The 52,224-nt window shown below is 40.3% G+C and overlaps 6 protein-coding genes and 1 pseudogene across 6 annotated transcripts; all 7 read right to left on the bottom strand.

The window, feature by feature from the left end:
- Nucleotides 1-3,207: 3,207 nt before the first annotated feature.
- Nucleotides 3,208-4,434, bottom strand: LOC139565122 (interferon alpha-7-like). Its single transcript, XM_071385220.1, has 5 exons — nucleotides 4,309-4,434; nucleotides 4,126-4,212; nucleotides 3,845-3,994; nucleotides 3,495-3,587; nucleotides 3,208-3,390 (listed from the first exon to the last, which is right to left on the bottom strand). The coding sequence occupies exons 1-5, from the start codon at nucleotides 4,432-4,434 to the stop codon at nucleotides 3,283-3,285; spliced, it is 564 nt and encodes a 187-aa protein (XP_071241321.1). The 3' UTR covers nucleotides 3,208-3,282.
- Nucleotides 4,435-13,193: 8,759 nt separating this feature from the next.
- LOC139565114 (interferon alpha-17-like) lies at nucleotides 13,194-15,529 on the bottom strand. Its single transcript, XM_071385202.1, has 5 exons — nucleotides 15,404-15,529; nucleotides 15,221-15,307; nucleotides 14,940-15,089; nucleotides 14,590-14,682; nucleotides 13,194-14,485 (listed from the first exon to the last, which is right to left on the bottom strand). The coding sequence occupies exons 1-5, from the start codon at nucleotides 15,527-15,529 to the stop codon at nucleotides 14,378-14,380; spliced, it is 564 nt and encodes a 187-aa protein (XP_071241303.1). The 3' UTR covers nucleotides 13,194-14,377.
- Nucleotides 15,530-22,586: 7,057 nt separating this feature from the next.
- Nucleotides 22,587-23,829, bottom strand: LOC139564968 (interferon alpha-7-like). The gene is made up of 5 exons (XM_071384921.1): nucleotides 23,704-23,829; nucleotides 23,521-23,607; nucleotides 23,240-23,389; nucleotides 22,890-22,982; nucleotides 22,587-22,785 (listed from the first exon to the last, which is right to left on the bottom strand). The coding sequence occupies exons 1-5, from the start codon at nucleotides 23,827-23,829 to the stop codon at nucleotides 22,678-22,680; spliced, it is 564 nt and encodes a 187-aa protein (XP_071241022.1). The 3' UTR covers nucleotides 22,587-22,677.
- Nucleotides 23,830-27,319: 3,490 nt separating this feature from the next.
- Nucleotides 27,320-28,566, bottom strand: LOC139564969 (interferon alpha-17-like). Its single transcript, XM_071384923.1, has 5 exons — nucleotides 28,441-28,566; nucleotides 28,258-28,344; nucleotides 27,977-28,126; nucleotides 27,623-27,715; nucleotides 27,320-27,518 (listed from the first exon to the last, which is right to left on the bottom strand). The coding sequence occupies exons 1-5, from the start codon at nucleotides 28,564-28,566 to the stop codon at nucleotides 27,411-27,413; spliced, it is 564 nt and encodes a 187-aa protein (XP_071241024.1). The 3' UTR covers nucleotides 27,320-27,410.
- A 3,474-nt stretch (nucleotides 28,567-32,040) lies between these two features.
- LOC139565327 (interferon alpha-17-like) lies at nucleotides 32,041-33,283 on the bottom strand. The gene is made up of 5 exons (XM_071385552.1): nucleotides 33,158-33,283; nucleotides 32,975-33,061; nucleotides 32,694-32,843; nucleotides 32,344-32,436; nucleotides 32,041-32,239 (listed from the first exon to the last, which is right to left on the bottom strand). The coding sequence occupies exons 1-5, from the start codon at nucleotides 33,281-33,283 to the stop codon at nucleotides 32,132-32,134; spliced, it is 564 nt and encodes a 187-aa protein (XP_071241653.1). The 3' UTR covers nucleotides 32,041-32,131.
- A 6,006-nt stretch (nucleotides 33,284-39,289) lies between these two features.
- Nucleotides 39,290-40,516, bottom strand: LOC139565316 (interferon alpha-7-like). Its single transcript, XM_071385536.1, has 5 exons — nucleotides 40,391-40,516; nucleotides 40,208-40,294; nucleotides 39,927-40,076; nucleotides 39,577-39,669; nucleotides 39,290-39,472 (listed from the first exon to the last, which is right to left on the bottom strand). The coding sequence occupies exons 1-5, from the start codon at nucleotides 40,514-40,516 to the stop codon at nucleotides 39,365-39,367; spliced, it is 564 nt and encodes a 187-aa protein (XP_071241637.1). The 3' UTR covers nucleotides 39,290-39,364.
- Nucleotides 40,517-44,006: 3,490 nt separating this feature from the next.
- LOC139564967 (interferon alpha-7-like) lies at nucleotides 44,007-45,250 on the bottom strand (annotated as a pseudogene).
- Nucleotides 45,251-52,224: the final 6,974 nt, after the last annotated feature.

Raw genomic sequence — 52,224 nt, 5'->3', positions numbered from 1 at the left:
GCACATCCTTGAAATAAAAATAGATGTTATTAATAGAGAGACTGATAGTGTTGAATGAAGTCTAAAGTTCAGCCATTTTACCTCACTGCTTGTATTTCTATGTGTTATGGATCCCTATTAGCTGCTGCCAAGGCAAATATACCTCTCTATTGATATCACATACATTGTCAAGCATTTCATACATGTTATCCAGATACTGACTGTTAGCTCTTGGTGGTCTATAGCAGCTTCCCACCAGAATGGGCTTTATGGGAGGCAGATGAAACTGTAGCCATTTTACTTCAACAGTATTTAATATGAGATCCTCTCTAAGCTTCACAGTACTGTGATTCTGAAAATCAACAGCCACACATCCACCTTTGGCATTTCTGTCTTCTCTGTAGATCTTATAACCATGTATTGCTACCACTGTGTCATCAAAGGTATTATCTAAGTGAGTTTCATAGACTGTCAGAGTATGAGTGTTGTCTGTTACAAGCAAATTATTGATTTCGTTAACCATATTTCTTAAGCTACAAAGTTAACATGGGCTATTTTTAACACTTTTCTGGGATGCTTGATTGTTTTTCTTGCTTTACTGGGAGGCTTGGCAGAGGTAGACATGCTTGGGTTATTTATGTTAGTGCAGGGTGAGCTGCACATGGTTGACTTCCTGCTAGGGTACACCACCTCAGTGCTAACAGTAGAACTCTGGTACATAGGAATATGATTACTGCATACAATAGCTGTAGGATCATTCAGGACAGTAAGAGGGACATACTTACATGTTGTCTTCCAACGCCCCTGAGATAATGTACATTTTCTGAAACATTATCACAACTCAGCAACACAATGGTAGAGATTAAATGAGCTGGGCTTGGTTTAGTGAATTCACTGTGCACCTTTTCAGTCGATACGGCGAATATTGCTCCTATTACGTTATTGATTGTGGAACGCAGTTTCATAGATTGGTTGGAAACATAGAATTAGGAATTCTAATAATGTAATAGTATCTCCATGGTTAGAACGGAAGTTGTATAGGTGCTCAAAGTACACTGTTCAAAACAGACAGCCCTGTCCAGTTATAAAACACACTTCATTGAAAAAATGCATTTGAATATAACTACATTTTGAGAAGATACATTTGACTTGTTTTAATGGCTTTCCTTTATGGATTAGTAGGCAATAAGACTAATTGTACTGCCATGTGTGAAAACTTCCTGAGCATGTTTAATACATATCTTAATGTCCACTATGTGGTTGCCAAAAAGTTCAATTCTAGGACCGACTGTTTTCTCTGTATATATCAATGATGTCGCTCTTGCTGCTGGTGATTCTCTGATCATCCTCTACGCAGACGACACCATTCTGTAGACATCTGTCCCTTCTTTGGACACTGTGCTAACAAACCTCCAAATTAGCTTCAACGCCATACAACACTCCTTCTGTGGCCTCCAACTGCTTTTAAATGCTAGTAAAACTAAGTGCATGCTCTTCAACCGATTGCTGCCGCACCCTCCTGCCCGACTAGCATCACCACTCTGGACGGTTCTGACTTAGAATATGTGGACAACTACAAATACCTAGGTGTCTGGTTAGACTGTTAATTCTCCTTCCAGACTCACATTAGGCATCTCCAATCCAAAATGAAATCTAGAATTGGCGTCCTATTTCACAACAAAGCCTCTTTCACTTTTGCTGCCAAACATACCCTCGCTAAACTGACTATCCTACTAATCCTTGACTTCGGCGATGTCATTTACAAAATAGCCTCCAACACTCTACTCAGCGAACTGGATGTAGTCTATCACAGTGCCATCCGTGTTGTCACCAAAGCCCCATATACTATCCACCACTGCAACCTGTATGCTCTCGTTGGCTGGACCTCACTACATATTCGTTGCCAAACCCACTGGCTCCAGATCATCTATAAGTCTTTGCCCCAGTAAAGCCCCGGATTTTGTCAGCTCACTGGTCACCATAGCAACACCCACTCGTAGCACGTGCTCCAGCAGGTATGCCAATGAGTGGAATTAATTGCAAAAATCACTGAAGCTGGAGTCTCATATCTCCCTCTCTAACTTTAAGCATCAGCTGTCAGAGCAGCTTACCGATCACTGTACCTGTACATAGCCAATCTATAAATAGCACACCCAACTACCTCATCCCCATATTATTACTTACCCTCTTGCGCTTTGTCACCCCAGGATCTCTACTTGCACATCATCATCTGCACATCTATCACTCCAGTGTTAATGCTAAATTGTAATTGTAATTCTTTCGCCTCTATGGCCTGTTTTTTGCCTTATCTCCCTACTCTTCTACATTTGCACACAATGTACATACATTTTTCTATTGTGTTATTGACTGTATATTTGCTTATGTGTAACTCTGTGTTGTTGTTTTTGTCGCACTGCTTTGCTTTATCTTGGCCATGTCGCAGTTGTAAATGATAACTTGTTCTCAACTGGCCTACCTGGTTAAAAAAAGGTGAAATAAAAAATAAATACATAAAAACACAACGACAGACTTGGATACAGAATGAGCACTCAGATTACAGATTACCTACTGTATTTATTTATTAATTTATTTTGCTCCTTTGCACCCCATTATTTCTGTCTCTACTTTGCACTTTCTTCCACTGCAAACCAACCATTCCATTGTTTTATTTTTATTTATTTTTTATTTATTTTTTTATTTATTTTTTATTTTTTATTTTTTATTTTTTATTTTACTTGCTGTGTTGTACTCACTTCGCCTCCATGGCCTTTTATATTTTTATTTATTTATACATATATTTGTTTGCCTTCACCTCCCTTATCTCACCTCACTTGCTCACATTGTATATAGACTTATTTATTTTTTTCACTGTATTATTGACTATATGTTTGTTTTACTCCATGTGTAACTATGTGTTGTTGTATGTGTCGAACTGCTTTGCTTTATCTTGGCCAGGTCGCAATTGTAAATGAGAACGTGTTCTCAATTTGCCTACCTGGTTAAATAAAGGTTAAATAAAATAAATAAATAAATAAAAATTAACAATATTTAATAAAAGTATAATTTCTTTATTAACTTAACATTTGATGAAGAGCAACAACAGGCACGATTTTCAAATAGATAAATAAATACATTCATAAATAGGCCTACATAAATAAATAATTAACCTTGATAAATAAATAAATACTTGTATAATATTGTTGTTTGACATTGCACATTGCATGATTGTAGAATAGAAGGCTTTTAAGCACAATCAAGCACAATTGTAAAACACAATAGTAAAAAAGATCTGCAAGTTCAAATTCATGTTCTGTTGGACCACAGAAGGCTATCAGAGTTGTGTTTCAGAATGAATTCTAGGGTGTACAGGAGCTCTTTTCGAACCACTTCCCAGGCGCAGTAACTGAAATTCTGTGAAAATAAAAATAAACTGTTAGGGCAATGTAGGGTAATATTGTCCTATGTAGAGATATTATCAAAACAATGTGTCTATTTGTTTTCAACCTATATTCTACCTTTTCTTTTAGGACTGCTGCAATGTTCCCAAAGTACGTCTTCAGGTCCTCTGCCCTGATGGGATAATCACTTGTATCCACACTGCCCATCATCTGCCAGAAGGAAAGAAAGAGGCAGGCGATGAATAATAATTAAAATGCATCCATTATAGTGTATTTGCTTGTACCCTACTTTTTATTTTAGGACAGCGGCGATGTTCATAAAGTACGTATTCGGCGCCTTTTACCTGACTAGATATTCACGTGTATCCACACTCCCCATCATCTGACACAAGAAGAAAATAATTCAAATGTCACCATACCACACTTAAACATTTAAACTATCTGTATTGGCATAGGTAGGTACTCACACATTTGCTCTCTTCAATCTGACGGTAGACAATGTTCTGAAAATACTCCAACTTCTGTTGGTCCCACATTGTCGGCAGTTCGTCAGTTCCAAACAATGTGTCGATGTTCTTCAATGTCTCATAAATTGCCTTAGCACCACTGCTGCTCAACTGAAACGGACAACAGCATTAATTTCAAATAACATAAATGGCAGTTAAACGTTTTATACTTTCTAATCCTAACGGTTTCAAATACTCTTTCATGCTGTAAAGAACACTTGGATATGCTCGCGTGCCCTTACCTGTGGCGCGCCGGAGGTTGCAAATGCGGTGGCTGGGAATGACATGACGACATTCTCCTGCAGGCACTCTAGAGGAAAATGACCCCCCTGAAAGAAAGAGAAAACACATTGTTCCCGTTGAGCTATTCAGTTAAACATAGTTGGATAATACATCTCAAGTCAAAAGTAATTTTAAAAATGTACCATGTCTCTCAGTAGGTTGTGGGTTGTTCGCACCAGCTGTCCTTGTAGCTGGCAAGGCATGGGCATCGAGAAAACCTGCACGAGGCAGAGGAAGGCGCTCATCCAAGTGATAGTCTGAATTGCCATTCTTAGGGTAGTTAGATGATCTGCTGAAGATGGTCATTGTTAGTTGAATATAATCCTGAAAATAATTAATTGAAGCCTGAAGCAATGATCAAATGATAGCACGTTGTTGACTTACCTGTTGCCAGTATATTGCAAATTTCCTCCAGTCAGAATGTGGTTTGTGTTCTGAATCCATATCTGCGGATTAACTTAAATAGTGAGGGTTGAAAGGATGTACAAAAAGTGAAAGGGTGTCGCGCTAAATTAAGAGTTGAAATGAATGAATTTGGGAAAGTTTTGCCAAGTGAACCGCAAGACCGGATTTCTCTTTTCGTGTGCTCCCCTTCCCTCTCATCATGTTTCGAGTTTTCCTTCATAGGAGGCACATTGTCCTAAGTAGGTTTAAAAAATGTAACGTTGCTAAGAAAGACAGGGAGAAGGAGAGAGAGAGAGAGAATCGACCGCATAACTTTACAATGAATGCAGTCGACCTCTTCATGTCTTTCTCAACACCAAAATTAAACTAATAGCACTTTTATGAACTAAGGGAAGACCTACCACAATGTTTGTTTGTTAATCACAAAACTGCTATTTGCATGTTTGTTTGTTTCTCACTCTCTCTGTGTGTCTGCGTGCGTGTGTCTGTGAGAGAGGGAGGGAGGGATTAATATTTAATATGATCTCGTTCTGTTTGCATCTTCTGTCTTTAATCCCATTCATGTCTATACATTTGAATTAAAATGTTGATAATAACTGATGATCAAATAGAAATCAACCAGCATTTTATGACGTCTGTATCTGAATAATCAGGCTAACATGACCATTTGGAGATGTGCGTCACTTCCTGTTGAATCTGCAGACGTGTTGCTGTGCGTTTTGTTGCTGTGCGTTTTGCTGCCAACTTTACTTTGCTAGCTGACAACTTTACGTTTTTTTGTTTTGTTTTTGTTTTTAATTACCGTTTATATTTTTAGTTTTTTTCCATCGCAACTTTTTTCCCTCATTCAACTTTTTCACTCCGGACGCTTTATCTGGACATGGTTCGTCAACACCTTCAACAGCCGAAGCTAAGTAGTAACATTAACATGATTTCTTCTAACTGCAGTCGCTGTACTCATAATATACAGGAGAACGATCGCCTTACGGCGAGAATAGCTGTGCTACAAGCCCAGCTTCAGACGCAATCGTTAGGCAAGGGTAATTTCAGTGTAGGAAAGGAAGAAACAGCGTCTGTGCCACCAGTAAGTACAGATAGTAACGTTAGTATAAATCCCCCCACACAGTCCCCGCAGCCGGACAACTTTCTCATGGCTTCTGGAGGGAAATGCTGTTGGAATGCTCAACCGGTGTCGCTCATTCAGCCGACAGAAACTTTCAACCGGTTCTCCCCATTATGTAGCGAGTCGGAGTCTGAGTCTGAGTCTTCTCTTGTCTCTACTCCTCCCGTTACGGGGTCTGAGACGCCGAAGGCTCCCACCATTAGCTCTGACAAATTGAAAACCCTAGTCATTGGCGACTCCATTACCCGCAGTATTAGACTTAAAGCGAATCACCCAGCGATCATACACTGTTTACCAGGGGGCAGGGCTACCGACGTTAAGGCTAATCTAAAGATGGTGCTGGCTAAAGCTAAATCTGGCGAGTGTAGAGAGTATAGAGATATTGTTATCCACGTCGGCACCAACGATGTTAGGATGAAACAGTCAGAGGTCACCAAGTGCAACATAGCTTCAGCGTGTAAATCAGCTAGAAAGATGTGTCGGCATCGAGTAATTGTCTCTGGCCCCCTCCCAGTTAGGGGGAGTGACGAGCTCTACAGCAGAGTCTCAGCACTCAATCGCTGGTTGAAAACTGTTTTCTGCCCCTCCCAAAAGATAGAATTTGTAGATAATTGGCCCTCTTTCTGGGACTCACCCACAAACAGGACCAAGCCTGACCTGCTGAGGAGTGACGGACTCCATCCTAGCTGGAGGGGTGCTCTCATCTTATCTACCAACATAGACAGGGCTCTAACTCCTCTAGCCCCACAATGAAATAGGGTGCAGGCCAGGCAGCAGGCTGTTAGCCAACCTGCCAGCTTAGTGGAGTCTGCCAATAGCACAGTCAGTGTAGTCAGCTCAGCCATACCCATTGAGACTGTGTCTGTGCCTCGACCTAGGTTGGGCAAAACTAAACATGGCGGTGTTCGCCTTAGCAATCTTATTAGGATAAAGACCTCCTCCATTCCTGCCATCATTGAAAGAGATCGTGATACCTCACATCTCAAAATGGGGTTACTTAATGTTAGATCCCTCACTTCAAAGGCAGTCATAGTCAATGAACTAATCACTGATCATAATCTTGATGTGATTGGCCTGACTGAAACATGGCTTAAGCCTGATGAATTTACTGTGTTAAATGAGGCCTCACCTCCTGGTTACACTAGTGACCATATCCCCCGTGCATCCCGCAAAGGCGGAGGTGTTGCTAACATTTACGATAGCAAATTTCAATTTACAAAAAAAAAAATGGCGTTTTCGTCTTTTGAGCTTCTAGTCATGAAATCTATGCAGCCTACTCAATCACTTTTTATAGCTACTGTTTACAGGCCTCCTGGGCCATATACAGCGTTCCTCTCTGAGTTTCCTGAATTCCTATCAGACCTTGTAGTCATAGCAGATCATATTCTAATTTTTGGTGATTTTAATATTCACATGGAGAAGTCCACAGACCCACTCCAAAAGTCTTTCGGAGCCATTATCGACTCAGTGGGTTTTGTCCAACATGTCTCTGGACCTACTCACTGCCACAGTCATACTCTGGACCTAGTTTTGTCCCATGGAATAAATGTTGTAGATCTTAATGTTTTTCCACATAATCCTGGACTATCGGACCACCATTTTATTACGTTTGCAATCGCAACAAATAATCTGCTCAGACCCCAACCAAGGAGCATCAAAAGTCGTGCTATAAATTCTCAGACAACACAAAAATTCCTTGATGCCCTTCCAGACTCCTTCTGCCTACCCAAGGACGTCAGAGGACAAAAATCAGTTAACCACCTAACTGAGGAACTCAATTTAACCTTGCGCAATACCCTAGATGCAGTTGCACCCCTAAAAACGAAAAACATTTGTCATAAGAAACTAGCTCCCTGGTATACAGAAAATACCCGAGCTTTGAAGCAAGCTTCCAGGAAATTGGAACGGAAATGGCGCCACACCAAACTGGAAGTCTTCCGACTAGCTTGGAAAGACAGTACCGTGCAGTACCGAAGAGCCCTCACTGCTGCTCGCTCATCCTACTTTTCCAACTTAATCGAGGAAAATAAGAACAATCCAAAATTTCTTTTTGATACTGTTGCGAAACTAACTAAAAAGCAGCATTCCCCAAGAGAGGATGGCTTTCACTTCAGCAGTAATAAATTCATGAACTTCTTTGAGGAAAAGATCATGACCATTAGAAAGCAAATTACGGACTCCTCTTTGAATCTGCGTATTCCTCCAGGGCTTAGCTGTCCTGGATCTGCACAGCTCTGCGAGGGCCTGGGATCGGGAGAGACACTTAAGTGTTTTAGTACTATATCTCTTGACACAATGATGAAAATAATCATGGCCTCTAAACCTTCAAGCTGCATACTGGATCCTATTCCTACTAAACTGCTGAAGGAGCTGCTTCCTGTGCTTGGCCCTCCTATGTTGAACATAATAAACAGCTCTCTATCCACCGGATGTGTACCAAACTCACTAAAAGTGGCAGTGATAAAGCCTCTCTTGAAAAAGCCAAACCTTGACCCGGAAAATATAAAAAACTATCGGCCTATATCGAATCTTCCATTCCTCTCAAAGATTTTAGAAAAAGCTGTTGCGCAGCAACTCACTGCCTTTCTGAAGACAAATAATGTATACAAAATGCTTCAGTCTGGTTTTAGACCCCATCATAGCACTGAGACTGCACTTGTGAAGGTGGTAAATGACCTTTTAATGGCGTCAGACCGAGGCTCTGCATCTGTCCTCGTGCTACTAGACCTTAGTGCTGCCTTTGACACCATCGATCACCACATTCTTTTGGAGAGACTGGAAACCCAAATTGGTCTACACGGACAAGTTCTGGCCTGGTTTAGATCTTACCTGTCGGAAAGATATCAGTTTGTCTCTGTGAATGGTCTGTCCTCTGACAAATCAACTGTACATTTCGGTGTTCCTCAAGGTTCCGTTTTAGGACCACTATTGTTTTCACTATATATTTTACCTCTTGGGGATGTTATTCGAAAACATAATGTTAACTTTCACTGCTATGCGGATGACACACAGCTGTACATTTCAATGAAACAAGGTGAAGCCCCAAAATTGCCCTCGCTAGAAGCCTGTGTTTCAGACATAAGGAAGTGGATGGCTGAAAACTTTCTACTTTTAAACTCGGACAAAACAGAGATGCTTGTTCTAGGTCCCAAGAAACAAAGAGATCTTCTGTTAAATCTGACAATTCATCTTGATGGTTGTAAAGTCGTCTCAAATAAAACTGTGAAGGACCTCGGCGTTACTCTTGACCCTGATCTCTCTTTTGACGAACATATCAAGACTGTTTCAAGGACAGCTTTTTTCCATCTACGTAACATTGCAAAAATCAGAAATTTTCTGTCCAAAAATGATGCAGAAAAATTAATCCATGCATTTGTTACTTCTAGGTTAGACTACTGCAATGCTCTACTTTCCGGCTACCCGGATAAAGCACTAAATAAACTTCAGTTAGTGCTAAATACGGCTGCTAGAATCCTGACTAGAACCAAGAAATTTGATCATATTACTCCAGTGCTAGCTTCCCTACACTGGCTTCCTGTTAAGGCAAGGGCTGATTTCAAGGTTTTACTGTTAACCTATAAAGCGTTACATGGGCTTGCTCCTACCTATCTTTCCGAGTTGGTCCTGCCGTACATACCAATGCGTACGCTACGGTCACAAGACGCAGGCCTCCTAATTGTCCCTAGAATTTCTAAGCAAACAGCGGGAGGCAGGGCTTTCTCCTATAGATCTCAATTTTTATGGAACAGTCTGCCTACCCATGTGAGAGACGCAGACTCGGTCTCAACCTTTAAGTCTTTACTGAAGACTTATCTCTTCAGTAGGTCATATGATTGAGTGTAGCCTGGCCCAGGAGTGTGAAGGTGAACGGAAAGGCTCTGGAGCAACGAACCGCCCTTGCTGTCTCTGCCAGGCCGGTTCCCCTCTCTCCACTGGGATTCTCTGCCTCTAACCCTGTTACAGGGGCTGAGTCACTGGCTTGCTGGTGCTCTTTCATGCCGTCCCTAGGAGGGGTGCGTCACTTGAGTGGGTTGAGTTACTGACGTGATCTTCCTGTCTGGGTTGGCGCCCCCCCTTGGTTTGTGCTGTGGTGGAGACCTTTGTGGGCTATACTCGGCCTTGTCTCAGGATTGTAAGTTGGTGGTTGAGGATTTCCCTCTAGTGGTGCGGGGGCTGTGCTTTGGCAAAGTGGGTGGGGTTATATCCTTCCTATTTGGCCCTGTCCGGGGGTTTCTTCGGATGGGGCCACAGTGTCTCCTGACCGCTCCTGTCTCAGCCTCCAGTATTTATGCTGCAGTAGTTTGTGTCGGGGGGCTAGGGTCAGTTGGTTACCTGGAGTACTTCTCCTGTCTTATCCAGTGTCCTGTGTGAATTTAAGTATGCTCTCTCTAATTCTCTCGTTCTCTCTTTCTCTCTGAGAACCTGAGCCCTAGGACCATACGTCAGGACTACCGGGCATGATGACACCTTGCTGTCCCCAGTCCGCCTGGCCTTGCTGCTATTCCAGTTTCAACTGTTCTGCCTGTGGTTACGGAACCCCTACCTGTCCCAGACCTGCTGTTTTCAACTCTTAATGATCGGCTATGAAAAGCCAACTGAGATTTATTCCTGATTATTATTTGACCATGCTTGTCATTTATGAACATTTTGAAAATCTTGGCTCTCTCTAATTTTCTCCTTCTCTCTTTCTTTCTCTCGGAGGACCTGAGCCCTAGGACCATACGTCGGGACTACCGGCCGTGGTGACTCCTTGCTGTCCCCAGTCCGCCTGGCCTTGCTGCTATTCCAGTTTCAACTGTTCTGCCTGCGGTTATGGAACCCCTACCTGTCCCAGACCTGCTGTTTTCAACTCTTAATGATCGGCTATGAAAAGCCAACTGAGATTTATTCCTGATTATTATTTGACCATGCTTGTCATTTATGGAAATTTTGAAAATCTTGGCTCTCTCTAATTTTCTCCTTCTCTCTTTCTTTCTCTCGGAGGACCTGGGCCCTAGGACCATGCGTCGGGACTGCCGCCCGTGGTGACTCCTTGCTGTCCCCAGTCCGCCTGGCCTTGCTGCTATTCCAGTTTCAGCTGTTCAGCCTGCGGTTATGGAACCGCCACCTGTCCCAGACCTGTTGTTTTTCAACTCTTGATGATCGGCTATGAAAAGCCAACTGAAAATTATTCATGATTATTATTTGACCATGCTTGTCACTTATGAACATTTTTGAACATCTTGGCATAGTTCTGTTATAATCTCCACCCGGCACAGCCAGAAGAGGACTGGCCACCCCTCATAGCCTGGTTCCTCTCTAGGTTTCTTCCTAGGTTTTGGCCTTTCTAGGGAGTTTTTCCTAGCCACCGTGCTTCTACACCTGCATTACTAGCTGTTTGGGGTTTTAGGCTGGGTGTCTGTACAGCACTTCGAGATATTAGCTGATGTACGAAGGGCTATATAAAATAAAATTGATTGATTGATTGATTGACCTTTTATTACTTACGATAAATTAAATAAACCAATGTGCTAATGTGTTGTGATAACATTATCGTAGGCTTAGTAGAAAAATACCTAAATCTTAATTCCTAATAATGCTACATCTCATCGTCTTGGATATGCTTAGTTAAAGGGGCAATTTCTGTGATTGCTACATCCAATTTTGGACTTTTAAATGAATGATACACAGGCTACCTATTGACTCTTGAAGAATATATAACTTTTAAAGGCCTCATGAGCTCAGTCCACCTGTCTTACCTCAACAGAACCCAAAATGTACTTTTTTATGACATTGTTTGAAACGATATACATCTAAACAAACACTATAGCTTGAAAATGTAGTTGAAACTATAATGTTGATCTCTTGGATGGTCATTACTTGAATCAATAGCTCTCTGACAGCGGTTACTTTTCTGGAACCCCATCCCTCATCTATTTACCAGAATAGTGGTTGAGTGACCACTATGGTGTTGTTTTGAACTGTAGATTGCCTATAAACAAATGAATGAATGAAAGACTGAATGGATGAATACATGGATGACTGAATATATAAATGAATGAAAAAAAACAATATGATAATAGATGCATGTATTATGTCATTTAATAGTGTTATAAATAAATAAATACATAGCCTTCACATATAAATAAATCAGTCAGTCAGTAAAAATATCATCAATCTATTAGCCAGCCTCAGGAACATGTCACATGTCTCCAATAATGATTATGAGGTTGTCCAACAGACCGCTTCTTCCTCATGGCTTGACTCTGCTGTCGAGGAATTTCTTGAACTGCACCAGGTTGTCGCGAACCTCCACTCGCGTGATCTGCCATGCGCATGCGCTATGTTGGAGAGCACACAATACATATATTTTTTCCCCCACTCATTTCAACCACAGCAGGTGCTTTGACACCACAACGGCGCTTGGAAGTTCCCAGTTTCATATGTGATTTGTGGCAGCGAAATGCATCCTATTTGTGGTGATGTAGAATTTGTTCAGAATCATTTATCCTCTATTCGAGAGCATTTGATATTGGACCCACCCAGTGGAGACCGGTTTTCCAAGCGAGCCCCACCTGTTTTGAGCCCCACCTGTTTAACCACAACAACAAAAAAGTTAACATTTGATTATCTTTTTTTGTTGTTGCCTGTTTAACTTGTTATTTTGGCATTAATACATTTCACATATCAGGTTATTAACAATGTTAAAAAACAACAACAATCATTGAGTTGATAAAGCTGCATACAAACATGGTCTCTTTTTTGCTTTCTTGAGTAAGGCAGTTCCAAAATGCAGGTGTTTTAGCCTAGCTCAATGATTTCTGTGGTGGTGTGGCAGCCAGCCAGCCACAAACAAACACTACACTGCACAATAAGTTGGAAATCGCAAATTCAACAATGAGTGGATTGGAAGAAATCAGTGGCTGTGGGTGTTCGGTCCAAGTCTGGGTTTAAGGTTCTCTTTTCCAAGCTTAAAAGGATAAATATTCAACATTGGCCATGCTGTCAATCCAGCACGACTTCTGCCGTGTTCAAAACAACTGGAAACTCTGAGCTGTGAAATCTCAGACTTCAGTGAGTTCAAGACAACTCGGATCTCTGAAAAAAACTAGCTCTGACTGAGAAAATAGGTTTTGAACGGTCATCTAACTCATAATTGCAAGTCGGGAGCTCGGGCTTTCTAGACCTCTGACGTGCAGATTACTGACGTCATGATTCGACTTTGTTTTTTTCAGAGTTCCCAGTTGTCTTGAAAGCACCATAAATACAGAGAACACCAGACTTGGATGACAAAGATTGATGACAAAATTTGAATACTAATTTTGTCTCATTTCATCTCATAACTTAGCCTACGTGTTCTGGTGCACATGTAGCCTATAGTCTGTTTTAGAGAAATGTTATCATCGAATATCGTAAGAGCTTTCATTGTCTGTTTATAATCCCAAGGTTCTGGCTTGGTGTATAAGGAAAACACTGTGAATAAGGTTGAATGATTCCCTTTATAAGCCCTAATTCTCAATGGGTGATTCTTAATTATGCTTTTGTGAAATTAAACAGAAAAACGTAATGAAAGTGAAAAATGTTCATACAAGTCTATGCAAAGAATTACATTTGGTCATCTATAAGTCTTTGCTAGGTAAAGCCCCGCCTTATCTCAGCTCACTGGTCACCATAGCAACACCCACCCGTAGCACGTGCTCCGGCAGGTATTATTTCTCCCCTTTGGCCTATTTATTGCCTTACCTCCCTACTCTTCTACATTTACACACACTGTACATACATTTTTCTAATGTGTTATTGACTGTACGTTTGTTTATGTGTAACTCTGTGTTGTTGTTTTTGTCGCACTGCTTTGCTTCATTTTTTTATTTTTTATTTTTTTTATTTCACCTTTATTTAACCAGGTAGGCTAGTTGAGAACAAGTTCTCATTTGCAACTGCGACCTGGCCAAGATAAAGCATAGCAGTATGAACAGACAACACAGAGTTACACATGGAGTAAACAATAAACAAGTCAATAACATGGTAGAAAAAAAAGAGAATCTATATACAATGTGTGCAAAAGGCATGAGGTAGGCAATAAATCGAATAATTACAATTTAGCAGATTAACACTGGAGTGATAAATCATCAGATGATCATGTGCAAGAAGAGATACTGGTGTGCAAAAGAGCAGAAAAGTAAATAAATAAAAGCAGTATGGGGGGTGAGGTAGGTAAATTGGGTGGGTAGTTTACAGATGGACTATGTACAGCTGCAGCGATCGGTTAGCTGCTCGGATAGCAGATTTTTAAAGTTGTTGAGGGAGATAAAAGTCTCCATCTTGACAATGTCGCAGTTGTAAATGATAACTTGTTCTCAACTGGCCTACCTGGTTAAATAAAGGTTAAATAAAAAATAAATACATAAAAACACAACGACAGACTTGGATACAGAATGAGCACTCAGATTAACAATATTTAATAAAAGTATAATTTTTTTATTAACTTAACATTTGATGAAGAGCAACAACAGGCACGATTCTCAAATAGATAAATAAATACATTCATAAATAGGCCTACATAAATAAATTACCTTGATAAATAAATAAATACTTGTATAATATTGCTGTTTGACATTGCACATTGCATGATTGTAGAATAGAAGGCTTTTAAAATCAAGCACAATTGTAAAACACAATAGTAAAAAAGATCTGCAAGTTCAAATTCATGTTCTGTTGGACCACAGAAGGCTATCAGAGTTGTGTTTCAGAATGAATTCTAGGGTGTACAGGAGTTCTTTTCGAACCACTTCCCAGGCGCAGTAACTGAAATTCTGTGAAAATAAAAATAAACTGTTAGGGCAATGTAGGGTAATATTGTCCTATGTAGAGATATTATCAAAACAATGTGTCTATTTGTTTTCAACCTATATTCTACCTTTTCTGTTAGGACTGCTGCAATGTTCCCAAAGTACGTCTTCAGGCCCTCTGCCCTGATGGGATAATCACTTGTATCCACACTGCCCATCATCTGACAGAAAGAAATAAAGAGGCAGGCGATGAATAATAATTAAAATGCATCCATTGTAGTGTATTTGCTTGTACCCTACTTTTTATTTTAGGACAGCCGCGATGTTCATAATGTACGTATTCTGCGCCTTTGCCCTGACTAGATAATCACGTGTATCCACACTCCCCATCATCTGACACAAGAAGTAAATAATTAGAATGTCACCATAACACACTTAAACAGTTAAGCTATCTGTATTGGCATAGGTAGGTACTCACACATTTGCTCTCTTCAGTCTGACGGTAGATAATGTTCTGAAAATACTCCAACTTCTGTTGGTCCCACATCGTCGGCATTTCGTCGGTTCCAAACAATGTGTCGATGTTCTTCAATGTCTCATAAATAGCCTTAGCACCACTGCTGCTCAACTGAAACGGACAACAGCAATAATTTCAAATAACATAAATGGCAGTTCACAGTTTTCTACTTTCTAATCCTAACGGTTGCAAATACTCTTTCATGCTGTAAAGAACACTTGGATATGCTCGCGTGCCCTTACCTGTGGCGCGCCGGAGGTTGCAAATGCGGTGGCTGGGAATGACATGACGACATTCTCCTGCAGGCACTCAAGAGGAAAATGACCCCCCTGAAAGAAAGAGAAAACACATTGTTCCCGTTGAGCTATTCAGTTAAACGTAGTTGGATAATACATCTCAAGTCAAAAGTAATTTAAAAAATGTACCATGTCTCTCAGTAGGTTGTGGGTTGTTCGCACCAGCTGTCCTTGTAGCTGGCAAGGCATGGGCATCGAGAAAACTTGCACGAGGCAGAGGAAGGCGCTCATCCAAGTGATAGTCTGAATTGCCATTCTTAGGGTAGTTAGATGATCTGCTGAAGATGGTCATTGTTAGTTGAATATAATCCTGAAAATAATTAATTGAAGCCTGAAGCAATGATCAAATGATAGCATGTTGTTGACTTACCTGTTGCCAGTATATTGCAAATTTCCTCCAGTCAGAATGTGGTTTGTGTTCTGAATCCATATCTGCGGATTAACTTAAATAGTGAGGATTGAAAGGATGTACAAAAAGTGAAAGGGTGTCTCGCTAAATTAAGAGTTGAAATGAATGAATTTGGGAAAGTTTTGCCAAGTGAACCGCAAGACCGGATATCTCTTTTCGTGTGCTCCACTTCCCTCTCATCATGTTTCGAGTTTTCCTTCATAGGAGGCACATTGTCCTAAGTAGGTTTAAAAAATGTAACTCAAAGGCTCAAACGTTGCTAAGAGAGACAGGGAAGAGAGACAGGGAAGAGAGACAGGGAAGAGAGACAGGGAAGAGAGACAGGGAAGAGAGAGAGAGGGAGAGAGAGAGAGAGAGAGAGAGAGAGAGAGAGAGAGAGAGAGAGAGAGAGAGAGAGAGAGCGCGGGCATAACTTCACAATGAATGCAGTCGACCTCTTCATGTCTTTATCAACACCAAAATTAAACTAATAGCACTTTTATGGACTAAGGGAAGGCCTACTACCATGTTTGTTTGTTAATCACAAATTTGCTTATTTGTTTGTTTCTCACTCTCTCTGTGTGTCTGCGTGCGTGTGTCTTTGAGAGAGGGAGTGAGAGATGATAATTTAATATGATCTCGTTCTGTTTGCATCTTCTGTCTTTAATCCCATTCATGTCTAAACATTCGAATTAAACTGTTGATAATAACTGAAGATTATATAGAAATTAACCAGCATTTTATGACGTGTGTATCTGAATAATCAGGCTAACATGACCATTTGACCATTTATTACTTACGAGAAATTAAATAAACCAATGTGCTAACGTTTTGTGATAACATTATCGTAGGCTTAGTAGAAAAATACCTAAATCTTAATTCCTAATAATGCTACATCTCATCGTCTTGGATATGCTTAGTTTCTGTGATTGCTAGATCCAATTTTGGACTTTTAAATGAATGATACACAGGCCAACTATTGACTCTTGAAGAATATATAACTTTTAAAGGCCTCGTGAGCTCAGTCCACCTGTCTTACCTCAACAGAACCCAAATGTATTTTTTTATGACATTGTTTGAAACAATATACATCTAAACAAACACTGTATAGCTTGAAAATGTAGTTGAAACTATAATGTTGATCTCTTGGATGGTCATTACTTGCATCAATAGCTCTCTGACAGCGGTTACTTTTCTGGAACCCCATCCCTCATCTATTTACCAGAATAGTGGTTGAGTGACCACTATGGTGTTGTTTTGAACTGTAGATTGCCTATTAACAAATGAATGCATGAAAGACTGAATGGATGAATAAATGGATGACTGAATATATAAATGAATGAAAAAAAACAATATGATAATAGATGCATGTATTATGTCATTTAATAGTGTTATAAATAAATAAATACATAGCATTCACATATAAATAAATCAGTCAGTCAGTAAAAATATCATCAATCTATTAGCCAGCCTCAGGAACATGTCACATGTCTCCAATAATGATTATGAGGTTGTCCAACAGGCCGTTTCTTCCTCACCGCTTGACTCTGCAGTCGACTTCGTCACAGCTTACCATGGTGTCGAGGAATTTTTACAACTGCACCAGTTTGTAGCGAAGCTCCGCTCCCACGATCTCACGTGCGCATGCGCTGTGTTCCTGGAGCACAAACAATACATGAATTTTTTCAGTCAACTCAACCACAACAGGTGCTGCGCCAACGCGTCCTACGACACCACAACCGCGCCTGGAAGTTCCCAGTTTCATATGTGATTTGTGGCAGCGAAATGCATCCTATTTGTGGTGATGTAGAATTTGCTCAGATTCATTTATCCTCTATTCGAGAGCATTTGATTTTGAACCCACCCAGTGGCGACCGGTTTTCTGAGTGTGCCCCACCTGTTTAACCACAACAACATAAAAGTTAGCATTTGTTTAACTTTTTTATGTTGTTGCCTGTTTTACTTGTTATTTGGCATTAATACGTTTCACATATCAGTTGCACATATCAAATGTAAAAAAAAAAAAAATCATTGAGTTAATAAAGCTGCATACAAACATGGTCTATTTTTTGCTTTCTTGAGTAAGACAAGTCATCATCGAATATTATTATAGCTTTCATTGTCTGCTTATATGCCACGTTTTTTTATCCTACGGTTCTGACTTGGTGTACAGGGAAAACACTGTGAAGAAGGTTGAATGATTCCCTTAATAAGACCCAATTTTCATTGGGTGATTCTTAATTTTGCTTTTTGAAATGAATCAGAAAAACGTAATGAAAGTGAACAGTTTTTATTCATGTCTATGACAAGAATTACATTGGAGTAATGCAGTTCATGATAATAGTAAGCAATTATTCAGCAGGAAATATTGAATATGAAAAATAAATAACTCTATAATATATTGGTGAAGGGCTCTGTCTTATTAAATGAGGGCCATGTTCAATATAACTATGTTCAAAGTGTGGACATTGAACACCACACTTTTCAGATTCTGTGTAGGGTTAACCAAAAACGTTGTTTTGAAGAACCGTTGTTTCAATAGGTGTTTCACAGAGACCACATTTGGCTCACACATTTAGTCTGTAGACTGTCTTTAAATCAGGCACTGCAATTTGAAACACATGGCTGTTCAGCGTTTACATTGCACATCCTTGAAATAAAAATAGATGTTATTAATAGAGAGACTGATAGTGTTGAATGAAGTCTAAAGTTCAGCCATTTTACCTCACTGCTTGTATTTCTATGTGTTATGGATCCCTATTAGCTGCTGCCAAGGCAAATATACCTCTCTATTGATATCACATACATTGTCAAGCATTTCATACATGTTATCCAGATACTGACTGTTAGCTCTTGGTGGTCTATAGCAGCTTCCCACCAGAATAGGCTTTATGGGAGGCAGATGAAACTGTAGCCATTTTACTTCAACAGTATTTAATATGAGATCCTCTCTAAGCTTCACAGTACTGTGATTCTGAAAATCAACAGCCACACATCCACCTTTGGCATTTCTGTCTTCTCTGTAGATCTTATAACCATGTATTGCTACCACTGTGTCATCAAAGGTATTATCTAAGTGAGTTTCATAAACTGTCAGAGTATGAATGTTGTCTGTTACAAGCAAATTATTGATTTCGTTAACCATATTTCTTAAGCTACAAAGTTAACATGGGCTATTTTTAACACTTTTCTGGGATGCTTGATTGTTTTTCTTGCTTTACTGGGAGGCTTGGCAGAGGTAGACATGCTTGGGTTATTTATGTTAGTGGAGGGTGAGCTGCAGAACGTAGACTTCCTGCTAGAGTACACCACCTCAGTGCTAACAGTAGAACTCTGGTTCATAGGAATATGATTGCTGCATACATTAGCTGTAGGATCATTCAGGGCAGTAAGAGGGACATACTTACATGTTGTCTTCCAACGCCCCTGAGATAATGCACATTTTCTGAAACATTATCACAACTCAGCAACACAATGGTAGAGATTAAATGAGCTGGGCTTGGTTTAGTGAATTCACTGTGCACCTTTTCAGTCTATACGGCGAATATTGCTCCTATTACGTTATTGATTGTGGAACGCAGTTTCATAGATTGGTTGGAAACATAGAATTAGGAATTCTAATAATGTAATAGTATCTCCATGGTAGGAACGGAAGTTGTATAGGTGCTCAAAGTACACTGTTCAAAACAGACAGCCCTGTCCAGTTATAAAACACACTTCATTGAAAAAATGCATTTGAATATAACTGTCACACCCTGGCCTTAGTTATCTTTGTGTTCATTATTATTTTAGTCAGGTCAGGGTGTGACATCATGAAGTATGTGTTTTTGTATTGTCTAGGGGGTTGTATGGTTTAGAGCAGGGGTGTCAAACTCAAATACCCAGTGGGCCAAAATGTAAAACCTGAACAAAGTCGCGGGCCAACATTGAACAAATGAACCTTTTAATATGGACCCAAACAAGTTTTACTTTAACATTGAATATGGAACAAGCATCGCTTATTACCATACAATATATAATTTAATAGTGGAGACATGCAAAATCGAATTTCAAATGAAAAAACACATCAATGGCATTCATTTATTAAATAAATAAAATTTAAATAAAAATCGTATGCCTCTTTTCTATTTGCAGCCTTCTGATTTAAATACCAAAATAAACTTTTTCCAGATGCGTCGCAGCTCTCATCCACAGCGAGGGAGAACGCAACGAAATCTTTTCCCTTTTCCATCAGCTGGTCATACAGATTGGTGGCAAGATCACATGTGCGATCAGCTACTGTGTTCCTGCTCAGGCTCACGTTTGAAAATGCTTGCTTTTTCTCTGGGCATACGAGGTCACAAACTTTCATCATGCACTTTTTCACGAACTCTCCCTCATTAAAGGGCCGGGCTGATTTTGCGATCTCTGCTGCCAATATATAACTAGCCTTTACAGCAGCCTCACTTTGTGATGTGGCTTTTTTGAACATATTCTGTTGTGAAACCAAACTTCTTTTCATCTCCTCTACTTTCTGGCTCCTTTGAGTCATGTCCATGTCCTTGTATTTGTCATGGTGTTTCGTTTCATAGTGTCGTCTAATGTTGTACTCCTTACTTACAGCCACGTTGACTCCACAAACAAGACAAACAGGTTTGTCTTTTACATATGTAAACAGATATTCTGCCTCCCACTTGTCCAGAAAGCTCCTGTTTTCTGCCTTTCTTTTCGCCATTTTTGGGAAGGGATAGCGCGCTGACAGTTGTAGCGTCTATGTTGCTATGACTACTGTCACAGAGGGCGTTTCTGGGTCCTGTCCTGATTGGCGCGCGAAAACAACAGCAGAGCATTATGGGATTCGTAGTATTAGCGGTGAATGCGCTGTATAATACCGGCGGGCCAGCTCTAGTAGTAATTTGGTATTGTCTCGCGGGCCAAATATAATTACCCCACGGGCCAAATTTGGCCCGCGGGCCAGAGTTTGACACCCATGGTTTAGAGGGTTAAGGAGTATAGATGGTTTAGTGTTGTGTGTAGTTGTCTAGGAAAGTCTATGGTTGCCTGAATGGGTTCCCAATTAGAGACAGCTGGTTACTGTTGTCTCTGATTGGGAGCCATATTTAAGACAGCCATAGGCTTTAGCTGTTGTGGGTCATTGTATATGTCTAGTCTATGTCGAACGTAAGTAGTTTGTGTGTGCACTTGCGTTTGTACTTTCACGGTCGTTTGTTGTTTTGTTAAGTTTGAATAAGTGTTTCGTGTTCCGTCTTCTATATAATAAAAAGAAGATGTATTCATATCATGCTGCGCCTTGGTCCTCTCACTCATATCAAGACGATCGTGACAATAACTACATTTTGAGAAGATACATTTGACTTGTTTTAATGGCTTTCCTTTATGGATTAGTAGGCAATAAGACTAATTGTACTGCCATGTGTGAAAACTTCCTGAGCATGTTTAATACATATCTTAATGTCCACTATGGGGTTGCCACAAAGTTCAATTCTAGGACCGACTGTTTTCTCTGTATATATCAATGATGTCGCTCTTGCTGCTGGTGATTCTCTGATCCACCTCTACGCAGACGACACCATTCTGTAGACATCTGTCCCTTCTTTGGACACTGTGCTAACAAACCTCCAAATGAGCTTCAACGCCATACAACACTCCTTCTGTGGCCTCCAACTGCTTTTAAATGCTAGTAAAACTAAGTGCATGCTCTTCAACCGATTGCTGCGGCACCCTCCTGCCCGACTAGCATCACCACTCTGGACGGTTCTGACTTAGAATATGTGGACAACTACAAATACCTAGGTGTCTGGTTAGACTGTTAATTCTCCTTCCAGACTCACATTAGGCATCTCCAATCCAAAATGAAATCTAGAATTGGCGTCCTATTTCACAACAAAGCCTCTTTCACTTATGCTGCCAAACATACCCTCGCTAAACTGACTATCCTACTAATCCTTGACTTCGGCGATGTCATTTACAAAATAGCCTCCAACACTCTACTCAGCGAACTGGATGTAGTCTATCACAGTGCCATCCGTGTTGTCACCAAAGCCCCATATACTATCCACCACTGCAACCTGTATGCTCTCGTTGGCTGGACCTCACTACATATTCGTTGCCAAACCCACTGGCTCCAGATCATCTATAAGTCTTTGCCCCAGTAAAGCCCCGGATTTTGTCAGCTCACTGGTCACCGTAGCAACACCCACTCGTAGCACGTGCTCCAGCAGGTATGCCAATGAGTGGAATTAATTGCAAAAATCACTGAAGCTGGAGTCTCATATCTCCCTCTCTAACTTTAAGCATCAGCTGTCAGAGCAGCTTACCGATCACTGTACCTGTACATAGCCAATCTATAAATAGCACACCCAACTACCTCATCCCCATATTATTACTTACCCTCTTGCGCTTTGTCACCCCAGGATCTCTACTTGCACATCATCATCTGCACATCTATCACTCCAGTGTTAATGCTAAATTGTAATTGTAATTCTTTCGCCTCTATGGCCTGTTTTTTGCCTTATCTCCCTACTCTTCTACATTTGCACACACTGTACATACATTTTTCTATTGTGTTATTGACTGTACGTTTGTTTATGTGTAACTCTGTGTTGTTGTTTTTGTCGCACTGCTTTGCTTCATCTTGGCCATGTAGCAGTTGTAAATGATAACTTGTTCTCAACTGATCTACATGGATAAATAAAGGTAAAAAAAAAAAAATACATAAAAACACAACGACAGACTTGGATACAGAATGAGCACTCAGATTAACAATATTTAATAAAAGTATAATTTTTTTATTAACTTAACATTTGATGAAGAGCAACAACAGGCACGATTTTCAAATAGATAAATAAATACATTCATAAATAGGCCTACATAAATAAATAACCTTGATAAATAAATAAATACATGTATAATATTGCTGTTTGACATTGCACATTGCATGATTGTAGAATAGAAGGCTTTTAAAATCAAGCACAATTGTAAAACACAATAGTAAAAAAGATCTGCAAGTTCAAATTCATGTTCTGTTGGACCACAGAAGGCTATCAGAGTTGTGTTTCAGAATGAATTCTAGGGTGTACAGGAGTTCTTTTCGAACCACTTCCCAGGCGCAGTAACTGAAATTCTGTGAAAATAAAAATAAACTGTTAGGGCAATGTAGGGTAATATTGTCCTATGTAGAGATATTATCAAAACAATGTGTCTATTTGTTTTCAACCTATATTCTACCTTTTCTTTTAGGACTGCTGCAATGTTCCCAAAGTACGTCTTCAGGCCCTCTGCCCTGATGGGATAATCACTTGTATCCACACTGCCCATCATCTGCCAGAAAGAAAGAAAGAGGCAGGCGATGAATAATAATTAAAATACATCCATTATAGTGTATTTGCGTGTACCCTACTTTTTATTTTAGGACAGCCGCGATGTTCATAAAGTACGTATTCAGCGCCTTTGCCCTGACTAGATAATCACGTGTATCCACACTCCCCATCATCTGACACAAGAAGTAAATAATTAAAATGTCACCATAACACACTTAAACAGTTAAGCTATCTGTATTGGCATAGGTAGGTACTCACACATTTGCTCTCTTCAATCTGACGGTAGATAATGTTCTGAAAATACTCCAACTTCTGTTGGTCCCACATCGTCGGCATTTCGTCGGTTCCAAACAATGTGTCGATGTTCTTCAATGTCTCATAAATAGCCTTAGCACCACTGCTGCTCAACTGAAACGGACAACAGCAATAATTTCAAATAACATAAATGGCAGTTCACAGTTTTCTACTTTCTAATCCTAACGGTTGCAAATACTCTTTCATGCTGTAAAGAACACTTGGATATGCTCGCGTGCCCTTACCTGTGGCGCGCCGGAGGTTGCAAATGCGGTGGCTGGGAATGACATGACGACATTCTCCTGCAGGCACTCTAGAGGAAAATGACCCCCCTGAAAGAAAGAGAAAACACATGTTTCACGTTGAGCTATTCAGTTAAACATAGTTAAACAATACATCTCAAGTCAAAAGTAATTTAAAAAATTTACCATGTCTCTCAGTAGGTTGTGGGTTGTTCGCACCAGCTGTCCTTGTAGCTGGCAAGGCATGGGCATCGAGAAAACTTGCACGAGGCAGAGGAAGGCGCTCATCCAAGTGATAGTCTGAATTGCCATTCTTAGGGTAGTTAGATGATCTGCTGAAGATGGTCATTGTTAGTTGAATATAATCCTGAAAATAATTAATTGAAGCCTGAAGCAATGATCAAATGATAGCACGTTGTTGACTTACCTGTTGCCAGTATATTGCAAATTTCCTCCAGTCAGAATGTGGTTTGTGTTCTGAATCCATATCTGCGGATTAACTTAAATAGTGAGGATTGAAAGGATGTACAAAAAGTGAAAGGGTGTCTCGCTAAATTAAGAGTTGAAATGAATGAATTTGGGAAAGTTTTGCCAAGTGAACCGCAAGACCGGATTTCTCTTTTCGTGTGCTCCCCTTCCCTCTCATCATGTTTCGAGTTTTCCTTCATAGGAGGCACATTGTCCTAAGTAGGTTTAAAAAATGTAACGTTGCTAAGAAAGACAGGGAGAAGGAGAGAGAGAGAGAGAATCGACCGCATAACTTTACAATGAATGCAGTCGACCTCTTCATGTCTTTCTCAACACCAAAATTAAACTAATAGCACTTTTATGAACTAAGGGAAGACCTACCACAATGTTTGTTTGTTAATCACAAAACTGCTATTTGCATGTTTGTTTGTTTCCCCACTCTCTCTGTGTGTCTGCGTGCGTGTGTCTGTGAGAGAGGGAGGGAGGGATGAATATTTAATATGATCTCGTTCTGTTTGCATCTTCTGTCTTTAATCCCATTCATGTCTATACATTTGAATTAAAATGTTGATAATAACTGATGATCAAATAGAAATCAACCAGCATTTTATGACGTCTGTATCTGAATAATCAGTCTAACATGACCATTTGACCTTTTATTACTTACGATAAATTAAATAAACCAATGTGCTAATGTGTTGTGATAACATTATCGTAGGCTTAGTAGAAAAATACCTAAATCTTAATTCCTAATAATGCTACATCTCATCGTCTTGGATATGCTTAGTTAAAGGGGCAATTTCTGTGATTGCTACATCCAATTTTGGACTTTTAAATGAATGATACACAGGCTACCTATTGACTCTTGAAGAATATATAACTTTTAAAGGCCTCATGAGCTCAGTCCACCTGTCTTACCTCAACAGAACCCAAAATGTACTTTTTTATGACATTGTTTGAAACGATATACATCTAAACAAACACTGTATAGCTTGAAAATGTAGTTGAAACTATAATGTTGATCTCTTGGATGGTCATTACTTGAATCAATAGCTCTCTAACAGCGGTTACTTTTCTGGAACCCCATCCCTCATCTATTTACCAGAATAGTGGTTGAGTGACCACTATGGTGTTGTTTTGAACTGTAGATTGCCTATAAACAAATGAATGAATGAAAGACTGAATGGATGAATACATGGATGACTGAATATATAAATGAATGAAAAAAAAACAATATGATAATAGATGCATGTATTATGTCATTTAATAGTGTTATAAATAAATAAATACATAGCCTTCACATATAAATAAATCAGTCAGTCAGTAAAAATATCATCAATCTATTAGCCAGCCTCAGGAACATGTCACATGTCTCCAATAATGATTATGAGGTTGTCCAACAGACCGCTTCTTCCTCATGGCTTGACTCTGCTGTCGAGGAATTTCTTGAACTGCACCAGGTTGTCGCGAACCTCCACTCGCGTGATCTGCCATGCGCATGCGCTATGTTCCTGGAGAGCACACAATACATATATTTTTTTCCCCACTCATTTCAACCACAGCAGGTGCTTTGACACCACAACGGCGCTTGGAAGTTCCCAGTTTCATATGTGATTTGTGGCAGCGAAATGCATCCTATTTGTGGTGATGTAGAATTTGTTCAGATTCATTTATCCTCTATTCGAGAGCATTTGATATTGGACCCACCCAGTGGCGACCGGTTTTCCAAGCGAGCCCCACCTGTTTTGAGCCCCACCTGTTTAACCACAACAACAAGAAAGTTAACATTTGATTATCTTTTTTTGTTGTTGCCTGTTTAACTTGTTATTTTGGCATTAATACATTTCACATATCAGGTTATTAACAATGTTAAAAAACAACAACAATCATTGAGTTGATAAAGCTGCATACAAACGTGGTCTCTTTTTTGCTTTCTTGAGTAAGGCAGTTCCAAAATGCAGGTGTTTTAGCCTAGCTCAATGATTTCTGTGGTGGTGTGGCAGCCAGCCAGCCACAAACAAACACTACACTGCACAAGAAGTTGGAAATCGCAAATTCAACAATGAGTGGATTGGAAGAAATCAGTGGCTGTGGGTGTTCGGTCCAAGTCTGGGTTTAAGGTTCTCTTTTCCAAGCTTAAAAGGATAAATATTCAACATTGGCCATGCTGTCAATCCAGCACGACTTCTGCCGTGTTCAAAACAACTGGAAACTCTGAGCTGTGAAATCTCAGACTTCAGTGAGTTCAAGACAACTCGGATCTCTGAAAAAAACTAGCTTTGACTGAGAAAATAGGTTTTGAACGGTCATCTAACTCATAATTGCAAGTCGGGAGCTCGGGCTTTCTAGACCTCTGACGTGCAGATTACTGACGTCATGATTCGACTTTGTTTTTTTTCAGAGTTCCCAGTTGTCTTGAAAGCACCATAAATCCAGAGAACACCAGACTTGGATGACAAAGATTGATGACAAAATTTGAATACTAATTTTGTCTCATTTCATCTCATAACTTAGCCTACGTGTTCTGGTGCACATGTAGCCTATAGTCTGTTTTAGAGAAATGTTATCATCGAATATCGTAAGAGCTTTCATTGTCTGTTTATAAGGCCCGTTTTATAATCCCAAGGTTCTGGCTTGGTGTATAAAGAAAACACTGTGAATAAGGTTGAATGATTCCCTTTATAAGCCCTAATTCTCAATGGGTGATTCTTAATTATGCTTTTGTGAAATTAAACAGAAAAACGTAATGAAAGTGAAAAATGTTCATACAAGTCTATGCAAAGAATTACATTTGGTCATCTATAAGTCTTTGCTAGGTAAAGCCCCGCCTTATCTCAGATCACTGGTCACCATAGCAACACCCACCCGTAGCACGTGCTCCGGCAGGTATTATTTCTCCCCTTTGGCCTATTTATTGCCTTACCTCCCTACTCTTCTACATTTACACACACTGTACATACATTTTTCTAATGTGTTATTGACTGCACGTTTGTTTATGTGTAACTCTGTGTTGTTGTTTTTGTCGCACTGCTTTGCTTCATCTTGGCCATGTCGCAGTTGTAAATGATAACTTGTTCTCAACTGGCCTACATGGTTAAATAAAGGTTAAATAAAAAATAAATACATAAAAACACAACGACAGACTTGGATACAGAATGAGCACTCAGATTAACAATATTTAATAAAAGTATAATTTCTTTATTAACTTAACATTTGATGAAGAGCAACAACAGGCACGATTTTCAAATAGATAAATAAATACATTCATAAATAGGCCTACATAAATAAATAACCTTGATAAATAAATAAATACATGTATAATATTGCTGTTTGACATTGCACATTGCATGATTGTAGAATAGAAGGCTTTTAAAATCAAGCACAATTGTAAAACACAATAGTAAAAAAGATCTGCAAGTTCAAATTCATGTTCTGTTGGACCACAGAAGGCTATCAGAGTTGTGTTTCAGAATGAATTCTAGGGTGTACAGGAGTTCTTTTCGAACCACTTCCCAGGCGCAGTAACTGAAATTCTGTGAAAATAAAAATAAACTGTTAGGGCAATGTAGGGTAATATTGTCCTATGTAGAGATATTATCAAAACAATGTGTCTATTTGTTTTCAACCTATATTCTACCTTTTCTGTTAGGACTGCTGCAATGTTCCCAAAGTACGTCTTCAGGCCCTCTGCCCTGATGGGATAATCACTTGTATCCACACTGCCCATCATCTGACAGAAAGAAAGAAAGAAAGAGGCAGGCGATTAATAATAATTAAAATGCATCCATTGTAGTGTATTTGCTTGTACCCTACTTTTTATTTTAGGACAGCCGCGATGTTCATAATGTACGTATTCTGCGCCTTTGCCCTGACTAGATAATCACGTGTATCCACACTCCCCATCATCTGACACAAGAAGTAAATAATTAAAATGTCACCATAACACACTTAAACAGTTAAGCTATCTGTATTGGCATAGGTAGGTACTCACACATTTGCTCTCTTCAGTCTGACGGTAGATAATGTTCTGAAAATACTCCAACTTCTGTTGGTCCCACATCGTCGGCATTTCGTCGGTTCCAAACAATGTGTCGATGTTCTTCAATGTCTCATAAATAGCCTTAGCACCACTGCTGCTCAACTGAAACGGACAACAGCAATAATTTCAAATAACATAAATGGCAGTTCACAGTTTTCTACTTTCTAATCCTAACGGTTGCAAATACTCTTTCATGCTGTAAAGAACACTTGGATATGCTCGAGTGCCCTTACCTGTGGCGCGCCGGAGGTTGCAAATGCGGTGGCTGGGAATGACATGACGACATTCTCCTGCAGGCACTCAAGAGGAAAATGACCCCCCTGAAAGAAAGAGAAAACACATTGTTCCCGTTGAGCTATTCAGTTAAACATAGTTGGATAATACATCTCAAGTCAAAAGTAATTTAAAAAATGTACCATGTCTCTCAGTAGGTTGTGGGTTGTTCGCACCAGCTGTCCTTGTAGCTGGCAAGGCATGGGCATCGAGAAAACTTGCACGAGGCAGAGGAAGGCGCTCATCCAAGTGATAGTCTGAATTGCCATTCTTAGGGTAGTTAGATGATCTGCTGAAGATGGTCATTGTTAGTTGAATATAATCCTGAAAATAATTAATTGAAGCCTGAAGCAATGATCAAATGATAGCATGTTGTTGACTTACCTGTTGCCAGTATATTGCAAATTTCCTCCAGTCAGAATGTGGTTTGTGTTCTGAATCCATATCTGCGGATTAACTTAAATAGTGAGGGTTGAAAGGATGTACAAAAAGTGAAAGGGTGTCGCGCTAAATTAAGAGTTGAAATGAATGAATTTGGGAAAGTTTTGCCAAGTGAACCGCAAGATCGGATATCTCTTTTCGTGTGCTCCACTTCCCTCTCATCATGTTTCGAGTTTTCCTTCATAGGAGGCACATTGTCCTAAGTAGGTTTAAAAAATGTAACGTTGCTAAGAAAGACAGGGAGAAGGAGAGAGAGAGAGAGAATCGACCGCATAACTTCACAATGAATGCAGTCGACCTCTTCATGTCTTTCTCAACACCAAAATTAAACTAATAGCACTTTTATGAACTAAGGGAAGACCTACCACAATGTTTGTTTGTTAATCACAAAACTGCTATTTGCATGTTTGTTTGTTTCTCACTCTCTCTGTGTGTCTGCGTGCGTGTGTCTGTGAGAGAGGGAGTGAGAGATGATCATTTAATATGATCTCGTTCTGTTTGCATCTTATGTCTTTAATCCCATTCATGTCTAAACATTCGAATTAAACTGTTGATATTAATTGAAGATTATATAGAAATTAACCAGCATTTTTATGACGTGTGTATCTGAATAATCAGGCTAACATTAACATTTGACCTTTTATAACTTACGATAAATTAAATTAACCAATGTGCTAATGTGTTGTGATAACATTATCGTAGGTTTAGTAGAAAAATACCTAAATCTTAATTCCTAATAATGCTACATCTCATCGTCTTGGATATGCTTAGTTTCTGTGATTGCTACATCCAATTTTGGACTTTTAAATGAATGATACACAGGCTACCTATTGACTCTTGAAGAATATATAACTTTTAAAGGTCTCATGAGCTCAGTCCACCTGTCTTACCTCAACAGAACCCAAAATGTACTTTTTTATGACATTGTTTGAAACAATATACATCTAAACAAACACTGTATAGCTTGAAAATGTAGTTGAAACTATAATGTTGATCTCTTGGATGGTCATTACTTGAATCAATAGCTCTCTGACAGCGGTAACTTTTCTGGAACCCCATCCCTCATCTATTTACCAGAATAGTGGTTGAGTGACCACTATGGTGTTGTTTTGAACTGTAGATTGCCTATTAACAAATGAATGCATGAAAGACTGAATGGATGAATGAATGGATGACTGAATATATAAATGAATGAAAAAAACTATATGATAATAGATGCATGTATTATGTCATTTAATAGTGTTATAAATAAATACATAGCCTTCACATATAAATAAATCATTCAGTCAGTAATTATATCAGCTATCAATCTATTAGCCGGATCAGAAACATGTCACATGTCTCCAATGATGATTATGTGTTTGTCCAACAGACCTCTTCTTCCTCATGGCTTGACTCTGCTGTCGACGAATACTTGAACTGCACCAGGTTGTCGCGATCCTCCACTCGCGTGATCTCCCATGCGCATGCGCTATGTTCCTGGAGAGCACACAATACATATATTTTTTTTCCCACTCATTTCAACCACAGCAGGTGCTTTGACACCACAACGGCGCTTGGAAGTTCCCAGTTTCATATGTGATTTGTGGCAGCGAAATGCATCCTATTTGTGGTGATGTAGAATTTGTTCAGATTCATTTATCCTCTATTCGAGAGCATTTGATATTGGACCCACCCAGTGGCGACCGGTTTTCCAAGCGAGCCCCACCTGTTTTGAGCCCCACCTGTTTAACCACAACAACAAGAAAGTTAACATTTGATTATCTTTTTTTGTTGTTGCCTGTTTAACTTGTTATTTTGGCATTAATACATTTCACATATCAGGTTATTAACAATGTTAAAAAACAACAACAATCATTGAGTTGATAAAGCTGCATACAAACGTGGTCTCTTTTTTGCTTTCTTGAGTAAGGCAGTTCCAAAATGCAGGTGTTTTAGCCTAGCTCAATGATTTCTGTGGTGGTGTGGCAGCCAGCCAGCCACAAACAAACACTACACTGCACAAGAAGTTGGAAATCGCAAATTCAACAATGAGTGGATTGGAAGAAATCAGTGGCTGTGGGTGTTCGGTCCAAGTCTGGGTTTAAGGTTCTCTTTTCCAAGCTTAAAAGGATAAATATTCAACATTGGCCATGCTGTCAATCCAGCACGACTTCTGCCGTGTTCAAAACAACTGGAAACTCTGAGCTGTGAAATCTCAGACTTCAGTGAGTTCAAGACAACTCGGATCTCTGAAAAAAACTAGCTTTGACTGAGAAAATAGGTTTTGAACGGTCATCTAACTCATAATTGCAAGTCGGGAGCTCGGGCTTTCTAGACCTCTGACGTGCAGATTACTGACGTCATGATTCGACTTTGTTTTTTTTCAGAGTTCCCAGTTGTCTTGAAAGCACCATAAATCCAGAGAACACCAGACTTGGATGACAAAGATTGATGACAAAATTTGAATACTAATTTTGTCTCATTTCATCTCATAACTTAGCCTACGTGTTCTGGTGCACATGTAGCCTATAGTCTGTTTTAGAGAAATGTTATCATCGAATATCGTAAGAGCTTTCATTGTCTGTTTATAAGGCCCGTTTTATAATCCCAAGGTTCTGGCTTGGTGTATAAGGAAAACACTGTGAATAAGGTTGAATGATTCCCTTTATAAGCCCTAATTCTCAATGGGTGATTCTTAATTATGCTTTTGTGAAATTAAACAGAAAAACGTAATGAAAGTGAAAAATGTTCATACAAGTCTATGCAAAGAATTACATTTGGTCATCTATAAGTCTTTGCTAGGTAAAGCCCCGCCTTATCTCAGATCACTGGTCACCATAGCAACACCCACCCGTAGCACGTGCTCCGGCAGGTATTATTTCTCCCCTTTGGCCTATTTATTGCCTTACCTCCCTACTCTTCTACATTTACACACACTGTACATACATTTTTCTAATGTGTTATTGACTGCACGTTTGTTTATGTGTAACTCTGTGTTGTTGTTTTTGTCGCACTGCTTTGCTTCATCTTGGCCATGTCGCAGTTGTAAATGATAACTTGTTCTCAACTGGCCTACATGGTTAAATAAAGGTTAAATAAAAAATAAATACATAAAAACACAACGACAGACTTGGATACAGAATGAGCACTCAGATTAACAATATTTAATAAAAGTATAATTTCTTTATTAACTTAACATTTGATGAAGAGCAACAACAGGCACGATTTTCAAATAGATAAATAAATACATTCATAAATAGGCCTACATAAATAAATAACCTTGATAAATAAATAAATACATGTATAATATTGCTGTTTGACATTGCACATTGCATGATTGTAGAATAGAAGGCTTTTAAAATCAAGCACAATTGTAAAACACAATAGTAAAAAAGATCTGCAAGTTCAAATTCATGTTCTGTTGGACCACAGAAGGCTATCAGAGTTGTGTTTCAGAATGAATTCTAGGGTGTACAGGAGTTCTTTTCGAACCACTTCCCAGGCGCAGTAACTGAAATTCTGTGAAAATAAAAATAAACTGTTAGGGCAATGTAGGGTAATATTGTCCTATGTAGAGATATTATCAAAACAATGTGTCTATTTGTTTTCAACCTATATTCTACCTTTTCTGTTAGGACTGCTGCAATGTTCCCAAAGTACGTCTTCAGGCCCTCTGCCCTGATGGGATAATCACTTGTATCCACACTGCCCATCATCTGACAGAAAGAAATAAAGAGGCAGGCGATGAATAATAATTAAAATGATTCCATTGTAGTGTATTTGCTTGTACCCTACTTTTTATTTTAGGACAGCCGCGATGTTCATAATGTACGTATTCTGCGCCTTTGCCCTGACTAGATAATCACGTGTATCCACACTCCCCATCATCTGACACAAGAAGTAAATAATTAGAATGTCACCATAACACACTTAAACAGTTAAGCTATCTGTATTGGCATAGGTAGGTACTCACACATTTGCTCTCTTCAGTCTGACGGTAGATAATGTTCTGAAAATACTCCAACTTCTGTTGGTCCCACATCGTCGGCATTTCGTCGGTTCCAAACAATGTGTCGATGTTCTTCAATGTCTCATAAATAGCCTTAGCACCACTGCTGCTCAACTGAAACGGACAACAGCAATAATTTCAAATAACATAAATGGCAGTTCACAGTTTTCTACTTTCTAATCCTAACGGTTGCAAATACTCTTTCATGCTGTAAAGAACACTTGGATATGCTCGCGTGCCCTTACCTGTGGCGCGCCGGAGGTTGCAAATGCGGTGGCTGGGAATGACATGACGACATTCTCCTGCAGGCACTCAAGAGGAAAATGACCCCCCTGAAAGAAAGAGAAAACACATTGTTCCCGTTGAGCTATTCAGTTAAACGTAGTTGGATAATACATCTCAAGTCAAAAGTAATTTAAAAAATGTACCATGTCTCTCAGTAGGTTGTGGGTTGTTCGCACCAGCTGTCCTTGTAGCTGGCAAGGCATGGGCATCGAGAAAACTTGCACGAGGCAGAGGAAGGCGCTCATCCAAGTGATAGTCTGAATTGCCATTCTTAGGGTAGTTAGATGATCTGCTGAAGATGGTGATTGTTAGTTGAATATAATCCTGAAAATAATTAATTGAAGCCTGAAGCAATGATCAAATGATAGCATGTTGTTGACTTACCTGTTGCCAGTATATTGCAAATTTCCTCCAGTCAGAATGTGGTTTGTGTTCTGAATCCATATCTGCGGATTAACTTAAATAGTGAGGATTGAAAGGATGTACAAAAAGTGAAAGGGTGTCTCGCTAAATTAAGAGTTGAAATGAATGAATTTGGGAAAGTTTTGCCAAGTGAACCGCAAGACCGGATATCTCTTTTCGTGTGCTCCACTTCCCTCTCATCATGTTTCGAGTTTTCCTTCATAGGAGGCACATTGTCCTAAGTAGGTTTAAAAAATGTAACTCAAAGGCTCAAACGTTGCTAAGAGAGACAGGGAAGAGAGACAGGGAAGAGAGACAGGGAAGAGAGACAGGGAAGAGAGACAGGGAAGAGAGAGAGAGGGAGAGAGAGAGAGAGAGAGAGAGAGAGAGAGAGAGAGAGAGAGAGAGAGAGAGAGAGAGAGAGAGCGCGCATAACTTCACAATGAATGCAGTCGACCTCTTCATGTCTTTATCAACACCAAAATTAAACTAATAGCACTTTTATGGACTAAGGGAAGGCCTACTACCATGTTTGTTTGTTAATCACAAATTTGCTTATTTGTTTGTTTCTCACTCTCTCTGTGTGTCTGCGTGCGTGTGTCTTTGAGAGAGGGAGTGAGAGATGATAATTTAATATGATCTCGTTCTGTTTGCATCTTCTGTCTTTAATCCCATTCATGTCTAAACATTCGAATTAAACTGTTGATAATAACTGAAGATTATATAGAAATTAACCAGCATTTTATGACGTGTGTATCTGAATAATCAGGCTAACATTAACATTTGACCATTTATTACTTACGAGAAATTAAATTAACCAATGTGCTAACGTTTTGTGATAACATTATCGTAGGCTTAGTAGAAAAATACCTAAATCTTAATTCCTAATAATGCTACATCTCATCGTCTTGGATATGCTTAGTTTCTGTGATTGCTACATCCAATTTTGGACTTTTAAATGAATGATACACAGGCTACCTATTGACTCTTGAAGAATATATAACTTTTAAAGGTCTCGTGAGCTCAGTCCACCTGTCTTACCTCAACAGAACCCAAAATGTATTTTTTCATGACATTGTTTGAAACAATATACATCTAAACAAACACTGTATAGCTTGAAAATGTAGTTGAAACTATAATGTTGATCTCTTGGATGGTCATTACTTGAATCAATAGCTCTCTGACAGCGGTTACTTTTCTGGAACCCCATCCCTCATCTATTTACCAGAATAGTGGTTGAGTGACCACTATGGTGTTGTTTTGAACTGTAGATTGCCTATTAACAAATGAATGCATGAAAGACTGAATGGATGAATAAATGGATGACTGAATATATAAATGAATGAAAAAACCAATATGATAATAGATGCATGTATTATATCATTTAATTGTGTTATAAATAAATAAATAAATACATAGCCTTCACATATAAATAAATCAGTCAGTCAGTAAAAATATCATCAATCTATTAGCCAGCCTCAGGAACATGTCACATGTCTCCAATAATGATTATGAGGTTGTCCAACAGGCCGTTTCTTCCTCACCGCTTGACTCTGCAGTCGACTTCGTCACAGCTTGACCATGGTGTCGACGAATTTTTAAAACTGCACCAGTTTGTAGCGAAGCTCCGCTCCCACGATCTCACGTGCGCATGCGCTGTGTTCCTGGAGCACAAACAATTCATGCATTTTTTCAGTCAACTCAACCACAACAGGTGCTGCGCCAACGCGTCCTACGACACCACAACCGCGCCTGGAAGTTCCCAGTTTCATATGTGATTTGTGGCAGCGAAATGCATCCTATTTGTGGTGATGTAGAATTTGCTCAGATTCATTTATCCTCTATTCGAGAGCATTTGATTTTGAACCCACCCAGTGGCGACCGGTTTTCTGAGTGTGCCCCACCTGTTTTGAGCCCCACCTGTTTAACCACAACAACAAAAAAGTTAGCATTTGTTTAACTTTTTTATGTTGTTGCCTGTTTTACTTGTTATTTGGCATTAATACGTTTCACATATCAGTTGCACATATCAAATGTAAAAAAAAAAAAATCATTGAGTTAATAAAGCTGCATACAAACATGGTCTATTTTTTGCTTTCTTGAGTAAGACAAGTCATCATCGAATATTATTATAGCTTTCATTGTCTGCTTATATGCCACGTTTTTTTATCCTACGGTTCTGACTTGGTGTACAGGGAAAACACTGTGAAGAAGGTTGAATGATTCCCTTAATAAGACCCAATTTTCATTGGGTGATTCTTAATTTTGCTCTTTTGAAATGAATCAGAAAAACGTAATGAAAGTGAACAGTTTTTATTCATGTCTATGACAAGAATTACATTGGAGTAATGCAGTTCATGATAATAGTAAGCAATTATTCAGCAGGAAATATTGAATATGAAAAATAAATAACTCTATAATATATTGGTGAAGGGCTCTGTCTTATTAAATGAGGGCCATGTTCAATATAACTATGTTCAAAGTGTGGACATTGAACACCACACTTTTCAGATTCTGTGTAGGGTTAACCAAAAACGTTGTTTTGAAGAACCGTTGTTTCAATAGGTGTTTCACAGAGACCACATTTGGCTCACACATTTAGTCTGTAGACTCTCTTTAAATCAGGCACTGCAATTTGAAACACATGGCTGTTCAGCGTTTACATTGCACATCCTTGAAATAAAAATAGATGTTATTAATAGAGAGACTGATAGTGTTGAATGAAGTCTAAAGTTCAGCCATTTTACCTCACTGCTTGTATTTCTATGTGTTATGGATCCCTATTAGCTGCTGCCAAGGCAAATATACCTCTCTATTGATATCACATACATTGTCAAGCATTTCATACATGTTATCCAGATACTGACTGTTAGCTCTTGGTGGTCTATAGCAGCTTCCCACCAGAATGGGCTTTATGGGAGGCAGATGAAACTGTAGCCATTTTACTTCAACAGTATTTAATATGAGATCCTCTCTAAGCTTCACAGTACTGTGATTCTGAAAATCAACAGCCACACATCCACCTTTGGCATTTCTGTCTTCTCTGTAGATCTTATAACCATGTATTGCTACCACTGTGTCATCAAAGGTATTATCTAAGTGAGTTTCATAGACTGTCAGAGTATGAGTGTTGTCTGTTACAAGCAAATTATTGATTTCGTTAACCATATTTCTTAAGCTACAAAGTTAACATGGGCTATTTTTAACACTTTTCTGGGATGCTTGATTGTTTTTCTTGCTTTACTGGGAGGCTTGGCAGAGGTAGACATGCTTGGGTTATTTATGTTAGTGCAGGGTGAGCTGCACATGGTTGACTTCCTGCTAGGGTACACCACCTCAGTGCTAACAGTAGAACTCTGGTACATAGGAATATGATTACTGCATACAATAGCTGTAGGATCATTCAGGACAGTAAGAGGGACATACTTACATGTTGTCTTCCAACGCCCCTGAGATAATGTACATTTTCTGAAACATTATCACAACTCAGCAACACAATGGTAGAGATTAAATGAGCTGGGCTTGGTTTAGTGAATTCACTGTGCACCTTTTCAGTCTATACGGCGAATATTGCTCCTATTACGTTATTGATTGTGGAACGCAGTTTCATAGATTGGTTGGAAACATAGAATTAGGAATTCTAATAATGTAATAGTATCTCCATGGTTAGAACGGAAGTTGTATAGGTGCTCAAAGTACACTGTTCAAAACAGACAGCCCTGTCCAGTTATAAAACACACTTCATTGAAAAAATGCATTTGAATATAACTACATTTTGAGAAGATACATTTGACTTGTTTTAATGGCTTTCCTTTATGGATTAGTAGGCAATAAGACTAATTGTACTGCCATGTGTGAAAACTTCCTGAGCATGTTTAATACATATCTTAATGTCCACTATGTGGTTGCCAAAAAGTTCAATTCTAGGACCGACTGTTTTCTCTGTATATATCAATGATGTCGCTCTTGCTGCTGGTGATTCTCTGATCATCCTCTACGCAGACGACACCATTCTGTAGACATCTGTCCCTTCTTTGGACACTGTGCTAACAAACCTCCAAATTAGCTTCAACGCCATACAACACTCCTTCTGTGGCCTCCAACTGCTTTTAAATGCTAGTAAAACTAAGTGCATGCTCTTCAACCGATTGCTGCCGCACCCTCCTGCCCGACTAGCATCACCACTCTGGACGGTTCTGACTTAGAATATGTGGACAACTACAAATACCTAGGTGTCTGGTTAGACTGTTAATTCTCCTTCCAGACTCACATTAGGCATCTCCAATCCAAAATGAAATCTAGAATTGGCGTCCTATTTCACAACAAAGCCTCTTTCACTTTTGCTGCCAAACATACCCTCGCTAAACTGACTATCCTACTAATCCTTGACTTCGGCGATGTCATTTACAAAATAGCCTCCAACACTCTACTCAGCGAACTGGATGTAGTCTATCACAGTGCCATCCGTGTTGTCACCAAAGCCCCATATACTATCCACCACTGCAACCTGTATGCTCTCGTTGGCTGGACCTCACTACATATTCGTTGCCAAACCCACTGGCTCCAGATCATCTATAAGTCTTTGCCCCAGTAAAGCCCCGGATTTTGTCAGCTCACTGGTCACCATAGCAACACCCACTCGTAGCACGTGCTCCAGCAGGTATGCCAATGAGTGGAATTAATTGCAAAAATCACTGAAGCTGGAGTCTCATATCTCCCTCTCTAACTTTAAGCATCAGCTGTCAGAGCAGCTTACCGATCACTGTACCTGTACATAGCCAATCTATAAATAGCACACCCAACTACCTCATCCCCATATTATTACTTACCCTCTTGCGCTTTGTCACCCCAGGATCTCTACTTGCACATCATCATCTGCACATCTATCACTCCAGTGTTAATGCTAAATTGTAATTGTAATTCTTTCGCCTCTATGGCCTGTTTTTTGCCTTATCTCCCTACTCTTCTACATTTGCACACAATGTACATACATTTTTCTATTGTGTTATTGACTGTATATTTGCTTATGTGTAACTCTGTGTTGTTGTTTTTGTCGCACTGCTTTGCTTTATCTTGGCCATGTCGCAGTTGTAAATGATAACTTGTTCTCAACTGGCCTACCTGGTTAAAAAAAGGTGAAATAAAAAATAAATACATAAAAACACAACGACAGACTTGGATACAGAATGAGCACTCAGATTACAGATTACCTACTGTATTTATTTATTAATTTATTTTGCTCCTTTGCACCCCATTATTTCTGTCTCTACTTTGCACTTTCTTCCACTGCAAACCAACCATTCCATTGTTTTATTTTTATTTATTTTTTATTTATTCTTTTATTTATTTTTTATTTTTTATTTTTTATTTTTTATTTTACTTGCTGTGTTGTACTCACTTCGCCTCCATGGCCTTTTATATTTTTATTTATTTATACATATATTTGTTTGCCTTCACCTCCCTTATCTCACCTCACTTGCTCACATTGTATATAGACTTATTTATTTTTTTCACTGTATTATTGACTATATGTTTGTTTTACTCCATGTGTAACTATGTGTTGTTGTATGTGTCGAACTGCTTTGCTTTATCTTGGCCAGGTCGCAATTGTAAATGAGAACGTGTTCTCAATTTGCCTACCTGGTTAAATAAAGGTTAAATAAAATAAATAAATAAATAAAAATTAACAATATTTAATAAAAGTATAATTTCTTTATTAACTTAACATTTGATGAAGAGCAACAACAGGCACGATTTTCAAATAGATAAATAAATACATTCATAAATAGGCCTACATAAATAAATAATTAACCTTGATAAATAAATAAATACTTGTATAATATTGTTGTTTGACATTGCACATTGCATGATTGTAGAATAGAAGGCTTTTAAGCACAATCAAGCACAATTGTAAAACACAATAGTAAAAAAGATCTGCAAGTTCAAATTCATGTTCTGTTGGACCACAGAAGGCTATCAGAGTTGTGTTTCAGAATGAATTCTAGGGTGTACAGGAGCTCTTTTCGAACCACTTCCCAGGCGCAGTAACTGAAATTCTGTGAAAATAAAAATAAACTGTTAGGGCAATGTAGGGTAATATTGTCCTATGTAGAGATATTATCAAAACAATGTGTCTATTTGTTTTCAACCTATATTCTACCTTTTCTTTTAGGACTGCTGCAATGTTCCCAAAGTACGTCTTCAGGTCCTCTGCCCTGATGGGATAATCACTTGTATCCACACTGCCCATCATCTGCCAGAAGGAAAGAAAGAGGCAGGCGATGAATAATAATTAAAATGCATCCATTATAGTGTATTTGCTTGTACCCTACTTTTTATTTTAGGACAGCGGCGATGTTCATAAAGTACGTATTCGGCGCCTTTTACCTGACTAGATATTCACGTGTATCCACACTCCCCATCATCTGACACAAGAAGAAAATAATTCAAATGTCACCATACCACACTTAAACATTTAAACTATCTGTATTGGCATAGGTAGGTACTCACACATTTGCTCTCTTCAATCTGACGGTAGACAATGTTCTGAAAATACTCCAACTTCTGTTGGTCCCACATTGTCGGCAGTTCGTCAGTTCCAAACAATGTGTCGATGTTCTTCAATGTCTCATAAATTGCCTTAGCACCACTGCTGCTCAACTGAAACGGACAACAGCAATAATTTCAAATAACATAAATGGCAGTTCACAGTTTTCTACTTTCTAATCCTAACGGTTGCAAATACTCTTTCATGCTGTAAAGAACACTTGGATATGCTCGCGTGCCCTTACCTGTGGCGCGCCGGAGGTTGCAAATGCGGTGGCTGGGAATGACATGACGACATTCTCCTGCAGGCACTCAAGAGGAAAATGACCCCCCTGAAAGAAAGAGAAAACACATTGTTCCCGTTGAGCTATTCAGTTAAACGTAGTTGGATAATACATCTCAAGTCAAAAGTAATTTAAAAAATGTACCATGTCTCTCAGTAGGTTGTGGGTTGTTCGCACCAGCTGTCCTTGTAGCTGGCAAGGCATGGGCATCGAGAAAACTTGCACGAGGCAGAGGAAGGCGCTCATCCAAGTGATAGTCTGAATTGCCATTCTTAGGGTAGTTAGATGATCTGCTGAAGATGGTCATTGTTAGTTGAATATAATCCTGAAAATAATTAATTGAAGCCTGAAGCAATGATCAAATGATAGCATGTTGTTGACTTACCTGTTGCCAGTATATTGCAAATTTCCTCCAGTCAGAATGTGGTTTGTGTTCTGAATCCATATCTGCGGATTAACTTAAATAGTGAGGATTGAAAGGATGTACAAAAAGTGAAAGGGTGTCTCGCTAAATTAAGAGTTGAAATGAATGAATTTGGGAAAGTTTTGCCAAGTGAACCGCAAGACCGGATATCTCTTTTCGTGTGCTCCACTTCCCTCTCATCATGTTTCGAGTTTTCCTTCATAGGAGGCACATTGTCCTAAGTAGGTTTAAAAAATGTAACGTTGCTAAGAAAGACAGGGAGAAGGAGAGAGAGAGAGAGAATCGACCGCATAACTTCACAATGAATGCAGTCGACCTCTTCATGTCTTTCTCAACACCAAAATTAAACTAATAGCACTTTTATGAAGTAAGGGAAGACCTACCACAATGTTTGTTTGTTAATCACAAAACTGCTATTTGCATGTTTGTTTGTTTCTCACTCTCTCTGTGTGTCTGCGTGCGTGTGTCTGTGAGAGAGGGAGTGAGAGATGATCATTTAATATGATCTCGTTCTGTTTGCATCTTATGTCTTTAATCCCATTCATGTCTAAACATTCGAATTAAACTGTTGATATTAATTGAAGATTATATAGAAATTAACCAGCATTTTTATGACGTGTGTATCTGAATAATCAGGCTAACATTAACATTTGACCTTTTATAACTTACGATAAATTAAATTAACCAATGTGCTAATGTGTTGTGATAACATTATCGTAGGTTTAGTAGAAAAATACCTAAATCTTAATTCCTAATAATGCTACATCTCATTGTCTTGGATATGCTTAGTTAAAGGGGCAAATTCTGCGATTGCTACATCCAATTTTGGACTTTTAAATGAATGATACACAGGCTACCTATTGACTCTTGAAGAATATATAACTTTTAAAGGTCTCATGAGCTCAGTCCACCTGTCTTACCTCAACAGAACCCAAAATGTACTTTTTTATGACATTGTTTGAAACAATATACATCTAAACAAACACTATATAGCTTGAAAATGTAGTTGAAACTATAATGTTGATCTCTTGGATGGTCATTACTTGAATCAATAGCTCTCTGACAGCGGTAACTTTTCTGGAACCCCATCCCTCATCTATTTACCAGAATAGTGGTTGAGTGACCACTATGGTGTTGTTTTGAACTGTAGATTGCCTATTAACAAATGAATGCATGAAAGACTGAATGGATGAATGAATGGATGACTGAATATATAAATGAATGAAAAAAACTATATGATAATAGATGCATGTATTATGTCATTTAATAGTGTTATAAATAAATACATAGCCTTCACATATAAATAAATCATTCAGTCAGTAATTATATCAGCTATCAATCTATTAGCCGGATCAGAAACATGTCACATGTCTCCAATGATGATTATGTGTTTGTCCAACAGACCTCTTCTTCCTCATGGCTTGACTCTGCTGTCGACGAATACTTGAACTGCACCAGGTTGTCGCGATCCTCCACTCGCGTGATCTCCCATGCGCATGCGCTATGTTCCTGGAGAGCACACAATACATATATTTTTTTTCCCACTCATTTCAACCACAGCAGGTGCTTTGACACCACAACGGCGCTTGGAAGTTCCCAGTTTCATATGTGATTTGTGGCAGCGAAATGCATCCTATTTGTGGTGATGTAGAATTTGCTCAGATTCATTTATCCTCTATTCGAGAGCATTTGATATTGGACCCACCCAGTGGCGACCGGTTTTCCAAGCGAGCCCCACCTGTTTTGAGCCCCACCTGTTTAACCACAACAACAAAAAAGTTAACATTTGATTATCTTTTTTTGTTGTTGCCTGTTTAACTTGTTATTTTGGCATTAAAACATTTCACATATCAGTTTATTAACAATGTTAAAAAACAACAACAATCATTGAGTTGATAAAGCTGCATACAAACGTGGTCTCTTTTTTGCTTTCTCGAGTAAGGCAGTTCCAAAATGCAGGTGTTTTAGCCTAGCTCAATGATTTCTGTGGTGGTGTGGCAGCCAGCCAGCCACAAACAAACAAACACTGCACAAGAAGTTGGAAATCGCAAATTCAACAATGAGTGGATTGGAAGGAATCAGTGTCTGTGGGTGTTCGGTCCAAGTCTGGGTTTAAGGTTCTCTTTTCCAAGCTTAAAAGGATAAATATTCAACATTGGCCATGCTGTCAATCCAGCACGACTTCTGCCGTGTTCAAAACAACTGGAAACTGAGCTTTGAAATCTCAGACTTCAGTGAGTTCAAAACAACTCGGATCTCTGAAAAAAACTAGCTCTGACTGAGAAAATAGGTTTTGAACGGTCATCTAACTCATAATTGCAAGTCGGGAACTCGGGCTTTCTAGACCTCTGACGTGCAGATTACTGACGTCATGATTCGACTTTGTTTTTTTCAGAGTTCCCAGTTGCCTTGAAAGCACCATAAATCCAGAGAACACCAGACTTGGATGACAAAGATTGATGACAAAATTTGAATACTAATTTTGTCTCATTTCATCTCATAACTTAGCCTACGTGTTCTGGTGCACATGTAGCCTATAGTCTGTTTTAGAGAAATGTCATCATCGAATATCGTAAGAGCATTCATTGTCTGCTTATTAGCCCCGTTTTATAATCAAAAGGTTCTGACTTGGTGTACAGGGAAAACACTGTGAATAAGGTTGAAGCCCTAAGGTTGAAGCCCTAATAAGCCCTAATTCTCAATGGGTGATTCTTAATTATGCTATTGTGAAATTAAACAGAAAAACGTAATGAAAGTGAAAATTTTTCATACAAGTCTATGCAAAGAATTACATTTGGTCATCTATAAGTCTTTGCTAGGTAAAGCCCCGCCTTATCTCAGCTCACTGGTCACCATAGCAACACCCACCCGTAGCACGTGCTCCGGCAGGTATTATTTCTCCCCTTTGGCCTATTTATTGCCTTACCTCCCTACTCTTCTACATTTACACACACTGTACATACATTTTTCTAATGTGTTATTGACTGTACGTTTGTTTATGTGTAACTCTGTGTTGTTGTTTTTGTCGCTCTGCTTTGCTTCATCTTGGCCATGTAGCAGTTGTAAATGATAACTTGTTCTCAACTGATCTACATGGATAAATAAAGGTAAAAAAAAAAAAAATACATAAAAACACAACGACAGACTTGGATACAGAATGAGCACTCAGATTAACAATATTTAATAAAAGTATAATTTTTTTATTAACTTAACATTTGATGAAGAGCAACAACAGGCACGATTTTCAAATAGATAAATAAATACATTCATAAATAGGCCTACATAAATAAATAACCTTGATAAATAAATAAATACATGTATAATATTGCTGTTTGACATTGCACATTGCATGATTGTAGAATAGAAGGCTTTTAAAATCAAGCACAATTGTAAAACACAATAGTAAAAAAGATCTGCAAGTTCAAATTCATGTTCTGTTGGACCACAGAAGGCTATCAGAGTTGTGTTTCAGAATGAATTCTAGGGTGTACAGGAGTTCTTTTCGAACCACTTCCCAGGCGCAGTAACTGAAATTCTGTGAAAATAAAAATGAACTGTTAGGGCAATGTAGGGTAATATTGTCCTATGTAGAGATATTATCAAAACAATGTGTCTATTTGTTTTCAACCTATATTCTACCTTTTCTTTTAGGACTGCTGCAATGTTCCCAAAGTACGTCTTCAGGCCCTCTGCCCTGATGGGATAATCACTTGTATCCACACTGCCCATCATCTGCCAGAAAGAAAGAAAGAGGCAGGCGATGAATAATAATTAAAATACATCCATTATAGTGTATTTGCGTTTACCCTACTTTTTATTTTAGGACAGCCGCGATGTTCATAAAGTACGTATTCAGCGCCTTTGCCCTGACTAGATAATCACGTGTATCCACACTCCCCATCATCTGACACAAGAAGTAAATAATTAAAATGTCACCATAACACACTTAAACAGTTAAGCTATCTGTATTGGCATAGGTAGGTACTCACACATTTGCTCTCTTCAATCTGACGGTAGATAATGTTCTGAAAATACTCCAACTTCTGTTGGTCCCACATCGTCGGCATTTCGTCGGTTCCAAACAATGTGTCGATGTTCTTCAATGTCTCATAAATAGCCTTAGCACCACTGCTGCTCAACTGAAACGGACAACAGCAATAATTTCAAATAACATAAATGGCAGTTCACAGTTTTCTACTTTCTAATCCTAACGGTTGCAAATACTCTTTCATGCTGTAAAGAACACTTGGATATGCTCGCGTGCCCTTACCTGTGGCGCGCCGGAGGTTGCAAATGCGGTGGCTGGGAATGACATGACGACATTCTCCTGGTAGGCACTCAAGAGGAAAATGACCCCCCTGAAAGAAAGAGAAAACACATTGTTCCCGTTGAGCTATTCAGTTAAACATAGTTGGATAATACATCTCAAGTCAAAAGTAATTTAAAAAATGTACCATGTCTCTCAGTAGGTTGTGGGTTGTTCGCACCAGCTGTCCTTGTAGCTGGCAAGGCATGGGCATCGATAAAACTTGCACGAGGCAGAGGAAGGCGCTCATCCAAGTGATAGTCTGAATTGCCATTCTTAGGGTAGTTAGATGATCTGCTGAAGATGGTCATTGTTAGTTGAATATAATCCTGAAAATAATTAATTGAAGCCTGAAGCAATGATCAAATGATAGCATGTTGTTGACTTACCTGTTGCCAGTATATTGCAAATTTCCTCCAGTCAGAATGTGGTTTGTGTTCTGAATCCATATCTGCGGATTAACTTAAATAGTGAGGGTTGAAAGGATGTACAAAAAGTGAAAGGGTGTCTCGCTAAATTAAGAGTTGAAATGAATGAATTTGGGAAAGTTTTGCCAAGTGAACCGCAAGACCGGATATCTCTTTTCGTGTGCTCCACTTCCCTCTCATCATGTTTCGAGTTTTCCTTCATAGGAGGCACATTGTCCTAAGTAGGTTTAAAAAATGTAACGTTGCTAAGAAAGACAGGGAGAAGGAGAGAGAGAGAGAGAATCGACCGCATACCTTTACAATGAATGCAGTCGACCTCTTCATGTCTTTCTCAACACCAAAATTAAACTAATAGCACTTTTATGAACTAAGGGAAGACCTACCACAATGTTTGTTTGTTAATCACAAAACTGCTATTTGCATGTTTGTTTGTTTCTCACTCTCTCTGTGTGTCTGCGTGCGTGTGTCTGTGAGAGAGGGAGGGAGGGATGAATATTTAATATGATCTCGTTCTGTTTGCATCTTCTGTCTTTAATCCCATTCATGTCTATACATTTGAATTAAAATGTTGATAATAACTGATGATCAAATAGAAATCAACCAGCATTTTATGACGTCTGTATCTGAATAATCTGTCATGTTTTGTCTTTGATCATGTCTTGTCCCTGTGCTTCCCTCTGCTGGTCTTATTAGGTTCTTTCCCTCTTTCTCTCTCTCTCTCTCCTCCTCCCTCTCTCCCTCTCCCGCTCTCTCTCTCTATCGTTCCGTTCCTGCTCCCAGCTGTTTCTCATTCTCCTAACGACCTCATTTACTCTTTCACACCTGTCCCCTATTTTGCCCTCTGATTAGAGTCCCTATTTCTCCCTCTGTTTTCCGCTTCTGTCCTTGTCGGATTCTTGTTTGATGTTTGCTGTTCCTGTGTCCTTGTTCCGCCCTGTCGTGTTCTTTGCCTTCTTCGGATGCTGCGTGTGAGCAGGTGTCTATGTCAGCTACGGCCAGTGCCTTCCTGAAGCGACCTGCAGTCTGTGGTCGCGTCTCCAGTCGTTCCTCTCTATTGACGAGAGGATTTCAGTTTCCTGTTTTGGATTGACCATTGATAATATCCAGGAGAATCATTATTTGTTTAATACTGGAATAAAGACTCTGTTACTATTACGTCGCTTTTGGGTCCTCATTCACCAGCATAACAGAAGAATCCGACCAAGATGGACCCAGCGACTATGGATTCTCTCAACACTGCCGTCGAGTTCCAGGGAGCAATGCTCGGCAGACACGAGCAGGAATTGTTTGCTGCTCGTCATGCCGTTGAGACCCTGGCCGCTCAGGTCTCCGATCTCTCTGGACAGTTTCAGAGTCTTCGTCTCGTGCCACCAGCTACTTCCTGGTCTTCCGAGTCTCCGGAACCTAGGGTTAATAACCCACCATGTTACTCTGGGCAGCCCACTGAGTGTCGCTCTTTTCTCACCCAGTGTGATATTGTGTTCTCTCTCCAGCCCAACACGTACTCTAGTGAGAGAGCTCGGATCGCTTACGTCATATCACTCCTTACTGGTCGGGCTCGGGAGTGGGGCACAGCTATCTGGGAGGCAAGGGCTGAGTGTTCTAACGATTATCAGAACTTTAAAGAGGAGATGATACGGGTTTTTGATCGTTCAGTTTTTGGGAAGGAGGCTTCCAGGGCCCTGGCTTCCCTAGGTCAAGGTCATCGATCCATAACGGATTACTCTATAGAGTTTCGCACTCTTGCTGCATCCAGTGACTGGAACGAGCCGGCGTTGCTCGCTCGTTTTCTGGAGGGACTCCACGCTGAGGTTAAGGATGAGATTCTCTCCCGGGAGGTTCCTTCCAGCGTGGACTCTTTGATTGCACTCGCCATCCGCATAGAACGACGGGTAGATCTTCGTCACCGAGCTCGTGGAAGAGAGCTCACGTTAACGGTGTTTCCCCTCTCCGCATCTCAACCATCTCCTCCCACCGGCTCAGAGACTGAGCCCATGCAGCTGGGAGGTATTCGCATCTCGACTAAGGAGAGGGAACGGAGAATCACCAACCGCCTTTGCCTCTATTGCGGTTCTGCTGGACATTTTGTCATGTCATGTCCAGTAAAAGCCAGAGCTCATCAGTAAGCGGAGGGCTACTGGTGAGCGCTACTACTCAGGTCTCTCCATCAAGATCCTGTACTACCTTGTCGGTCCATCTACGCTGGACCGGTTCGGCTGCTTCCTGCAGTGCCTTGATAGACTCTGGGGCTGAGGGTTGTTTTATGGACGAAGCATGGGCTCGGAAACATGACATTCCTCTCAGACAGTTAGGGAAGCCCACGCCCATGTTCGCCTTAGATGGTAGTCTTCTCCCCAGTATCAGATGTGAGACACTACCTTTAACCCTCACAGTATCTGGTAACCACAGTGAGACCATTTCCTTTTTGATTTTTCGTTCACCTTTTACACCTGTTGTTTTGGGTCATCCCTGGCTAGTATGTCATAATCCTTCTATTAATTGGTCTAGTAATTCTATCCTATCCTGGAACGTTTCTTGTCATGTGAAGTGTTTAATGTCTGCTATCCCTCCTGTGTCTTCTGTCCCCTCTACTCAGGAGGAACCTGGTGATTTGACAGGAGTGCCGGAGGAATATCATGATCTGCGCACGGTCTTCAGTCGGTCCAGAGCCAGCTCCCTTCCTCCTCACCGGTCGTATGATTGTTGTATTGATCTCCTTCCGGGGACCACTCCCCCTCGGGGTAGACTATACTCTCTGTCGGCTCCCGAACGTAAGGCTCTCGAGGATTATCTGTCTGTTTCTCTCGACGCCGGTACCGTGGTGCCTTCTTCCTCTCCCGCCGGAGCGGGATTTTTCTTTGTTAAGAAGAAGGACGGTACTCTGCGCCCCTGCGTGGATTATCGAGGGCTGAATGACATAACGATTAAGAATCGTTATCCGCTTCCCCTTATGTCGTCAGCCTTCGAGATTTTGCAGGGAGCCAGGTGCTTTACTAAGTTGGACCTTCGTAACGCTTACCATCTCGTACGCATCAGAGAGGGGGACGAGTGGAAAACGGCGTTTAACACTCCGTTAGGGCATTTTGAATACCGGGTTCTGCCGTTCGGTCTCGCTAATGCTCCAGCTGTCTTTCAGGCATTAGTTAATGATGTACTGAGAGACATGCTGAACATTTTTGTTTTCGTTTACCTTGACGATATCCTGATTTTTTTCACCGTCACTCGAGATTCATGTTCAGCACGTTCGACGTGTACTCCAGCGCCTTTTAGAGAATTGTCTCTACGTGAAGGCTGAGAAGTGCGCCTTTCATGTCTCCTCTGTCACATTTCTCGGTTCTGTTATTTCCGCTGAAGGCATTCAGATGGATCCCGCTAAGGTCCAGGCTGTCAGCGATTGGCCCGTCCCTAAGTCACGTGTCGAGTTGCAGCGCTTTCTCGGTTTCGCTAATTTCTATCGGCGTTTCATTCGTAATTTCGGTCAAGTGGCTGCCCCTCTCACAGCTCTGACTTCTGTCAAGACTTGCTTTAAGTGGTCCGGTTCCGCCCAGGGAGCTTTTGATCTCCTCAAGAAGCGTTTTACATCCGCCCCTATCCTTGTTACTCCTGACGTCACTAAACAATTCATTGTCGAGGTTGACGCTTCAGAGGTGGGCGTGGGAGCCATTCTGTCTCAGCGCTTCCACTCTGACGATAAGGTCCATCCTTGCGCTTACTTTTCTCATCGCCTGTCGCCATCGGAGCGCAACTATGATGTGGGTAACCGCGAACTGCTCGCCATCCGCTTAGCCATAGGCGAATGGCGACAGTGGTTGGAGGGGGCGACCGTCCCTTTTGTCGTTTGGACTGACCATAAGAACCTTGAGTACATCCGTTCGGCCAAACGACTTAATGCACGTCAAGCTCGTTGGGCGTTGTTTTTCGCTCGTTTCGAGTTCGTGATTTCCTATCGCCCGGGAAATAAGAACACCAAGCCTGATGCCTTATCCCGTCTCTTTAGTTCTTCTGTGGCTTCTACCGACCCCGAGGGGATTCTCCCTGAAGGGCGTGTTGTCGGGTTGACTGTCTGGGGAATTGAGAGACAGGTAAAGCAAGCACTCACTCACACTGCGTCGCCGCGCGCTTGTCCTAGTAACCTTCTGTTCGTTCCTGTCTCTACTCGTCTGGCTGTTCTTCAGTGGGCTCACTCTGCCAAGTTAGCTGGCCACCCCGGCGTTCGGGGTACGCTTGCTTCTATTCGCCAGCGGTTTTGGTGGCCTACTCAGGAGCGGGACATGCGTCGTTTCGTGGCTGCTTGTTCGGACTGCGCGCAGACTAAGTCAGGTAACTCTCCTCCTGCCGGTCGTCTCAGACCGCTTCCCATTCCTTCTCGACCATGGTCTCACATCGCCTTAGACTTTATTACCGGTCTGCCTTCGTCTGCGGGGAAGACTGTGATTCTTACGGTTATCGATAGGTTCTCTAAGGCGGCACATTTCATTCCCCTCGCTAAGCTTCCTTCCGCTAAGGAGACGGCACAAATCATCATTGAGAATGTGTTCAGAATTCATGGCCTCCCGTTAGACGCCGTTTCAGACAGAGGTCCGCAATTCACGTCACAGTTTTGGAGGGAGTTCTGTCGTTTGATTGGTGCTTCCGTCAGTCTCTCTTCCGGGTTTCATCCCCAGTCTAACGGTCAAGCAGAAAGGGCCAATCAGTCGATTGGTCGCATATTACGCAGCCTTTCGTTTCGAAACCCTGCGTCTTGGGCAGAACAGCTCCCCTGGGCTGAGTACGCTCACAACTCGCTTCCTTTGTCTGCTACCGGTCTATCTCCGTTTCAGAGTAGTCTTGGGTACCAGCCTCCTCTGTTCTCGTCCCAGCTCGCCGAGTCCAGCGTTCCCTCCGCTCAGGCTTTTGTCCAACGTTGTGAGCGCACCTGGAGGAGGGTCAGGTCTGCACTTTGCCGTTACAGGGCGCAGACTGTGAGAGCCGCCAATAAACGTAGGATTAAGAGTCCTAGGTATTGTCGCGGTCAGAGAGTGTGGCTTTCCACTCGTAACCTTCCCCTTACGACAGCTTCTCGCAAGTTGACTCCACGGTTCATTGGTCCGTTCCGTGTCTCTCAGGTCGTCAATCCTGTCGCTGTGCGACTGCTTCTTCCGCAACATCTTCGTCGCGTCCACCCTGTCTTCCATGTCTCTTGTGTCAAGCCTTTTCTTCGCGCCCCCGTTCGTCTTCCCTCCCCCCCCCCGTCCTTGTCGAGGGCGCTCCTATTTACAAGGTACGGAAGATCATGGACATGCGTTCTCGGGGACGTGGTCACCAGTACTTAGTGGATTGGGAGGGTTACGGTCCTGAGGAGAGGAGTTGGGTTCCATCTCGGGACGTGCTGGACCGTTCGTTGATTGATGATTTCCTTCGTTGCCGCCAGGGTTCCTCCTCGAGTGCGCCAGGAGGCGCTCGGTGAGTGGGGGGGTACTGTCATGTTTTGTCTTTGATCATGTCTTGTCCCTGTGCTTCCCTCTGCTGGTCTTATTAGGTTCTTTCCCTCTTTCTCTCTCTCTCTCTCTCTCCTCCTCCCTCTCTCCCTCTCCCGCTCTCTCTCTCTATCGTTCCGTTCCTGCTCCCAGCTGTTTCTCATTCTCCTAACGACCTCATTTACTCTTTCACACCTGTCCCCTATTTTGCCCTCTGATTAGAGTCCCTATTTCTCCCTCTGTTTTCCGCTTCTGTCCTTGTCGGATTCTTGTTTGATGTTTGCTGTTCCTGTGTCCTTGTTCCGCCCTGTCGTGTTCTTTGCCTTCTTCGGATGCTGCGTGTGAGCAGGTGTCTATGTCAGCTACGGCCAGTGCCTTCCTGAAGCGACCTGCAGTCTGTGGTCGCGTCTCCAGTCGTTCCTCTCTATTGACGAGAGGATTTCAGTTTCCTGTTTTGGATTGACCATTGATAATATCCAGGAGAATCATTATTTGTTTAATACTGGAATAAAGACTCTGTTACTATTACGTCGCTTTTGGGTCCTCATTCACCAGCATAACATAATCAGGCTAACATGACCATTTGACCTTTTATTACTTACGATAAATTAAATAAACCAATGTGCTAATGTGTTGTGATAACATTATCGTAGGCTTAGTAGAAAAATACCTAAATCTTAAGTCCTAATAATGCTACATCTCATCGTCTTGGATATGCTTAGTTAAAGGGGCAATTTCTGTGATTGCTACATCCAATTTTGGACTTTTAAATGAATGATACACAGGCTACCTATTGACTCTTGAAGAATATATAACTTTTAAAGGCCTCATGAGCTCAGTCCACCTGTCTTACCTCAACAGAACCCAAAATGTACTTTTTTATGACATTGTTTGAAACGATATACATCTAAACAAACACTGTATAGCTTGAAAATGTAGTTGAAACTATAATGTTGATCTCTTGGATGGTCATTACTTGAATCAATAGCTCTCTGACAGCGGTTACTTTTCTGGAACCCCATCCCTCATCTATTTACCAGAATAGTGGTTGAGTGACCACTATGGTGTTGTTTTGAACTGTAGATTGCCTATTAACAAATGAATGCATGAAAGACTGAATGGATGAATAAATGGATGACTGAATATATAAATGAATGAAAAAAACGATATGATAATAGATGCATGTATTATGTCATTTAATAGTGTTATAAATAAATAAATACATAGCCTTCACATATAAATAAATCAGTCAGTCAGTAATTATATCATCATCAATCTATTAGCCAGCCTCAGGAACATGTCACATGTCTCCAATGATGATTATGAGGTTGTCCAACAGACCTCTGCTTCCTCACCGCTTGACT

The sequence above is a fragment of the Salvelinus alpinus genome, chromosome 36 (genome assembly GCF_045679555.1).
Source record: "Salvelinus alpinus chromosome 36, SLU_Salpinus.1, whole genome shotgun sequence".
Lineage (NCBI taxonomy): Eukaryota > Metazoa > Chordata > Actinopteri > Salmoniformes > Salmonidae > Salvelinus > Salvelinus alpinus.
The sequence above is the reverse complement of the archived record's forward strand: the minus strand, read 5'-3'. Positions and strand labels throughout refer to the sequence as shown.

Excerpts from the sequence above, each read along its gene's own strand:
- LOC139565316 (XM_071385536.1), bottom strand. The coding sequence starts at position 40,516 with ATGGCAATTCAGACTATCACTTGGATGAGCGCCTTCCTCTGCCTCGTG. Across the intron at positions 40,295-40,390 it reads ACAACCTACTGAGAGACATG|GGGGGTCATTTTCCTCTTGA; the intron begins GTACATTTTTTA and ends TCTTTCTTTCAG. Across the intron at positions 40,077-40,207 it reads CAACCTCCGGCGCGCCACAG|TTGAGCAGCAGTGGTGCTAA; the intron begins GTAAGGGCACGC and ends TGTCCGTTTCAG.
- LOC139565122 (XM_071385220.1), bottom strand. The coding sequence starts at position 4,434 with ATGGCAATTCAGACTATCACTTGGATGAGCGCCTTCCTCTGCCTCGTG. Across the intron at positions 4,213-4,308 it reads ACAACCTACTGAGAGACATG|GGGGGTCATTTTCCTCTAGA; the intron begins GTACATTTTTAA and ends TCTTTCTTTCAG. Across the intron at positions 3,391-3,494 it reads CAGCAGTCCTAAAAGAAAAG|AATTTCAGTTACTGCGCCTG; the intron begins GTAGAATATAGG and ends TTATTTTCACAG.
- LOC139565327 (XM_071385552.1), bottom strand. The coding sequence starts at position 33,283 with ATGGCAATTCAGACTATCACTTGGATGAGCGCCTTCCTCTGCCTCGTG. Across the intron at positions 33,062-33,157 it reads ACAACCTACTGAGAGACATG|GGGGGTCATTTTCCTCTTGA; the intron begins GTACATTTTTTA and ends TCTTTCTTTCAG. Across the intron at positions 32,437-32,693 it reads AGACTGAAGAGAGCAAATGT|ATGATGGGCAGTGTGGATAC; the intron begins GTGAGTACCTAC and ends TCTTTCTGTCAG.
- LOC139564968 (XM_071384921.1), bottom strand. The coding sequence starts at position 23,829 with ATGGCAATTCAGACTATCACTTGGATGAGCGCCTTCCTCTGCCTCGTG. Across the intron at positions 23,390-23,520 it reads CAACCTCCGGCGCGCCACAG|TTGAGCAGCAGTGGTGCTAA; the intron begins GTAAGGGCACGC and ends TGTCCGTTTCAG. Across the intron at positions 22,786-22,889 it reads CAGCAGTCCTAAAAGAAAAG|AATTTCAGTTACTGCGCCTG; the intron begins GTAGAATATAGG and ends TTATTTTCACAG.
- LOC139564969 (XM_071384923.1), bottom strand. The coding sequence starts at position 28,566 with ATGGCAATTCAGACTATCACTTGGATGAGCGCCTTCCTCTGCCTCGTG. Across the intron at positions 28,127-28,257 it reads CAACCTCCGGCGCGCCACAG|TTGAGCAGCAGTGGTGCTAA; the intron begins GTAAGGGCACTC and ends TGTCCGTTTCAG. Across the intron at positions 27,519-27,622 it reads CAGCAGTCCTAACAGAAAAG|AATTTCAGTTACTGCGCCTG; the intron begins GTAGAATATAGG and ends TTATTTTCACAG.
- LOC139565114 (XM_071385202.1), bottom strand. The coding sequence starts at position 15,529 with ATGGCAATTCAGACTATCACTTGGATGAGCGCCTTCCTCTGCCTCGTG. Across the intron at positions 14,683-14,939 it reads AGACTGAAGAGAGCAAATGT|ATGATGGGCAGTGTGGATAC; the intron begins GTGAGTACCTAC and ends TCTTTCTGTCAG. Across the intron at positions 14,486-14,589 it reads CAGCAGTCCTAACAGAAAAG|AATTTCAGTTACTGCGCCTG; the intron begins GTAGAATATAGG and ends TTATTTTCACAG.